The sequence below is a fragment of the Anastrepha obliqua genome, chromosome 4, assembly GCF_027943255.1.
Source record: "Anastrepha obliqua isolate idAnaObli1 chromosome 4, idAnaObli1_1.0, whole genome shotgun sequence".
Taxonomy (NCBI): Eukaryota; Metazoa; Arthropoda; class Insecta; order Diptera; family Tephritidae; genus Anastrepha; species Anastrepha obliqua.
The window spans coordinates 10,621,756-10,693,844 of NC_072895.1; positions in this window are offsets into that span (position 1 = coordinate 10,621,756).

The following is a 72,089-nucleotide window of genomic DNA, read 5'->3' on the forward strand; positions in this document are numbered from 1 at the left end:
TTAATATTCATGTAACCATTAAGGAATACAACACTGAAGTCTGACAAAGTCATTTGTCTTTTTTATTTAACTTACTGGTTGATGGGTGTGAATTGTACCTCAAGGAAAAGGAGATATGTAAACTTGTGCATGTTGAGGCGGTATACCAAGGCCTTGGAAGAAATGCAACCGTACAACCAAAATAAAAGAAATATAATGAAACACCCAATGATTAAAGAAGATTACAACTGAGTGACACTTTAAGGTCAAAACATTTCTTGCAATTATTGATAATTCAGTATCCCAATTAAAGCTAAGACGGATTGCCAAGAAAAAGTTCATTGAAAAGTTTTCATTTCTGACCAAAATGAAGGAATAGAAAAAATTATTTTCCCTATGGACTGATTTCCAAAGATAGCAAAAATCCATTTAAAAGTGCACCCGAACTATCAAAATGCATCTGTGGAAGAATGTCTTGGAAAAGTTGTGTGCTGAAGAGCGATGACTTTTGGGAACCGGTTAGCTATATTTGTCAGTCAATATTAGTTACCAATTTTATATAAATTAATTATTAATAGGTCATTTACACTGATGAGGTCAAGTTTAACTTGAAGGGATCGAACGGACGAGCGTACGTGTGGAGTAAATCTAACACCGAATTTGTAAAAAAAAATTACCTTGCTACTGTGAAACATGGCGGCGGCCCTACTGTGGTTTGGGGGTACATGTCTAGTGCTGGGTTTAGCACCTTAAGGAGCCCTCGTTTCGTTTGTTCAGGCTCTGCTCGCTTGACGAAAAATTTCCATGTGAAAGCAACAACAAAGTTGTCGAGCAAAATTCGCTGCTAGCGCTTACGGTTAAACCTCATAAAACTGGTATAACTCACTATTTTCAATACCGTCAACTCTCTATCAAGATAACTTCATTAGACGGCGTTCACACAGACTTCAACTTTGCGAATTCTCTTTTGGTGTTGCTCGTTGTTTTCACACAAGACATAAAATAAATAAGCTGCTCAGCGAACTTACTTTATAATGATTCGTCTTGACTAATACCACAGTTGCCCTAAACACTATTACCAGTAATGTAATATTTAGATAAGGAACTATTTGCATTTGGTGGTCTTTGGAGGTGTGCCGCCGAGGCCACGGCGGCCATTTGGCCGATATTTTGTTTCATACGTAATTGAGCCATACCAATATTATCATAATAAAGAGAAATGACAATAATTTCCTAAAAAAATGTGTTTTATTCAAAATCAACGCCAGCCCTTGAAACTTTACCACTCTTTATTACCCCTGTTGAAATATTATAAACGCACCACTTTTTTTATAAAAATATACTTCATACTACAACAAAAATTATGTAACTCAGTTTCAAACACAGTACAAAATTCATGCAAAAATTTCGACTTTTCAACCAGAATAAATAAAGTTCTGGGTATATAGATTTATAGCCCACTGAATTTTTGTATAACAAAGTGCCGACGAAATACCGTTAATTTGTTTAATTTTATTTTTTTTTTTTGCTGAGGTTTACACCTTTTCTTGCATAAAAAGTCAGTGCTATAATTTTTTATTCGGAAGAAATAGAAAAACGTTGTTGGTGATCAAAAATTCCAAAAATCAACGGTACATATTTTCCGTAGAAATGAAATAGTTAAATGTCCGTTCATCATGTTTATAAGCAACTCTAATATCAAATCTAATCTAATTAATTTTCGATGTAAAAGCAAATTGTTACCATTTTTTTCATTGAAAAGTTTAAATTCTAAAATTGTTGTTTGCTGCTCTCTCACACTTTGTTGCTCATTAAGAGCAACCAGCGCAATTTTAACTAATCTAAAGTTGACAAGCACCACATTTTATGAGGCAGCACATACATATATTCTTTCTTCTCTGTATTATTTATTTTGAAATACGATGCATTTAAAACTCGAATATTTAATTAAAGATATATGATGAATAATAATATGACGAGTGGCAAAGTCAAACATTATCAAACATTATGGAAACATGTGCATATGTATACTTATATACAGTCACTCATAACTTATTTTACATTTTACTTCACGTCCACTCATATCATTGGAATGCAAAAAAAAAAAAAAAAAACATACAGAGAACTCACGCCACAGCTTAAATGTACGTATGTAAGCACATAAATGTACACTATTGATAACACAGAAATGCAAAGCAAATACAAATTATACAAAACGCAAGTGAATTGCCCAGCTGGTAAGATCTGCAAGCATAAATATTCTTACTTACTTACTTACTTGGTGGCCATAACAACCCGTTACCGAGTTACGGCCGACCTCACTAGCTCTCTCCAGGCGCCTATGCTCCGCGCGCTCCTTCTCCAATTCTGTACACCAAGCGAGCATAGGGTTTCCTCCACCTGGTCTTTCCACCAGAGCAATGGTCTTCCTCTGCGTCAGCTCCCTTGGACTTCGCCCTCGAACACCTTCTTTGCTGGAGCCCTAGCCAACGCAAGCGTTGGATGGCGATGCGTTGAACTACGTCAATGTCGGCGTACAGCTCATAAAGCTCGTGGTACATTCTTGAACGGTAGTCTTCGCTAACGCGCACAGGACCGAAGATCTTACGAAGAACTTTTCTCTCGAACACCCCAAGAGCGGCTGCATCGCTTTGTGACACTACCCATGCCTCTGCGCCATAAAGCAACACGGGTATGATGAGCGTCTTGTAAAGTGGGAGAGGGCTCGACTACTCAATTGCTTACTTAGCCCATAGCAACACCTATTAGCAAGAGTGATTCTCCGTTTCCGCATAAATATTCACATCCAATATATAATATTTAGCCATATGTAAATACATACATACATACACACATACAAATGTGTGCAAAATATGAGTACAGCACAGACGTGTACATGCAATAACAAAAGCATATTTCCTTTCCTCACAATTCTAGAAGTAACAGCAGCATAAATTTGTGTTGCAGTAAAAATCAAGCAGAGAGGCAGCATTGAAGCAACTGCACCAACATAACAAATCGCATTTACTCAATTCGCCAGTAGTGCAGCTCTGCTCTTATGTAGACTGTTATTGTTCTCACTGCTGTCAATGTTTTCTTTCCAGCAATTTTGTTGCTCCATAATTCCTTAGAGAAGCAGCAAATGCAAGAGTCTACCGGTGAAGGCAATAAGAAAAAGCATAGTAAATTTCACGAACGGTGCAACCGAACAGTGATTCGGTTCAATGTGTTGATGGGGAGAAATCGCGTGAAGTTTTATACCGAGCTTATCGCATATCTTTATATAAAATTTATTACTTAATATAGGATTTGCTTCAAAAACTATGTTGGGAAAGTTAATAACGGAACATAAATTGAGTACTCTTACCTTACAATTATGTACAAACACGCGTGCGGCTAGAAATGTTTTTATTCTAAGGCGATTATCTCAAACATTTTGTGAAAATACTTCCTACATTCTGTTTTCGTAGCATCTAATATTTTCTAAACCCTTTTTAAATCAATTTAGTTTTTGTTTTTTATCATGTCATTTATCATATTTTATCATTTATAATCACACTAAGCCACTATACTTACATATATACTTATCGTCTTACTAAGCCGTTTGGACTCTACATCAATTACAGTTCTAAAAATCAGATATTGAGCCTAGCTTGTATCTGCTTATTTTCCTTACGATTCTCTGGAAGGCCCACCACCTGAGAAGGCCACCAGTCTTGTGAAGTTCTGTGAGCGGCGCAATCTCGGCCTTATGCTATGTTGCCATGCTAATGTCCAGCATACAATCTGGTGTAGCAGCAAATGCAATGGGTGCGCCTCTCGGCTATTCGTGTTTATCGCTTCCTCTTACCTAAACATACAGAACAAGGGCACACAGCCTACGTTTGTAACTGCTATAAGGCAGGAGGCGGCAGGAGGTCATTGATCTCACCCTATAAAACTCAACACTTGAGTGGTCAATCAAGAACTGGAGAGTCCTTGCCAAAGATTTGTGCTCAGACCACAAGTACATAGAATTCCAGTGTAGCGATGAGACACAAATGCCATTGCTCTCTCGAAAAACCAGAAAAATAGACTTGCAGAAGTTTAGGAGAGCGTTGCGGGACCTTGACGTGGCGCCACCAAGGCTTCGAAAAGAACATGGCATGGAGGCGGCTGTTGAGAAACTCAACGCTGCTTTGAGTCAGCCTGTCCAGTTCGACCTCTCCTTGAGCGGACACCCGTTGCTTGGTGGAATCGAGAGCTCCAGATATTGAGGCGTGAGTCGAGAAAACTTGTAAACCGGGACCTCAAAGCTAACTTTGCTGAGGACTGGGAGCGATATCGTGATGTTCGGAAAAACGACAAGAGGCTCATTCAGGGAGCCTAGCTTACTTCATAACTTAATCTTAAATAATTTAATTCCAAGTGTCATATTTTATCTAAGAAATCACAACTCTGCTGTCCTTTAGTACAGCTAAATTTTGGTTGGGTTGGACAAGTCCACGCACTCAGTGAGGAGACCATTGTACTACACCCGGATAGATTACAGTACAAAGAGTAGAGATAGGAAAGATAAAAAGTAGGTGGTAACACGGATAAACTAGTTTGAGGTCACTCTTCCACAAATCTCTTGGATTCATTGATGAATTTTAAGCGATCCGGAAGATGAAGTGTATGAACTTTATCCATACTCAGTATATCGCAATCCAATATCCTAAGTCTGATTCTAGAAAACGTAGGACAGCTACAGAGAAAATGCTCTGCTGTGTCGTCATCCTCAAGACAGGAGGGCTGTCTACGAGCCCTAATGGCAGCTGAGTTTTAGGAGAAAGGCCGCTATTTTCCTGTTTGGTTCTTTCACAAAGCACTTAGCAACTCTGCAGGAGCCCAACTCAGACCAACGTTTTCTATGAGTAGACCTCATAAAGTCGTCAATCTATAGTTGAATCGATGCAGAATTGACACCTACTTTATAGGGATTCAGAGCCTAGTGGCATACTTGCAGAGCCTTCATTTGCCAATTTATCAGCTAACCCGTTCCCTGTAATCCCACAATGCCCAGGCACCCAAATAAGACGAACTTTGTTGTGTTTTGTAACACTGTTCAGTTTTGTCTTACATTCACCGACTAACTTCGAAGAGCAGCGAGGGTTAGCAAGGGTTTTCAGTGCAGCTTGACTGTAACTACAAATTCCAGTACTGCTACCCCGCCATTTTTTCTCAATTAGCCAGCTTGTCACATTCAAGATGCCATAGACTTCCATAAGGAATACCGTATCCATCTGTCCTGTGGCATTGGTGTACTTAGTGTCTTCGTCTAAGCACCATCCAGATAAGCTTCCATCACTAGAAAGGGTGCTGATATCCCGTTAATAGGTTCTCTGGAATTAACCGTTGATCTCTATTTGGGATCAAAACTTCATACTTCCTACCGAAACTAACGACAGGCACCTGATTGTCCACTGGCATCGAGAACAGTGTGCGCCGCTTCGACAACTGGTGGTATATCTAACAGTGGCCAGTGCTTTCTTCATTTCCCCAGACTCAGTTTAATTTGAGCCTGTACGCCACCTTCTTCGCTTCCTTTCGAATTTGAAGATCTAGAGGTTGCAAGTTCAGAGTGGCATTAAGGGCATCACCAGATGCTGTACAATGGCACCTGTGATACTGAGAACTCGTAGATGAAGAGATATGTAAAATTGAGGGCTTGTAACTTCATTCCTTGCGCGAATAAGATCCACCCGATGTTTTAGTCTTTTCTTTCCTCGTACGTAGGAATATAAATGTGCAGTTAATTAAGAAAACCAGTCACTATGAACTTGAGCTTATAAAGCTATTCTAAGCCAAATGTCGTAGGTTGTTGCACCACTGGTTTTCTTAGATAATTTCGAGAGGGTGAGGGCTTTCAGTAGAAGTTTTCCGTGATAGAATTTTGACATCCATTCTAACAGTTGAGCATTTGAGCGAGTTGAAATGGTTTCGCTAAGACTATGATTAGGTTGAAGCCAATTTTTTACACCCGAATCGTTAAAAGTCAGAGAAGTATTTCGTCGCGAAGTAGTTTCCGTTATTTAAATGATAAAAGGGCTACACTTTTTGAGTTAATTTATTCTTATAAGAGAAAAGACCACAATATAAAGTAGACTGAGGGATTTCTGTTAATGTTTCTGTTGAATCCACTAAATTGGCTCATTTTTAACTAAATCACTTAAACCGCTATTTTCTTTTCTGGGTGGAACGTGTTTATTGCAGGTGACATTTTCTCAGCAGAATCGTCATTAAGTTAAAATTAAATGACACTATCCATTTGTGAAATCTTACAAAAAAAATTCTATTGTTTTTCGTTTTCCTCTCACATTTCGGACCTTCCGCATAACTAAGTTTCAAAAGTTGTACGGAGCTAATGCTTTTTGATACTTAAACAATTCATCATCATCAAACTTCCACCATTCCACGCGATCGAGCGCTAGAGACTTCCGGTTTTTGACGCCTCTCAGAGATGGTGTGACCTGCCCATCTGATGCGTTGCGACTTGATAAATCTTACAATATCTTCGCCATTGCAGAGACTTAGCAGTTTCTTATATGCTCTTGAAACAGTTGGGCGAGTTAAATTTATCTCACAAAGTTTCTCATTGTCGGAAAAGTATCTCACTTCAGAAATACGAAGCAGAGTTTAAACTTTTGATCTTTTTTACAGAGTCCTGTACTCGAAGTGTAACCAATTAAAAAGGCCATAAATTTAGTTTGGAAAATTACTTCTATTCAATTCAAAGTAAAAAATAAGTGAAAATAATACAAAACTAAGAACCAATTTACTTTTGCTCGATATGATCACCTTTTGCCTTGACAATGGTCTTGAGACAGTCCAGAAACGAATCGCAAGTTGTCCGAATATGGCTTGCAGGTATTTCGGTCCACTCGCGGACAATGGTTTTTTTCAGCGCGTCGAGACTGGTGAATCTTTTTGTTCAGACTTCGCTCTCCAAAATGTTCCAAACAGAATAATCCATCGGATTCGCGTCTGGTGAGAGCCTTTGTGTGGACGTTATGAAGTTCAGAACGTTGTTTTTTAGCCATTCTTGGTTCACTCGAGCTTTGAGAGACGGTACCGAGTTCAGAGCTCTTCTTCGACTGACTCGTCGGAGGAACACCAGGAAAAATAATGCAAGTATCGGAAACAAAAGTTCAATACCAAGTGGCTTTTCGACGACAATTTTAGTGGCTAGTTTGAAGCTGTGGCTAACGATCCATTCAAATGCAAATGCACTGCGTGTAACAAAGTTTTGAGCTGTGGCAAGTCTGATTTACCGAAGCACGCCGAAACAAAAATGCACCAAAAAATATGAAAGAAATTAAAAAGACATCTAAAATAAAGCGAGTAAACCAAATGGTTCCAGAAATTTCGAAATAAGACTTAGCATGTTCTTCGCTGAGCATATTGTTGCGCTGCAAGTGGTGGACCCTTAAAAGAAATCGTGCCCGATTCTGAAATAATAAAAAACTCTGAGCACGGAATAAACAAGTGCACCAGCATAATAAAAAATGAATTGGCAAAAGAGGAAAAAGACAATTTCGTTAAAAGAATTAAAAGTAAACAAATTTTCCATAACGATCGATTAGAGACGTCGGACTCAATAAGCATATGTGTCTTATGGTGAGATTTTTCGACGAGGAAAGCGAGCGGCTTGTGGTTAAGCTGCTGGATCTAATTCCAATAAGAACTGATTGCACTGCAGAAGCTCTGTACGGAATTTTTAAAAAATCTTAAGCAAACAATTAAATTTTGACGTTGCAATTGCCTCATTATAGTGTAAACACAGTTCTCCTGTGTAGGGAATTTCGTAGGGAAAATTTGTTGTAAGCGTAAGGAAAAGTAGGGAATTTTTTTGGGCTGTGTAGGGATTTTTCAAAAAACCATTTACCATCACTGGCTACCAGTATTATTGTAACGAGTAATGGTGCGATAAACAAAAACTTCATTTACTTTAAGGTGCTCAGGCTCACGAAAAATCGCTGGTTGTGATTTTCCAGCCAAATATAATGCAATCACACCATTCCGTTTGAAGAGCTTGTAAAAATGATTCCGTTACGCGCTGTGTTACCAAATCGACGAAATATTTATACAGGGTTTGATTGAAAAGTAATGAGTCTTATTTTTTTAAGCAGTTTTATTAAACCTTTTGGCTTATACAACTAATATTCTTCACACCGCTAGTAGCGGTCTGAGCTGTAGGGAGGGTGGAGAAGCACCGGAATCCCCATCTTGGCCAATGCAGAGGTGCAGAGGAAGGCGGTGTGCGCCGACGCATTGTCGTGATGAAGGGTCCAATTGTTGACGAGGTCGGGCCGAACCCGGACTTGTGCCTCCGTTTTACCTGGACACTGGACAGAGATTGGTCCCCGTAAGCCTCCTTGAGTAGCCCAATGGTTTTGGTACTCGTTTTGTTTAGCTTTACGCAAAATTTGATCGAGTAACGTTGCTCCAACGATCCCTGCATTTAAAACAGCTTTCACGCGCGGAGCGATGTTGACTGCACCGCTGTTGCCAGCGAACTGGGACCAGTTTCTAGTGGAAGGGGAAGGTCCAACGATCATTTCCCCTCCACCAGCCGATTCGGTTGATCGCTTGGCAGACTATTTGCGCGGGAAGGCTCATTACTTTTCAATCAAACCCTGTATGTAGGGTGAGGTGGTTTGAGGTGCGACACTTTTTTGTTCTAGAGATATTTCAAAAAAATATTTCTAAAAAATTATTTATTTATATTTTTTTTGAATAAAATATAGAAAATGCTTTTTTTTAATATTTCATTTTTTATGAAGGAAAGCAAATAATGTATCTATAGGGTGAGGTGGTTAGAGGTGCGACACTTTTTGTTCGAGAAATATTTGAAAAAATTATTTTTTTTCAATATTCAAAAAAATTATTTTTTTTCAATATTTCATGATTTTATGAAGGAGAGCAAATAATGTAACTGTATCATTAGTTTACATAATATATTTTTTTTTATAACATTGCAAATTTGTCGAGAGTGCGTACGTCCGTTTTTCACTTGTTTGTGCTTTTCCAAAACATGGGGCGATGTGCTACATCGGCAAAAACCAGTAATGCATTCAATAATATTTACATTAATGATTATACAAATGAGATATGGCTTTCTGAAATTTGCCATAACCGAATTTTTAGTGAAAAAAAGTGATTTGTTATGATAAAATTAATCTCTGAAGAATGGAAATTCGACATAAAAATAACTATAATTCTTTCACATTTTGACACTTTTAATAATCTAATTAATATATAATAATTTTTCCGATAATTTTTTCTACTATAAATTTATAATGTCACATTAACACACAGCCTCCACTGTAACGCTGCTGACAGCACTGCAGTACCTTCTCTGCTACCTGTTACCGCAAAGCACGTGCGTCTGCTGCGCTGCGATGCACTGAGCGGCGATTTTCAGTCTGATCAGCAATAAGCCGCCTAAGCTGCAAATCAGTTGGATTTGTGGCTTAGCAGCAAACGGAAGAGGTGTTATCTATCCATGCGAATAGTTATTGTTGAAAAAAAACACTCCTAGCGAAGTTGATAAATGATTGCTAAAAATAAAAATAATTTAAAAAAAAATAAAAATTTATATACAAAATTGTTTCAAATTGATAAGTAGAAGTGCAAAGCGTGTTTGAAGTTTAAGTTCTTACAGCGTTTAAGGGAAACTTACTTTTGTCGTCGAGTGAATACAAAATAATTTATTTCCAATTTCTCGAAAATTTAAGTTTTTATGGCATATTTGTTTACTCTATAAATAAACTGTGTGTCTTTGTGTTGCTTCGAAAGCTTTGTAGCCCACATTTCCGCCTCAACAGTCAAATCGGTGCACTCTCTCACAGGTAAGTCCAAATGTCATTCAATATTGCGGTATATTCGCCACTTAAATGGCGGCAATGTCTATGCATTTACGTGCACTTCCCAGACTTAGTAATGACGGTGTTTGCCGTCTATTTGTTTCGTTTTTATGTTTCCTTTTGTGCTCTTGCGCCGTTTTTGTGTTACTCGCAATGTCGGCCCACGCAAATTTGTTTGCATTGATCTAATGAATGCACATTTCTCGCTCTGAAGGTAAACATGCAAATTGCAATAAAGAAAAGTTACTTACGAACATTTAAGTGCAAACGCCAGTATTCACATATTCATGTGCATGTATGTATTATATATCTACACATTCATATGGAATCACTTATATATTTATGTGATGTGTGATTGCTTTGGATGCACTTGAAATGGATGTACAAAGCTTGTAATGTTGCTTAAGCATTACACAATTAAAACTTGAACCAGAAAATGAAATTGATTTTTGTTTTTTTGTGTACTGACGCATATGTACCTGCTAAGGATGGGAACATTTTCGATTTTTACAGTCTCGGAATTCTCGGGATTTCCTTCTTACAATCCTGAAATACCGGGATATCCTTTTTTAAACCCGAATATAGTGGGTTTTAAATACTTAACTCGAAAAACTTGCATAAATTTCTTTTGCGGAACCTCCTGCCATATAATAAATAGCCAATGAATGGGTTTTAACCCTTTGGGGACGGAGCCGCTTGACGGGCGAGCATCGCTGAGGACGAAACCTCTCGGGGGACGATACCTGGAGTGGGCAGTAAAGAAAATAAATACGTTGAACGTTATAAAAACTAACTTCATTTAACACAACTGAAACTGAACTTAACTTTATTTAACACAAGAACAATTTTTCATAAAATCAAAAACTATTAGGTGTGCAACTAAGTTCTCGCTGTTTTTTTGATGAAAATACAACTTTATTCTGAAAAAATGGCATCAAGTGAATCACTGAAAGTATAGCCCATCGCTGGTTACTACTTTTTCCCATCTTTCTAGTAGATCTCGTATACCGTCGCGGTAAAACTGTTCATCTTTTGAGGCTATCCACGGATCAAGCCATTTTTGATGTCTTCATATGAATGGAACTGCTGGTCAGCTAGAGATGTGCCAGAGATCGGAACAAGTGATAATCGGACGGCGCAATATCTGGAGTGGGGGTAGGATTCCCCATTTCATTGTTTCCAGGTAGGTTTTAAAGGGTTTGGTAACGTGAGGCAGAGCGTTGTCATGCTGTACAATCACTTTTTCATGCCTCTCCGCGTATTGCGGCCGCTCCTCGTGCAGTGCTCTGCTCAATCGCATCAATTGAAGTAGATACCGACCCTCTAGTGATGGTTTCGCTTGGTTTTAACAGTTCATAATAAATAACAACAACTTGGTCCCACCAAATACATAGCATAACTGTCGCAGCGTGAATATTCGGCCGAGGCGACGACGTAGAAGCATGACCGGGCAGTCCCCATGACTTTCTTTTTTTGGATTGCTGTAATGAATCCATTTTTCATCACCCGTCACGACGCGATGAAGAAAACGCTTCCTTTCTTGCCGCTGGAGCAGTTGTTCACAGGCGACAATAACGACGTTACTACGTTCAACACCCCTTAGTTTTAACTCATAAGTAACCCAAGTCCCCTGTTTCTGAATCATTCCCTAAGCATGCAATCGCTTGGAAATGGATTGGCGGGTAACTCTTAACACTAAAGCAAGCTCTTCTTGCGTTTGACACGGATCCTCATTGAGCAATGCCTCCAATTCAGCGTCTTCAAAGGTTTTTGGCCGTCCTTCACGCGGATGGTCGTCCCCGTCTTTGAAGCGACGGAACCAATCTCGGCACGTTGTTTCACTTAAAGCAGCATCTCCATAAACTTTTGGAAGGTCTCGATGCGCACAACAACAACAACATACTGCTAATGTTGAAATGCCTGAGTGGATTCCTTATTGCACGGATTTCACTTCCACTTGATGCCTTCGTGCGTAGGATAAAATATAAAATATATAAAAAGTCTGTCTCTGGCAGTGACACTGAGAGACTGAATCGAAGAACTGAAATTCGTTCTGACTCTACCGTCGTCTCACATCGTAAATTACATTATAAGGAAGATAAGACTTCATCGCTAATGGCCCCTAATGACTTTAAATGAAAACGTGACTATTTAACTGTACCTATGCGTATCTTATCGCTCGAAAATGCCTGAGCCGATTAGTCTCAACTTTTTAAATATATTTTTTTGTAATTAATCGAAGATTTTTTCTCACCGATAAATATTTTTTTATAAACAATTTAAGGCCGAAATTTTGCTAAAAAAATTTTTTTTAAGAAACCGCCATTTTGTCAAAAAAAAATATTTTACTTATTTCTTCGATTTATTACTAGATTTAACATTACTTTAACGCAATCTGTTTGGCTTTCTAATTTCAGAGGATCCAGTTCAGAGATATAGTGGTTACCCCAAAACGTCTTTTTTGAGAGGAGCTCCCAGAGATCAGCTGTAGCTCCTTTCCAAATAAATATTTTCATTAATACTAAGCCTTAAAATACAGTTAAAAGACAACATAATATATGCCCAAATTTTTAGATTAATAAATTTAAAAGTTTTCTCAGAAAAAATTCTGGAAAATTCGCTTTGTTTCGGCCTATAACCTCTTTATATGGCTAAATATGGGTAGCTCTGCTTCGTTTAAAAGTATTTTCTTCGCTCAACTGTATGTTGGCCTTTGAGAATTGGAACCAAATGGTCTTTGACTTTGGTATCCACGAAATAATAGTGTTCTCTTTTCTTACAAAAAAAAAACAAAACAAAACCGTCTCCTGATTATATGCATTACGAAAATATTCATGAAAATGTTGCTTATTTCTTATGAGAAAATAATATAAAAACTAGATGTTACAGCTCTGGCGCATTGGCTACTATGAAATAAAATTTTACATGTGTAAATTACAAGAATTTATATAATAAGCGAATATGCCAAACTATTTAAGTAATTTATTTCATCTGCAAGCCGTAAGTTCTTTTTCTTCTTCTATTAAAAGTTTCATTTTAGAAACGTATACTTTTTTACTCATAACTCAATTCATAGTTATAAAAAGTGCAAACCCATACATAAATTTGTAGCTAAATATTATTTATTGGCTATACATCCCAATAATCCCTTCCATAAACCATTTAGTCTGTCATACAGTCTCGTTTATGTACTTTTTTTTCGTTTCAATATCTCGATTACCCCATCACAGATTGAATTCTTCTTCCGCAAATTGATTACTTGCGAATTGAAGTAGCTGAACTGAGCTGAAGGCAACATGTGTCATGGACAAGAGTTTGCGGTTAACCACAAATACAACAACCAGAATAGCGACAAATGCAAAAGGCAACTACTAAGCAAATAAAATTGTAATTGAATTAATAATACTATGAAATACTATCGATTACGCGTATAAATAGACAGTGAATTGCGAAATTTATTATTCAATTGTGAGATTAATACAGCAGGTAGCCACTGTTATTATAGGATTTTTTTCATCTTAGGTGAAGTAAAAAGTTCTGACCATTTTCCGCGAGTCATAACTCATGATGCACTTATACCTATATACAAATATACTACTTTGAGTCATACTACATATACGGCAAAGCTGACAGAAAAAAGTTATATGACAGCGGGGAAAAGTTATATGGCAGCTTCGTGTTTGTTGAAACCAGATTTGTGTAACAGCATTCCAAGATGTTGATCAAATATTAAAACAAGGATATATTATCTTCAGCGCCACTACGACGAAGATGAAAAGTGGGAGTTGGTGGTTAAGAAATGTGATATTTATGGGTCAAATACACTATCGAATGCAGCAGCAAAATATTGCATTCTTTTAATGAGAATGTCGAAAACGAGGCACGCTATAGTAAGCGCCAAAAAACCATCAATAAAATCATAGAAATCGTCGAATCGAGCTGCCTCAGAACTGAAGATTAAACAAAAAATTGTTGGGAACAATTTGCATAGTTCTGATATCAAGGGGAAGTTCATTACATGGATTGAACATGAATTGCACCGAATTGACTCCTGAAATTCTTTGCTGAAATGTACTGATGCCGACCAATCCATTCCATTTTGATAACGAAAACATGCACTGATAAATGGTTGATGTATGAGCACAACAGGCAGGCGGGAAAGTCGTGACTAAATCGCGCTGAGTCGGAAATGATCGTCAAGCTCTTTATGCTTATTTTACTCGCTATATTTGTTTGCAAAAAAAAAAAGAATTTATGCAGCAAACTGATGTACCCTGCTGTTGTCACCTTTTCTCCTACTAATAAGGGGTTTTACAGCTTCATGCTCTGTAAAGTAGTAGTAGCTGTTGTAGTAGAAGTAGTAGTATGAAATTTTGGTGTTTTTCGTGAATTTTTTGATCAAGGAAGGAATAATCAGAAATTGCTTAAACTTGGAGGGTATTTCATTCATATTTTTAAGTAGACTTTTAAATTTTTTCAAGCCAATTCCGTGGGGAATAGTGACGTTAGAGCTTGCTGTCCATGGACGATCACCATCCGAGTATCATGTTGGTGGGCATTTCTGAAGTTGCAATTTTTTTCTGTAATCAACAAAAATTGTTATTATTTTAACAACATGTTTCCTGAGAATATGAACCTAATTGTGATAAAATAATATTGAAAATTGCATGTTTTTGTAGCGCTTGAACACAATGTCATTTTTTCATATCATATTTTTCATCTATTTTGCTTAAAAAAAATATGACAAAGAAATGAATTAGGTTCATATGAATGAGAATTGAATAAAGAATAGTCTGAAAAAATTTCATAACGATTGATCTATAACTTTTTGCGCTAGAGTGCCCACCAGTTGAAAAAAGGCGTTTCGAGAAAAACGCGTTTGAAATAAAGCATCGCATCACAAGCGCTACGGTGCCGCACCGACGTGCGGTCGTTTAAGTGAACATAGAATCGGGAATAATGCGAATTTCGCTTAAAATTTGTACCAAATTTTCTTGAGTAGTTATACTAACAATTTAAGCAATAAAAAAAAACTCGATTTTTTGATCAGTCTAAACTGGTTTCCCCCCCCCTTATTTAATTAAATTAATTAATCAGTAGTTATTTATTTTGTAGTTTTCAAATGAAGAAACTCAAATGTAACATAGAATTTTAAATTATAATAGTACTTTGTGAAAATTTTCTTTTTTATTTCTTTCTTCTTATTTTATTTTTTTGAATCATTTAATTGTTTATTTATTAATATATATATTTTTTCTTATTTATTTTTTAATTTATTTCTTATATTTTTTATTTTTTATTTCATTTATTTGTTTATTTATTAAATTTTTTTCTTAAATTATTTCTTTCTTTATTGCTTATATCTGTTTTATTATTTCTTATATTTTTTTATTCGTTATATATTTTTCCTTATTTAATTTATTTGTTTATTTATTATATTTGTTTCCTATATAAGTTTTTTATTTATTTCTTTTATTTTTTTCTTATTTTATTGTTATTTATTTATATATTATATTTATATTATATATTTTTTCCTATTTCATTTATTACCTTATATTATTTGTTTATTTTTTTCTTATATAATTTTTCTTATTTTATATTCTTATTTATATCTCATATCTTTTTCTATTTTTTTTTCTTATACTATTTATTTTTCTATTTTTTATTTCTAGCGAAATTTTCTTAATGCTAGAAAATTTTCTCAATAAATAAAAAAAAAAATTTAAATGGTCAAAACTTTTAACTCATTTATCTCAAAACTACTTTTTTCGGTCTTGTGTTTTCCGTCTGAAATTTTAAGATGTTGTTCACAACATCAATGGCTATCGGCCGGGCTAGAATCATATTATTATTTCAATTATTTCGAACTTTTTTTATTACAAAACTGAAAACCCCCGATTTTTAGAGTGTCAAATTCAAAACCGCGCCATTTTGTCAATTTTTTTTTTTATTCCAATAGCGGGACATACATAGCTACAGTCATACTGATTAATATATTTTTGGTTTTTGTGTTTCAGATAAATAGAAGAGCAAAAATTGACAACACCGTCCGGGTTCAATTTTTCGGGTGGGTCAACTTCAGCGTCATTTTTAAAATTATTAAAATTAAACAATTTTTTTTTCATTTTTGTATGTAAAAGAAGTTGAATAGAAAGCCCAAAAACAATTTATTCTAAAAAAAATTCCTGAAAATACCCTAAATTTTCGAGATCTAGACCACCGGGATCCCTTAAGCGCTGTTAAGCGTCCAAGCTGCTAAAGTTTCTCCAAATGCTGGAATTATTAGATGACTCATCTACAAAATTTCCCTGTACTTTGACTACGAATAATCGTTGCTAACACCCTGTAACTCACAACTGAATGGAACAAACGGCATACGAATTTTTGTTAGTGTGACAACCTTGACCACCAGCATAAACTTTGAATTGTTTGATCGATACTTTACGAAATATCGATCACTACAACCATTTTTCCCAAACTAATACTTGCTGAAGCAGAACTATCTAGGAAAAAAAGCCAGTTAAAAATGTTGAGTAAAACTTTTCTATATTAAAGGAAATGTATCTATTATGGAAGAAAAAATTGAATGACACCTGGTTCTACCCATTTTTAATTTTAAATATATCTACTTAGGTTTTTCGTTTTGCTTTATTTATCATCGCTTTACTCCACCCTACAGGCGTTTGACCGATCTCCATGGCAAATGAGATTATATAAAAGTTATGAGTAGAAATATTTGCAAACAAATTAATTCTTTAGAAATTTATAGAAAATATATTGCCAACTCACAAATCAAGTTCGCTTGTGGGCGTAACACTCTTAATTGGCTTTGTTTCAATGGGAAAAATTACTCATTGAATTCAGCTTCGAGCAATAGAATTGGCCCATCAATCAATAAAGAGCCAACACCAAACAATTGACGTACAAAATCGTCAAGACAGCAAACAGTAGACGTAATGAAAAAATGAAAAATTTGTGGAAAGAAGTGGGGAAGCAGTAACGAAATAAAGTGCATACACACATACGCAAAATCAGTTGTGGAAGTATTTGTAGATAGCAATAAAAAATAGTTAAAGAAGAGTGAACAAATCAAACAGCGGCGATATATTAATGGATTCACACACACACATACACACAGATATTTATCATACTTTTACATATGTTTGCTCACTGCACCGCGGCTTGTCATCATCAATTCTAACGATGCCATTAACTCGTACATACATTTCCAGCTGCTGTAGTGCCAATGTCAGTGTCAAGTGTTTGTAATCATCTAGGAAAAAAAATATTAAAAACAAATAAAATTTCAATATTATGTTCTGTGGCAAACAATGTCATTTAAGAGGAAGTCGAAGAATTTCGCACAGATACAAATAGTCGTAAAAATATTGTTGTTGCAATGGGAAAACAATTAAAACAAAAAACTACATACACACACAAGTTTAAGTGTAGTCTCAAGTTCAGGGTCAGTGATGCAATAAACTGGTGCATGTACATAGTGTGTTCAATCGGTAACAACAACAACTGTGCATTCACTATTGCAAACAACTTAAGTACTTGTACGTGTTAAGGTGCAATCAGACAAGGCATGGAAATTGGTTCAAAAATGTACGAGTATCTAAGCAAAAATGTTCCCTTTGTAAATACCCGAGATGTTATTTTAGAAATTTTTTTGTTTTTTTTTTCTTAATTAATTTCATGAAGAATGCCTGCTAGGGATGTAAATCGCATGAACCCATTCTTTTTTAAATAAAAAAAAATCCCAGAATTTCGCGATTTTCTGAATTTTCGGTTTTTACCATATATATAATTTCATACGAAGGATATGAAATGGAGCCAGAAAAATCTCTTATACAAGGTGAAGTCCAGAAAAAACATGACGGGCGTCACAAAAATGGTTTTGGTGGCGCTATCTTTTTAATGAGTTAGTGCGTTAGAAGTTAAATCCCTAGCTGACTCCTAGTGAAAGCTTAGCAACATTCGGTTCAGTGGAAGCGAAGTTATTGCGTCTAAAGTGTCAGTATGTTTGTGTCATCGGTACAAAAATGAGTTTCGAACAAAGAGCTAATATCAAATTTTGTTTTAAAACTTTTACCCAAAAATTTGAATTGATGAAAAAAAGTTTAGGGCGACGATTGTCTGTCACGTGCCAGAATTCATGAGTGGTTTACACGTTTCAGAGATGGTTGTGAGGACATAAATGACAATGAACATAACTACAGGCCGCCCAAAATCAGTAATCACCGAAAACTCCATCGAAGTTGTTCGTAAATTTATCAAAAACTAACCGAAATAATCCTTCACATTCATAGAATTGGAGTTGAATATCTCCAAAACATTGATGTATCGCATTTTAACTGATCATTTGGGCTTACGAAAGGTCTGTGAACGTTTCATTCCGCACACGTCAACTGAGGTCCAAAAATTGCTCAGAATTCAACATTCGAAAGACCTCATTAAAGAGGCGAGAAAAGTCGAGAACTTACTTTACAACATTGGAACTGGTGATGAAAGGTGGTGTTTCCAACATGAACCTGAAACTAATCGTCAAAGTGCCAAATGGAATGCCCCAGACGAGCCACCACCCAAAAAATCGCGTTTGGAGAAGTCAAAAATCAAGTCGATGCTCATTTGTTTTTATGATTCCAAGGGAATTGTCTACAAGGACTTCGTATCAATGGGCCGAAGCGGCAATGCATTTTTCTATCTTGAAGTTTTGAAGCGTTTGCTGCATCGCATTCGTCAAATCCGCTCTGAATACCGCAAAGGAGGAAGCTGACGCTTATTGCATGATAATGCACCATCTCATCGATCCACTCTTGTGATTGATTTTTTTACTTCTACCTATTCGGAAAACTGCTTTTGGCAATGAAAGGAAAACGTTTTGCGTCCGTAGAGGTCATCCAAAAGTCTTTTACCGACATCCTGAAGGACATTCCGGTCAATGACCTGAAACTTACTTGCTTACTTAAGTGGCCATTACAGCCCGGTACTGAGTTACAACCTCACTAGCTCTCTCCAGGCGCCTCTGCTCCGCGCGCGTCTTCTCCAATTCTGTACACCAAGCAAGCATAGGGTTTCCTTCACCTGGTCTTTCCACCAGAGCAATGGTCTTCCTCTGCGTCGGCTCCCTTGGACTTCGCCCTCGAACACCTTCTTTGCTGGAGCTTCTTCATCCATACGCACGACATGTCCTAGCCAACGCAGGCGTTGGATGGCGATGCGTTGAACTACGTCAATGTCGGCGTAGAGCTCATACAGCTCGTGGTTCATTCTTGAACGGTAGTCTTCGCCAACGCGCACAGGACCGAAGATCTTACAAAGAACTTTTCTCTCGAACACCCTAAGAGCGGCTGCATCGCTTTGTGACAACACCCATGCCTCTGCGCCATAAAGCAACACGGGTATGATGAGCGTCTTGTAAAGTATCAGTTTGGTCATGCGAGAGAGGGCTCGACTACTGAATTGCTTACTTAGCCCATAGTAACACCTATTAGCAAGAGTGATTCTCCGTTTGATCTCCAGGCTGATATCGTTGTTGCTGTTAACGGCGGTGCCAAGATAAATAAATTCTGGCACAACTTCGAAGGTATAGTTGTCCGCAACGTTATTCCTACACGCGGTGTGTTCCGCGTTGTAGACAGCATATACTTCGTTTTACTCTCGTTCACCGCCAGGCCCACTCGTGATGATTCCTTTTCGATAGCAGAAAGCGCAGCGGTGACATCTCGCTTACAGCGGCCGATAATGTCAATGTAATCGGCGTACGCAAGGAGCTGAACACATTTGTAGAAAATAGTGACATTACGATAAGCACCTGCTTTTCGGAGCACCCCTTCCATCACGAAGTTGAAGAGGTTGCATGACAGTGGATCGCCTTGTCTGAAACCTCAAACGGTATTGATTGGCTCGGAGAGGTTATTTCCTACCTTGACGGAGCTGGTTGTGTTGCTCAACGTCATTCTGCAAAGCCGTATGAGTTTCGCTGGTATACCGAACTCAAACATGGTGGCGTACAGGCAATCCCTTATCGGGCTATCGAACGCAGCTTTATAGTTGTCACTTGCTTTTCATGGGTCTTTTCCAGGATTTGGCGTAATGTGAAGATCTGGTCGATGGTGGACTTATCACGTCTGAAGCCGCACTGATAAGGTCCGGCTTAAGTCTTCCACATATGACGTTAGACAGGACCTTGTAAGCGATGGTTAGAAGACTGATGCCCCGATAGTTGGTGCAGATCGTCGGGTCACCCTTCTTCAGTACAGGACAAAGAACACTGAGATTCCAATCGTCGGCATGCCTTCTGCTAGCCATATTTTGCAGATGAGCTGATGCATGCTCCCTATCAGCACATTGCCGCCAGTCTTGAACAATTCAGCGGGCAGGCCGTCAGCGCCAGCCGCTTTGTTATTCTTAAGCCGCTGAATGACAACTCTGACTTCGTCATGACTAGGTGGTGGAACGTCCAAACTATCGTCGATTGGTATCGGGTCATCTTCTACTTAGGCGGAATTGTGTGCGTCATCGCCAGCAAGTAAATTACAGAAGTGTTCCCTCCATATATCCAGTGTGGACTGTGTATCCATAACCAGAACCTTGTGTCAGACGCTTGACTTGTTGATAGAATTTTCGAGCATCATTCCTGCCCCTGTACTCCTCTAGCAGCTCACGCTCACGCTTCTCCTGTTCTCGTTTCTTGCGTCTGAAGAGACCTGACCTGAAACACTCTTTCGAAAAGCTTTTAGATCACGCAAAACAGTGTATTGAGGCCAGAGTGGATATTTTGAATAAATAAACTCGAAGTTATCAGAACAAAACTCCTGTTGTTTCAATTTTAGTTCAGTCTTATTTATTTTTATTTAAACTTTTATTTTTTTCATTCGAGAAGAAATTTTTTGTATACAATTTTTTATAAATTTTTCACAGTAATCATCGAAATACAAGATGAAACCGCAAACCTAGTGTGACCACTCTTACAATTACTTAATTTCCGAATTTCGTACTTTCCGCAGACTGGCAGAAAGCACTTTCTTTGCCACGTCTGATGACTCCTTTATTGTAATGCGGATGCACCCACGTAATGTGTACAAAATTGGCATAGGTAGCTGTAGGTGTTTCGGTTAATTGCAAATTCGAAACATTACTTACGAGTATTTGCCATATTAGAGGTTGAAAATTGACGATAGAGAGATGAGCTATTCAATCAAATATTTGCACTTGCAGTGAGGTGTAGGTGACGAGTGCTGGAAGGTGGAATATGAAATCTAAAATATGATGTTAAATCCTATTAGAGAGTTTTGGATAAAAAAATGTGGCCTAAAAAAGAGTTAGAAAGTAGGAATTAAAATTGAAAGTAGAGGATGCAAAAGAGGCTCGAAGTAATTCCAAGTCTCGCGGCATGCAGGACACCAAGGCCCGTGAGGACATCCACGAAGTTTGAGAGCTGAGATTTTGTCATGCTCAGACGATCCCTCGAATGCCTCCGATCCATACACGTGGACAGAAAGATGTCGCGACTTTACAAGTTTGGGTACTTGCCCAGCGCTTGCTGAGTTGACGCGAAGCCCTTCGTTCTAGGAGTAGAGCGTAGGTTGACAAGGGGATTGTAATTCTTTCCTTTCACGGGGAAATTATCTCAAAGGTTCTTTGTCTAGCCAGCTCGTCCGCTTCACAATTTCCCGCAATGTCGCTATGACCAGGAACCCAGTTTAGCTTTATGTCAAGGAATTCGGATGCAATTGAAAGTGAAACCCGGCATTCTCAGACCACTTTCGAATACATCGTAATTGAGTCCTAATTTCGGGTTGGCTATCGGAGTAGCCAATCAGCTGCTTCTTTGTTTGTGGCTACCTATGCTTGTAACATACTGGAGTGATCCGGTTTCATGGGGAGCTTTTCACAGAATACTCCTCCCCTAATCCGTCCTTCCAACTTTGAGCCACCCTGTCTCCAAGTGTTGCACCCAGCGCACTCCTCCTGGATGGAAAGTGAGTGGAGAAAGCGAGATCCGTTGTCAGGGGGATGATCCCAAAGTTTCTGAGGATACTTGAGTGCCCATAAGCGAGGTCGAGCCTGGTGCCCGCATCTCTCAGCCTGATTGCAGCACGTGTAGCGGCAGTTTTGCCCGCGATGCCATCAGATACCATATTAGTTCTCTTTGAGGATCTCCATGAAAAGCGTTCTAGATAGAGCACTATAACTTAGCCCTGAAAATCAAGAGAATTTTGAATATTTTGAGCCCCAGGAGCAGAAAGAAACGGCATACAAAATATAATATTTAAGTAGCCTTTGGACCGCCTTGCATATAAACGTGCATTTATGCATTGTGCATTAGGGCGGGTCAATTTGTATGCAACGATTTTTTCGACATTGTTCCTGGTAGATTCGGATTCTACATAAGATTTTAGTTAGAAAGGCTTTTTTTTAATTTGGGGGCTTGAAACTAACTGCACTTTTTTTCTTGAAATTTCATTTAGAATCCCAAACTGCTACGAATAATGTCGAAAACGAAACTCGTACGGCCTAGTATGCATATAGCCAGACATCCAGACATGGTGCGAGTGGGTTTGAACGCATAGCAAAATTTGTAAACAAACGAATTTGTTACGAAAAAAAAACTGCTTCCATGTTTCTCTCTACCACTGACTGAGTGGGTGTGTACATCACCTCACCAAATTCTCAAGCAATCGTACAAACTGCGCGCGTGGTGACTTACACGTACAACTACAAAAATTCAAATTTATGCAGCTACTATCGATTCCTCCTACAAGTTAACATGTCCCGGAAAATGATGGATGACGATAAGTGAATGAATTTATCTCAGCTCCACCACACATGAACAGTTAGTTAGTGTTTGTTTTTGTTTTTTAAATTGCACATTCAAGCATTTGAATAGGTTATTGTCTTATCACACGAAATTCCATCACTGCTGAGCGATGTTCTGCTTTTCTCGCTTTTGGCAACACATTTTTATGGCAAAGTACATCCGAGTACAAGCGCACATTTGCAATTGCTACTTTTCCATTTTTCGATCATCAGTTTTGCGCGCAGTTCCATGTACAAGCACATGTGTGTGTGTCTGTACATATTTGTTCCTTTTGGTTTTTGCTATCCAGCAACTAGCCTCAAATGCAAATTTTCGCATGCCAGCTTTCCACGTTTTTCACATTTTACACGCTGCTAAGTACACTGCTGTTGAACTTCCAGAATCAAAAAAAGTCAAATAGAAAATTTTGGTTTTACTTAACCCAGAAAATAAAATTGGCTACGGCTATTCAATTTCCTGCATGAAACTACTGTGTATGCAGATGGTCTTTGTTTTTATTTTCTTCACGTTTTGCGCACATTCGTCTTCGGTACACCGCTGAGTGTCCTTGGGGTAAATCGTGCGCAATTGTTTACCAAAAATGCCTGCAAAGAATTTTCATATGCATTGGAATTTTTCTTACAAATGAGGTGAGGGAAAGTAGAAAATGGGGGTTATGGTTGCTGGCCAAGATAAGTGAGCGTTGATCTTGTTATTAATTTTTGGAGGCATCGGATGAAGAAACACTTTCCTAAATTTTCTAGTAAAATTTGTGTGAATTCTATCTCTCTTTTACCAATAGCAATTTTATATAAGTGAAAAATATATCTTCTGTACTTTAAACGGCAAGGCAACTCATTTGTATGCTTATAATGTGGCTGTTCTAAAAAAAGTACTAGTGTGAAATTTGGCTAAACTTGTTGAATGCTCGCCATAATCGAATGAGTAAATGCTTGGCTAACATTTGAAAATTCGTGGGTTCGAATCTCCATGGATGAAACACCGAATTGATGTGTAAGAGTTTTCTACTGAATACAAAAAAATATTAATTTTATATATTTCTAAATAAGACATTTTATGATAACAAAAATGAGGAGTTGAGGAGTTTTTGTCATCAGTGCTGATTACTTTTTAGCGAAAATGAGGAGTTTTTATCATCAGTGCTGATTACTTTTTGATAACGAAAATAAGAAGTATGATTATTAGTGCGGAGGAGTTTAGTTCTCAGCAGTTATTACATTGTAAGAATAATAAATAAAATTAGTTGCCTTTAGAGCAAAGTAGATATATTTCTCAGTTATAAGAAATTGCTATTGGTAAAAGCGAGATAGAATATCACACCGACAAGGGCAAACTATCAGTACTTTCCCATGGCTAGAACGAAAATATGTAGTTTAATGAGGATATTGATGATGATAATATGAGTGCTTATATGGTAGTCAAGCCGTCGTCACATAGACGGCTACATCTAATTAATCTAGAATCTCTTGAAAAGAAAAGGACAGTCCTTTCACTTTTGTTTATTTTCAGTGTTGTTAATGGCATCGTCGACTGTGTAGATCTACTTGAGCGGATAAGCTTTAATGTTCCCCAAAGAAGTCTTCGACATTTTTACCATTTTTATGGGGAAAACTTTAAGACTAAATTTGCGAGTTACTTAATATTGTATTTATATTGATTGCTAATATTTATTCTTCTTCTTAATTGGCGCGATAACCGCTTACGCGATTTTGGCCGAGTTTAACAAAGCGCGTCAGTCGTTTCTTTCTCGTGCTAACCGGCGCCAATTGGACACGCCAAGTGAAGCCAAGTCCTTTTCCACCTGATCTTTCCAACGCAGAGGAGGCCTTCCTCTTCCTCTACTACTTATATTTATTATAGTTGCCAAATTTGGCTTGCTTTTCTTTACATTTGTGTCTAGTATGTAAGGTAATTTGCCCTGTAGGTTATTAAAATAAATAAATAAGTAATGCTGGTTGATGAAATCTGAAGCCAAATTCACTACCCGACCATGACAAGGTGAGAATAGCGATAACCCGGCTAAAGAACAACAAAGCCGCGGGAGCCGATGGACTGCCGGCTGGCCTATTCAAACATTGACGGCGAGGAGTTGGTAAGGTGATTTATTAGCTCCTATAGAGGACAGTTGTGCCAACATTCCAGTAAAAAAAATGTAGATATTTTTTTGACAGAATGTATTTCTATTATAGCTAACGACTTGAGCTTCCAAACAGCTTCTTAAAATTTTATTTTCTATCGATTTTTGGTTATAACCTCTTAAGGGGTTAGAATAGCCAGAAATTTCAAAAAGGGATTTTTATTTGTATTTTCTTAAAGTATAATATCGTTAAAATATTGTATGAAAATTTGAAGAGAATCCGACAAATACTTTTCGAGTTATTCGGCGCTGGGCGCCTCGCAGCTCGATAGCAAAACCTTAAATGCTTTTCCCTCAAATTTATGTGTTTTGAACTGGTGTTCACTGTAACTTAAAAACCGCTTGATAGATTTCAATAAAATTTATACTGCTTTTGAAAAACATGAAAAACTCGTGCCTGATCAAAGGATTTTTTTTTTAAATTTCGGTTTTTTTTTTTTTTAATTAATTGTCGGTTTTTCTTCTCGAAAATTTTACAAATATAATATTTCCTAACGCCACCATATTGTTAAGTTTGAAAAACAGCTTCGATCAGGCTCAAGATTATCTATTAATAAAACTAATTTCTTTTGCCCGATTGATTTTAGATGAATCTCCAAGGATTTGCGATGATCACCGCAAAGGACTTCAGAAGAAACGGGCTCCACACAAACAGCGATAACTTTTACAATTGTTAATTTTTTTTTGAAATTTTGTTAAAGTCAAGTCGAGAAATGTTGTAATAAGGCTATGTTTTTAGTTTTGTAACAAAAACAAAAAAAATGATTGAAAATCATCATTTTTTCGGGCCTCTAGGGCGGTCCAACGGAGCGTTAACACTGACACACTCTGAAGAGAGATGTTGCAATGGGCGAGGTTGGACTATTTTTTAGCCAGAAATTTTACTGACCATTTTAGGATTTTCGCGTAGCAATATAAACTTATAATATAATATTATGTAAATATATTTCATATGTATATGAACTATCTACATTCAAAAACTCGTCACCCATATCAGTTAACCACCTCCTACACAAATTTGCTCAGTGTGCCGCATACGCTTGCGCACACGCCAAACTCTTGAATGAATTCCGATTTGAACGATAATAGAAAAAATTAATAAGCAACAAATGACGCAATTAAAATAAATTGAGCTTATCTTAATTTGATCGATTGAATAACATAATAAAATAGTAGTGTACAAAAACAATACAGACGAAACACGAATAGTATTGCCAAAATTGTTGGTCATAAGTAGACATACATACATCTATACACATACCTACAATTTTGACATAAATACAAAATGAGGTGAACAAAATTATTTTTAATTGTTGATCAAATTAGAGAAATGCCGTCATCGGTAAAAAAATGTTAGCAGAGAAGAAAATAAAACACAATTATTATGCTGTAATTAAAAATTAATGAGAATAAATGAAAACGTACGATATTTACCTACGAAATGATACAAGCTACATACCCAGTCGACCGACATGTTTTTCTATGTAAATGAGTTAATAAATCAATAATTAAAATAGTTTTGTTCGGATTAGATGCCTGATTATCGCCGACAAGCTGTTAGCATAATAAATTAGAATTAGAAGTATTGCGATTTTAAAATTAAAATTTAGCATATTAAAGCACCCCAAAAACAAAAAGTTGCCTACTTAATTAGCGGCGAACTGCTCAAGCCAAAGCAAACATCAACAAGTTTCCATGTGGACTTAATTGGCTGAAGCGCCATTTCGGCGATTACAAAGTACGAGTACACCGGCTTTTGGATGTCAGTGACCAATGTTGTAAATAAACAAGCGCGCAGATTAACTATTTAAGGGTTAAGTGTTAAATTAGCCGTTAACCAAAACGAGCAAGCAAACAAACACGAGCGCCGGAGAGTTGAAAGACCCTCTGCGAATATGTGAAGGTTTTTGTACTTTTATACATTTTTTTGATGTCTCTGTAGTTTGTTGCCACTTAGCAGCATATCATACATACAAGCATAAATATAATATATGCATACATACATATGTACACTCATATTGTGCCGCTACCGGTCTTAGCTGCCATATGGGCAGAGTGACCGTTGTTTGGCTTATAAGACTCTTCTTATTTAAGCCGCTTGAAATCGAGTTCCATAGTAAACAACTTCTTGTTTACGCAAACATTTTTTACTGTATTATATACATAAATATGTACATACACATATTTGAGTCATAGTTTACGTCACACCCAATTAATTTGCGTCAAAGCTTTTTTTACATTTATTTTATTTTATTTTTTTTTTTGTTTTTTTTTTTTTTTTTGAGAAATCCAGCCTATAGATTCTCAGATTTATGGCTAATTAATGCAATTATGGCTTAATTAGGTTTGCGCCCAACTTAATTTGCATATAAACATAAGCAAAATCGTACCAAATAGAAATGACAAATTCATAAATCCAATAATAATAAACATCACATCACCTGCAACTGCCAACTGCCAACTGAGCTGCTGCTTCTGTATGCGAGTATTCATTCGGTGGCGCATGCGCACGCGTCACTTGCGCTAGATATTAAAGCTGATGTAGATAACAAATGCATTTATGCAAATTGGCATTCCATTGTATTTGCTTGATGTCTACATACCATTGAATGAGTATGTCTGTCTGCTATTTGTCTGCCTAATCGTTTGTCTATTTGCTTAATAGTCGCATATCTACACTGTGCAATCACTTGCTGCTTGTCAATAATGCATGCCAGGCTTATATGTACGTACGTATTTATTTACATAAAGGCATGACAGACACAACATAACTTCATAGAGAGGTATTAGTGATGGCAGTCCCGATATATCGGTAATATTTATGTATTGAAAAAACCGAAAGAATTTATTAATTTTTTCATGTAAAAGCCTAGGAAAATTTTGGAATACAATCGTAGTGAAAAAACGTTGACATTTAACTAAATAATTAAATTTTCCCATTTTGAAGTGTAAAGCAAACGGCATAAATTTTCAAAAAAATATGCATTCTTTCTTGCAAAGCGGCATTTTAGACGCCAGGCATTGATGGCTGTGTTCAAAGGCGAAGAATTAACTCTCCAGTATTTCACGCGTCTCCACTCTAAGGAATCTCAAACTTTCCTTCACTAAATCCACGGCCACCCTATTCTCAACATAGACGAAGGTGATTAAACTATCACTGGTAATCAAAGTTGATGATACACCAATCCCGGCGGAAAATATCCCACAACTTAGAATCACTGTCCATACTTTCCTCTCATTCTTGGGTCCAAACTGGTGTAAAGGCCTTCAAGACGCTAGCCGATAGCACTAGCAAAAACGAAGTTAAAGGCGACACATATGACAATCGGCCGGCTGATTCTGAATGATGCAGCGCCTATCTGGTCCTGTAGTACTAGCGATACGCAGTGCAAGAAGCTCCAAACTTACGAAAATACTGCCACCTGATGCCTTCTTGCTACTATGCTCCTTAACTGAGCCACCTCTCCGACTGCGTCAGGAGGCATCTCTTCAGTTTATCGACAAGCTATGGAAAGTCCCTTACCACCTTTTAAACTCCCGCCAAGAAATGCGGTCATCGCTGTCCAACCTCAACCTTTTGCACTTAAAGAGCTTCAACTTGGTACGAATGCGTGCTGGATATTGTTGTTCTGTTCTTCAACAATTTTTGTACACGAGATGCAATTTATTTGGTTTATATTGGTTTATAAATTTTAGTTATCGATAGAGCTGGATGCCCAACACTCATTTCAACGTTTGTGAGGGCATCCGGGAGGCCTCGTAGTCGTCGGCTTTTCCGTGATAACTGATTTTTACTTTCCCTTCTTCGTCTTCGGCTCCACGTATCAACGCATTGCGTGCCGCATATGCCCCCAGAATTCCAGAACAGAATTAACTAATCTGTTCGATACTCTTTCTATATACCGCGAGCTTACACGTGAGCGGCTGCTTAGATATTGTCGTGCTCTTCGTCTTCGCTACCGATATCTGCGTATTAAATGCAGAAGCAGCTTCCTCGAAGGCATACAACATCCGTTGAAGGTCGGTTTAGTTGTCCGACATTATAACTGCGTCATCGCCTATTGCATTATCTTGACTAAATTTCCCAGCAAATATCTTCTTGCCCGTGTGAATTTTACAGCTGATATTATCTCGCCCATAATCAGATTGAATAGGATGGGACTTAAGCTGTCGCCTTGCCTTATCCCCGTTGCCACAGGTATTGGTGTTGATATTTCATTAATAGTCTTGACGGAAGTGGTGTTTTCGGTGTTGAGATTTCTAATTACTGCCAGAGAATTTTAATTACATCCTTAAGCAAAACCTTATTAAATGCTTTTGCCAGGTTAATCAAGTCCCCTTTATTGAAGATAGGAATCGTATTTTCAAATGTTACTCGTTTTTTATAAAAAATAGACAAAAAATCTATTTTAACTGAATTTAGCAAATTTATTTTTCGGGACTTCGGGACCACATAAAAATCCCAAAATATCGGGCTCAACAAATACTGACATTATTGGCGTCACACTACTCATACGTGTAGGTTGTCCCATTAGAGTGAAATTAAACTTTAGTAAACACGGCGAACATAGGTTCGAATCTCGGTGAAAGACCACTTCCTCCGAGTGTATTTCTGTCATGAAAAATCTCCTCATAAAAAATATCTGCCTTTCGGAATCGGCTTGAAATTGTAGGACCCTCCATTTGTGGAACAACATCAAGACGCACACCACAAATAGGAGCAGGAGCTCGGCCCACCCAAAAAGCGTGATTTTAGATTTAAATAAATATCCGTATTAGTCTTGCCCTAAAACCAGCCAAAATCAGGGTTTCTTTATAACATAATTTTTATTACTCGATTCAATCCATTTGTTTTTGTATTTCTTTAGAGAGCGAACTGATGTATTTTTTCATTGAGGCAGACTATTTTGAAATTCGTACACATTTCTCTCTATTCCAGCTGGCGCACACCCCAGGAAATCACCAGGTTTTTAATTGAATGATATTAGCCGCTACTTAGTTCTGTTCATGACCGAACATACAAAGTCCAGCTATAAAATACCAATAGTCTGCTTTGGCTAAAGTTTCAGTACAGTAATACTCCTTTCCGAGAGAACCGGCAACCCGAATGAGTAAACTTGGCTGAAGGGCGTGTGAGGCACCCTTTAGCCCGAAACTAATACGCTAATGTTCTTTCAGTCTTAGTTGTTTGAAAAATGTATTCCTATAAGAATAGTTAAGCTGGTGAATTTGGCTAGTAAAAATTCATACCCCTATTGCACATGCAAACGTATTTTAAATCCATAGTTGCCCCAAATAATGGCTTGTATGTGTGTAAGGGTGGCGCATAGCTGGCATTCAAAGAGTTGCGTCGAAGTCATCAACAAGCCTACTGACACACATACAAACGTAAATACTTCAACATTTGCCATTAATCGCTCATCAGCATAATCCGACGCCTTTGGCTTTGAGTCATCACCAATGAAATTTGTATAAAACGCAGAAGTAAACAACTGGTGAATGGGAAAAATAACTATTTATACATACATATGTATGTATTTATATGAACAGTTACGCGGGAATAACAAATGAATTTGAAACTTAACTCATTTCCATAATGTGACTTCAATCGAATTACGAGGAAGTCCAGAGAAATTAAGTTCGCTCGTTGCTGTAGAAGGGTGAGGTATAGAGCCACTGAACTATGTTCAGGCATGCAACTTAATTGAGGCAATTAAGTTTTAAATTACCTTTAGGGTTCATTCATACTTAAGTAAATTTACTCAGTTCTCATTTGAGAACTTCGAAAAGAAGAAAAATGGCGTTTGAAAGAAATTTTGCAATTTTACTTGATCATCAGTTTAGACAGGTCATCTACCCAAGCTGTGTGCTATTAAATCGTTGGCTATGGAGCTCCTCCACTAGCAATGATCACAAATCAAAGAGCGCCATTTCAATACACTTTTTCACCCCCACTTCGGTGTTGGTGCTATTTGTGATGTAAGTTTTTAAAGATACATACACATGCCTTTTTCCTCACACCGATTTCTCCCTAGGAGTCCAATTTATGACCATTCTTTTCCTTGGCGTGTGGCTCTGAGCATCTAAACTGCTTTTCTTCGAACTCTTCTTTTCCTGCGACAAATCTAATAAACAGCACAAGCAATCGGATGAAAAGCTCGACCTAGATTTGGGAAGATTGCAATCGGTAAACAATTCTTATGCACCATAATTTGGAGGAATACTTTCGCAACGAAAAGGTTCTTTATCTCAACAAATGTATCTTTATCCCATCTATTCTTGTATTGCTGAATTCGTAGTGAGTGAGGCAATGCAAGAAATATTTATGCATCTAGAATCATCTGCTATCATCAGAACGAAAAAACCAAATATATGGAAAGTGCAGCGCGCAACGCAACACATAACTTACAAATTGGCAGCCATAGCTTTGAAGTAGTCAATGAATTTAGGTACCTTCAACATGTGCTGAGCGCACAGAAAGACGCACCTATTGTCACACAAGACAGGATACAAGCTGAAAATTAATCTTACTTCACGCACACAAAACTGATGAAGTCGAGATTACTTTCTAGAAACCAGAAACAACATACAAAGCTGTCATAAGACCTACACTCACATATGGGTGCGAAGTCTGGGTACTGAAATCCAATGAAACCGATCAGTTAAATTGTTTTGAAAGAATGATTCTAAGAAAAATATATGGGCCTGTACGTCTTGAAGACGATATTTACCGCATTCGGTAGAGGAGTACAAATGTAATCAAGTACAACAAAGCGCAAAGGATTCGATGGCACGACCACGAATGAGCAACGATAGAACTGTAAAAATGAACGTTGAAACAAACCGACGATAGATGCAGAGGCCGGCAGAGAAAATGGTTTGGAGATAACATTGAAAGCGACTTTGGAACTATGGGCATATCTGATATCAAACGAGAAGCCGATGACCGAGTGGCGTGGAGGCGAATTGTAACGGAAGCAATGGTTCACCCCGAACTGTGATGCTATGATGATGATGATAAGGATGATGTGTTTATTATTCGGTTGAATTGGGCTCGTTGCCAACTATCGACTTGAAATATCAGCTCATTAAAAAAGTGTTTCTTAACAGACGTATTGGGGAACCATCAGTAGATAAAAGCAGACTCCCAAGTACATTTGTGCCATGAAAAAGATATGCATAAAAAACACCATCAAAATTATGGAGAAGGCATAAAACTAAAAACCGATTCCATATCAAGTGATCAAAGTATTTCATATATATTACAATTTTCAATTTTCCTAAAAATATGTTTATTTGTAGGCTAGAATATAAAAGGAAGTCAACCAAAACCTTTTTTTTCAATTTAATGCTTTCGAGATGTATTCAATGTTGAAAATTTTGGTATGAAGTTATCTAAAGTTAAATATTCTTTTTAGCAGTTTTATAAATTTTGATTTAAAAAAAAAAATTTTTTTTTAAACATACTTTTAAAAAATAATTTTGACAAAAAAATTTTGGTTCGTCATTAGCGAAAAATCCTTCGGGATATTTTCAACTTATCTTGCTTCGTTCGCAATAAGGATATTTATCGATCTATTCAAGATCTCTAAAAGGATATTCAAGATCCCTATGGTCGCTGAAGAAATTAAAAAACCAAGCTGACCCCATTAACACAGGCTTCAAAGGCGCGTAAATGAGGCAGCTAGCAAACTTCTCAGCACCTCAGGCCTAATCCGACGAACCCACTGAATTAAACCACATCCTCTGGCATGATAGCTGTTAACCTAAGGAAGGGACTATGAAAATCTATTTAGTCTTCTAGTCTTTATGTTACCAAAATCGAACTGTTCGTTAGTTTTTTTATAACTAATTGCAATGTCAACAAACATTGGTATGTATTTTATATTATATTTATGCTTGCAATAAAAAAAGAAGATTTTTCGTCCCCCTCAAATTTTTCTTAACCATTAATTTCCTAATGAAGAAATAGGAGAAAAATCTGAGAAGCGACGATATTCAAAACTGGCTAAGGAAAACAATTTCTACAAAACATTTTTAAGAAAAAATTAAATTTTTTCAAAAACTCTTTCCAAAAAAAAACATGTTTTTAAAAAGTATATTTTATCCAAAAAAATTAAAAACGAAAATTAAAAAAAAAAGTTAAAGTTAAAAAAAATTTAGCAGACTGTAGAAATTTGACTTGAAACAAATGTATACCAAACTTTTCAATATTCTCATGTAAAATCTCAAAATTATTTTTTTTTTTCAAATATTTTGAAGATTGCCAAAAAAAAATTACTACAATTGTTAAGCAAAAAATTTTATTTTTTTCAAAACTTAAAAATATTTTTCTAAAAACACAAAACAAAAATAAAAATACAAAAATTCCAAAAAAGTTTAAAAAAATAAAAAAAAAATTCCAAAAAAGTTTTTTTTTGAAGTGTATTCTATGCTGCAAAATAAATGAGACAATTTTAAAAATATTTTAGTAGACCGAATAAGTTTGACTTAATAATACCAAACTTTTCATAGTTTTCATGTTAAATCTGAAAATTATTAAATTTTTTCAAATATTTTCAAAACTGCCAAAACAATTTTTTACTAAAATTGTTAAGCAAAAAGTTAAATTTTTTTCAAAACTTAAAGAACTTTTCCTAACACTTAAAAACAATTAAAAAAAATTCCGAAAACAAAATTTTTTTTAATAAAAAAACTTCCAAAAAAAAAAATTTTTTTTTTATTAAAAACAAGTCCAAAAAAACCAAAAACAGTATTTTTTTTAAATAAAAATATAATTCCAAAAAAAAATTTAAAAAAAATTCCAAAAAAAAATATTTTTGTAAAGTGTATTCTATACTACAAATACAAATTTTAAAAATATTTTAACAGACCGAAAAAGTTTGATTTTACTAAATGTATAACAAACTTTTCAATTTCAATTTTTCAAATACAAAAAAAAGTTGTCTACTAAAAAGTTTATTTAATTAAACTTAAATTAAATTTTTTTCAAAAAACTAGAATAAATTACCAATTTAAAAAAAAAAATTCAAAGAGTTTTTTCAAAAGAACTTTTTAAAAAGCATATCTTATCCTAAAAAATTAAAAACGAAAATTAAAAAAAAAGTTTCAAGACCGAAGTTTAACTTTGAACAAATAGGTATATACCAAAATTTTCAACGTTCTCATGTGAATCTCAAAACTATTAAATTTTTTTCAAATATTTTAAAAACTGCCAAAAAAAATGTTTACTAAAATTATTAAACAAAACATTTAATTTTTTCAAAACTTTAAATTTTCTAAAAAACTTAAAAAAATTCTAAGCAAAATTCAAAAAAAAAAATTTTTTATGTTTAAAAACAAAAAATTCCAACAAAAAAAATTTTTTAAATTTTATATTTAAAAAACAAATTCCAAAAAAAGAACTCCTACGAAAATTTTAAAATTATTTTAGAAGACCGAAGAAATTTGACTTTACCAAATGTATACCAAACTTTTCAATTTCAATTATTAAATTTTTTCCAAATACTTTCAAAACTGAAAAAAAAGTTATTTACTAAAAATTTTAAGCAAAAAATTAAATTTTTTCCAAAAAAAAAAATTCCAATTTTTAGAAAAATTTTCTCAAAGTTTTTCCAAAAGAACTTTTTGAAAAGTATAATATATTTTATCCTAAGAACTTAAAAACGAAAATTAAAAAAAAAATACCATACCGAGGAAATTTGACTTCTAAAAAATTTAGGACTATTCAAATTACTTGGATCAGTTCATATGGCATCGCTCTATACGTTTCCCCTCTGAGAGGAGAAGATTTTCAAAAGTGGCAAAGAAAAAATTTGTACTAAACATTTTAAGCAAAAAATTAAATTCATTTGAAAATACTAAAAAATTTTTCCAAAATTTTTTTTTTCATATTTTCGAAAACAAATTTTTTACAAAGTGTTTGCTAACCTAAACAATTAATAGGACTATGGTTAAGTTCGTGCGGTTTTTTTTCGAAATTTGAAACTTTATTGACGTAAAATGGTTACAAATTTAATATTCAAAGTATTGTCCATCGCTTACTACTACTTTTTCCCATCTTTCTGGCAATTCACGGATTCCCTTTGTGAAAAATTCGGTCGGTTTTGCCGCAATCCACGAATCGATCCATTTTTTGACTTCATCGTAATTACGGAAGTGCTGGTCAGCCAGGCCATGTTGCATCGATCGGAAGAGATAGTAATCGGATGGCGCAAGGTCTGGACTATACGGCGGGTGGGGTAGGACATCCCATTTGAGCGTTTCTAAGTATGTTTTGACCACTTGTGCAACATGTGGCCGAGCATTGTCATGTTGCAAAATAACTTTGTCGTGTCTATCGGCGTATTGCGGCCGTTTTTCTCGCAGTGCTCGGCTCAAACGCATCAATTGTCGTCGGTAGACATCCCCCGTAATCGTTTCATTCGGTTTCAGTAGCTCATAATACACAACACCCAGCTGGTCCCACCAGATACACAGCATAACCTTCAGGCCATGAATATTCTGCGCCGACGTCGATGTTGAAGCATGGCCAGGGTATCCATACGTTGCCCGACGTTTTGGATTGTCGTAATGGACCCACTTTTCATCGCCAGTCACAATTCGATGCAAAAAACCCTTTCTTTTGTGCCGTTGAAGCAGTTGTTCGCATGCCATAAAACGGCGTTCAACGTCTCTTGGCTTCAATTCATACGGCACCCAATGGCCTACCTTTCGGATCATTCCCATGGCTTTTAAACGTTTGGAAATGGTTGATTGATCAACTCCCAAAGTTTTTGCAACCTCTTCTTGCGTTTGAGCCGGATCTTGATCGAGCAATTCCTCCAATTCGGTATCCATGAACTTTGGCGGCGCACCCTCGCGTTCTTCGTCTTCCAAGCCAAAATCACCACTTTTAAAGCGTGCAAACCACTTCTGGCACGTTCGCTCAGCTAGAGCATGCTTACCATAAACTTCCACCAAGATACGATGACTTTCGGCTGCTTTTTTCTTCATATTAAAAAATTCCCCGCAAAAACACATTATTTGGCACGAAATTCGACATTTTCAAGTGTGGTAAAAATATTGTTGTTTACGCTTCAAATAAAAAACTTATACTGACGTTTGTGCCTTACGACAGTAGCTCTCCAATGAATGTTTGGAAATGTGGATCGATGGAATAATAATCAAGTTACGCCATCTGTTGTAAAACCGCAAGGAACTTATTCATAGTCCTATTAAAAACGAACATTTTTAAAAAACTTTACAAAACCAAAGAAATTTGACTTTAAACAAATGTACCTATACCAAAATTTTCAATTTCTTTCAAATATTTAAAGTTCACTTGACGTCCAAGTCTAGAAATAAATTAATTTTCAGTAAAATTTAAGACTGTCCAAATTACTTGGATCACCTCACATGGCATCATTTTATAGGGTCCTCCACTTTGCGGTGATGTCCGCCACAAAAAAGCTTTCATAAATACGCAAGCGTAAAAATTATATTGATTATAATTTGCAAAATATTCATTTCGCTATACGAGTGCAAAACAAAACCGAGCACCTCGCATAAATATCACTGAAAACTCAAAAACAAAAAACCTTCATATTCTCTATATGCTTAAGTATCCCCCTTAATATATTCCTATTTGCGTGGGTTACATCCTCTTAAGCGCCAGAGCACGTCATCATCGCTGAGAATCGATAATTATTTTTTATGCCAAACTAATTTATTAGGACAGTAGAATAGCCAATCTGAATATTCAATGAAGTTACTTCACGAAATCAACCGACAATAGTCAGTATGGTTCAGCGAGAAGAATAACAGACTTAGTGAAATTTTGCCAACGGCCAAAAATAGAAAACACAAACGAAAACGCCATGAAGTCCACAATTCAAACAAACTTTCAAATACGCAATCAGCAGAAAGCCCAACTTAGAGCGACATTGTGCCAGACTAAGCATGACATAAGCCATGGCACAAAAGAGCGGAAACAAAAAAATAATTTGAAAAAAAGTGACCAGGAACCAAAGGTTTAACTCAGGTATACAGGAAAAGACTATGTAAATCCTCTTATAATCTTGTATGTATACGTACATACTTACATATATCGCAAATGAAAAAAAATTGGTAACACTTCGGCTTTTGATAAGTAAACATGAGTTCTGACGATGGTATTGTTGGTGAAGGTAGTGGCGCTACAGATTTGGCTGTTTATTTTGTTTTTATACTTTATATGTTTTGTCGTTTTCTCGTTTATTCTTTATTTATTTTCAATCAACAAACGCCCAACATGGCATCGTATACAATGACGTAAATGCAAAAAATAATAATAATAAAACCAAATGAATAACAAAAAGCGGGATGATGACAAATTCAAACAAACAAATAAAAAAACAATAAATAAAATTTTTATACATAGAAACAAAATTTACAAAGTATTATTTAAAGTAAATAAAGTGATGCAAAATAAAATCTTCTATAAAACTATTTTGGTAATTTAGAAAAATTTTTCATATTCCATTAGACAAAATTAGCCTGATTGGGTTAAATTGTACACCTGACCTTATCTGCGTATCTCAGCAAAAATTCTGAATTAATTTCTTGCCAAAATTGACTGACAAATTTATCGGTTTTTCTACAATTTCCTCAAAAAAAAAAAGATCAGTTATATGTATTATATGTCACTAGAAGCCAAACTTTCACATAGTCAAATGCACATGCAATATGAAGCCAACGAGTTCTTTTAATATCTTTACGATGTCAGCTAACTAATGTATTTCGGCTGCGGCGACCACCTTCTATTAACCCCTTGCACTGCTTTAACGAGCCTGACTCGTGATGAAAATTTTGGCCCAAACATGAATAGATATGACAAGCCAGGCTCGTAATGTTTACCACGCGTTGAAGCGTAACAATTGGGCCCGTGTTTCGTCGAGCTAAATGGCACAGCAAGCGGTTAAAATGTATTCAATTTCATGTACTTAAAAAAACTCTTCAGAGAAATGTTCTATTCTTCTTGGCGCGAATTAGAACTGTCTATGCCTTTTATGTTCCCGTACATATACTTAGAACTTTGGGTGCGTTTAACCAAGTTTCACCCATCAGATAATGAAACAAAAGCTTGACGTAAACGCTCTTCATAAAGCCGGTTCTTCTTCTTCTTCTTAATTGGCGCGATAACAACTTACGCGATTTTGGCCGAGGTTAACGAAGCGCGCCAGTCGTTTTTTCCTCGTGCTAAGCGGCGCCAATTGGATACACCAAGTGAAGTCAAGTCCTTCTCCAACTGATCTATCCAACGCAGAGGAGGCCTTCCTCTTCCTCTATTACCACCAGCTGGTACCGCATCGAATACTTTCAGAGCCGGAGCGTTTGTATCAATTCGGACGACATGACCCAGCCAACGTAGCCGCTGGATCTTTATTCGCTGCGCTATGTCTATGTCGTCGTAAAGCTCATACAGCTAATCGTTCCATCACCTGCGATATTCGTCGTTGCCAACGTCCAAAGGTCCAAAAATCTTGCGCAGAATCTTTCACTCAAATTCTCCAAGCGTCGCTTCATCGCATGTTGTCATCGTCCACGCTTACGCTGCGCCATACGTTAGGATGGGCAAGATGAGAGCCTTGTAGAGTGTTAGTTTTGTCCGTCGAGAGAATACTTTACTACTCAATTGCCTACTTAGTCCAAAGTAGCACTTGTTGGCAAGAGAGATTCTACGTTGGATTTCAAGGCTGACATTGTTATTGGTGTTGATGCTGGTTCCTAAATAAACGAAGTCTTTTACAACCTCGAAATCATAGCTGTCAACAGTGACGTGGGTGCCGATACGCGAGTGCGCCGACTGCTTGTTTGACGACATGAGGTACTTCGTTTTGTTCTCGTTCACCACCAGATCCATTCGCTTTGCCTCTTTATCCAGTTTGGAGAAGGCAGAACTAGCAGCGCGGTATGCCGATGATATCGACCTCGTCTACAATTGTACGCTCTTCTAAAAAATTGTGCCTGAGCGATTAAGTTCTGCGGCTCGTACGATCCTCTCCAACATCAGGTTAAAGAAGTCACACGACTATTTACTATTACTATTTTCTATATTGAAAACTTTCTTTTAAGAAACTTCATGCATTGAGTAAGCAATAAAATAAGAGTCACAATCACTCAATTTTTGACAAACGGGCATATTGATGCGGTCGGACGGGTGAAAAGAAGAGGAAGGGCATCGCGACGAGCTGTAGAGGCGAGCGCCAAGTGCGTGCAGAAGCATACACTAGTGATGTAAAAAAAAGGCCCCGTTAGCTTAAAACAAGTTTACGTCTTGAACATTTCGTACTACTAAAAATTTAAAATCCATTCATTTTTGTTCTCTTAGGAAAGATAAATACTGCATTAATATATATCTTCACGTATGGGATTATCCAATTAATAAAAAATGTTCGAAATATGGAATACAGCCGTTGATTTAGAAATTTACTTTGAAACATTGAAATACTTAACAAAAAAACATATTAACTTTTATTTCATACCTAATTTCATCGAAATTATAAAAGCTATGAAAACCCAAGAAACAAAAGTGATTATCAAGGATTACTCTTTGTGTTTACGATCATTACTTGCCTCCATTAGTTGCCTTTATCACTCGACACAATGATTTGCATATCTTTATGTTAAAAGTAGATGAACTGTCTCATGCCAGTACTGGCATCCCCATACAATATAATTTTTGTTCGAAAATATGCCTCTATGTTATTACTTACAATATTAAAGCTATATAACAAATCGCATAGTACACAAACAACATTATTAATGTTCTTAGATGCGGTAAATTGATTTCATGATATTCACATACGCGCATATCCCTTTGGGGCTTTAATTGAGCCAAGGTGAGGTGTGACCAATGCCATTTTAAACAACAAGTATATCACACCAGCTACATACCCCATGCATGTAGGTATGTGTGTTGATTGCAATGCCTCATTTAGATTTGCAATATGATTTGTAATAAGTTTTATCTCCTGCTATTTGTTAATTTGCAACAATTTGCTTAGTTTTTTTTAGTTTTCTTTATACTCACTGCGAGTGGTGTGGATGAAATACTTTGAAAGCGATTGAAACTGGTATGTTATGATTTTTATGACCCCAACTACAATTGTGCAATTATACTTACGGATCGTATCATCATTTTACAAATTGTTGTTGTTTCCAAATGGCCACACCTGTGTTGGTGTTTGAATGACATCAATTCAATGTAATTAAATAAAACATTTGCCATAAAGCAAACTAAACTAAATTAAAATGTGAGCAACAAAAATCGGAATATCAAAATCGAATTGAGTTCGAAGATGAACGCTGAATTGCGTTTGATTGAAAACATGGACTTCTACGAGGGTGCGGTATGCCACAAAGCCCATATCACAACCAAGTTTTTGCGCGCCAAGTTCGCTGATCTCAATTGCACACCTCGGAGCTGCGATTTGGCGTCGTTAAACTCTGGGCTTTCGCCCATTAAGGTGAATATCGAGCAAGCCATTCGTGAGATAGAGTCGGAAAACGTCACCAAGGTCTTGGAAAATTCGGTAAACACAATGTTCTACTGCAAAACCAGCTGGGGCAGCCATTCGAATGAAATTGTGTTCTTGCTCTTGCGGATAAGCCAATAATAACCGGCCGCTGTAGCCAAAACGGTTGGTGCGTAACTATTATTCGGAGCTGTGTAGGTTCGAATCTCCGTGCATGAAACACAAAAATGATAGCAAATAGTTTTTCTAATGCCGGTCGCGCCTCGGTAGGCAATGGGAGAACCTCCTAGTGTATTTCCTTATAACGAATATCTGCCTTTCGGAGTCGGCTTAAAATTGTAGGTCTCTCCATTTGTGAAATAATATCAAGACGCACATCACAAATAGGAGGAGGAGCTCGGCCAAACACTCAAAAAGAGTGTAAGCACCAATTAATAAACAATGATAACAACCGAACAAACTGATTTTCGTGAATTTTTTTTTTAATTTTTAGAAATAAGCTACCATATGGAAAACCCTGCATACATTTGTCGCTGCACTTGTACCGGTTAGGGGGGAGAAGCTTGGCCAAAGCTTTAAAATATAACATCAAATTTTGTAATTAGTGACGCCCAAATCCTCAATGTAGAGAGTTTTTTTAAACGTCAGCCTGATTGCTTCTGAATAACATACATACTGTCAAAAAAGTACCAGGAATAGTTCATAACAACCCAAAATAATTGTTTAATCATCAAAATTTATTTGTCGCCCTCAAAATAGGCTCCATTCGAAGCAATACATTCCATTCGAAGCCAACGATTAGACCAGTCATCCAGTCACTTCGTGAGCGCGTTTGAAGAGATCTTCTTCTGCTCCTTCAGCGAATTCTCCTTAAAGACCTCTACCGACTCAAAGCGGCGTCCGCGGAGTGGCAATTTAAGTTTTGGGAAAACGAAAAAGTCACAGTGGGCTAAATCCGGTGAATGCGGTGATTGTTCGATGTTATTTGTCGAGTTTTTGGTCAAAAAGTATTCAGAATATGAGCCTTGTGAGACAGTGCGTTAACATGGTGCAAGATCCATGAGTTTGCTTTCCACTAATTGGGCCATTTGCTACGCACATTCTCTCTCAAACGTCGCATAACTTTCAAATAAAATTCTTTATTTACCGTAGAAACATTTGGAATGAATTCCGAGTGCACAACACCATGATAATAAAAGAAAATGAGTAGCATGACTTTCACTTTTGACCGACTTTGACGTGGTTTTTTGGGTTTCGGCTCATGTGGATAGCGCCATTCAGCCGCCTGTTGATTGGTCGACTGGTTTGCATGTCAAACTCATACACCCACATCTCATCATCCTGTTATGATGCGCTGGATAAACGTTGGGTCCGAATTCTCTTGCTCAAAGTTGTCATCAGCCACCTTCTTCCGAGGAATTTTTTGAAAGAAGTTCAGCTCTCTTGGAAAGAGTCAAGCAGCCATGCGTCTCATGCCCAATTGATGGTGTGAAATGTTGCGAATTGATTCGTGAAACACGTTGAGGTCACGAGCTACCTCCCTCAAACTTAAATGATGGATCTCCAGCACCATTTCCTTGACTTTGTCGCCGACTTTGTTTTTAACCGTTGAAGACGTTGATGGGCGACCATATCGGAGCAAACTTCCACGACTTCTCGGCATCCTGCAAAAGCCTTATACCAATCGTCGTCCCGTGTTTTTGATAAAGCACACTCGTCATGGGCTTTCTGCAACATTTTCAACGATTCGACACACGAAATCCAGTTCAAAACACAAAATTTAAGGCACATTTTTTGTTCGATATTTTCATCCATAGTGAAAGTCGCAGAGCACACCGGCGGTTGACTGATATAATTAAATGTCAAAAACAAGCTAATTCACAGATGACACTCAAACTCTGCGACACTATAGAGGACAGTTGACCAACATTCCAGAAAAAAAAATTTAGGCAAATTTGTAACGCGTGCTTTTTAAATGTTCAATTCCCGATATCTTTTTGACAAAATATAAGTTTTTCGTTCTTATTAATTTGTGTTCTTCGTCTTTCGGTATATGTTTTTTCACTTGAGGCGCCTTAATGTGCGTTAACGCAAGGTTTGAGCCCGGTAAGGCAGAGTATTGCGGAGTTTTCTTTGAAATTGTTAATAGATAGAAGAAGAAACGACAGCAAGCAAAGACTTTCAGTTCTACTTCGTTAAGTTACAAAATCTATTAGAGGATTTCAGAGATTTATCTTTAAAAACCGAATGACTATTGCATGTCTAGTAAGGAAAGAATATACTTTAAATAATAAATTTTTAAAATGAATTCAATCTGATATTTCAATCTCTCTCATAACAAAACTATGAGTGATTTATTGCCTACAACTACATTTCCAACTATAAATCAAATTCCAAAGCACTCATCTAAACGCGCTCAATCGCGCGTGTGATCAATTAACCAACACATATCAGCGTCCAACGCAATTCATCATCATTTGTCAAAGGCCTAATGGCAGTCAATCTATCCGCACATTGCATTCAAGCAATAAAATTCAAGTGCAGCATCGTTTCGAAGATGATATCACCCTCACTTTCATTTATTCTACAGGCGGTTTGTGCTTTCAATGCGATTTTTTCGTGAACGATTGGCATTGACAAAAGCGAAAGTATCAAGCAATAAGAGGAAGCGACAACTTTGCTATAGATTTCGCGCTTTTCCTCCTCCATTTCAAACATAAAGTGGCACGAGCCAGACAATGAGTTAATGAGTTACATCAGAAGTTGAGTAATTGTTTCATTTTTTTTATTTATTGCTTTCTTAAAGTTCTAATTGTGACATTTTCTAAAGCAGCCATTAAAAGTTTTTATTCACTTTCAGTTGCCATAGAATTGCTTGTTGCAACACAAACACCCACGATGTGTCGTCGCCAACGTGCAACAACACTAAGCTTTAGAAATCAGATATATGCGCTATCAAATACATTCATGCAGCACACAAACACCTACATACTTATATGTATAGTGCTTATACAAGCATACTAAAGACACAAAAAAAGTATGCTGCTAGTCGACGCTTGTGCATTCGCGCTCAACTGATTATGAGTGACTATGACTTTGACCATGGATAAGAGTATGTTATTGCCGCAATTTGTGGCATAATGAATTTGCGCATAGAGTTTGTTGTTTTAATAGTAACGACGGAGCACAGTGCACGTGATGTGGCTGGAAACAGAAAATATAAAATATGAATAAGAAATATCAATAGAAAATATGAAATATCAACCAGAAAATGTCAATAATATCCACTAAATTGGCCAATTTAGATCATCAAAGGAAAATTCTTACTCTTCTCGCAATTGGCGCGATTACCACTACTAAAACTTGGAAGGAAAGACGTTCGATTGATGGTCGGTATTATTACAGCACACAACTCATGAGGTCAGCATATGAGCACCATTGGAATCATTGAGGACCCATTGTGTCTGTTTTGTTTGGAGGAGGCGGATAGCACTAAGCACTTTCTCTGTGAGTGTCCTGCCTTTGCTATAGCAAAACTACGAGTTTTGGGTTCCGATGTCGTGAGAATCTGTAACATTCGTTTTCTAAGACTGGAGGATATTTACAGATTTGCCAAATAATCTGGAAAACTCTTACAGGTCTAACTACTTTTGTCTCTGTCTCTATTCTTTCCTATCTCTTTCTCTGACACTTTTCTGCTTTCCTCCTTAGCTATCTACCCTCTTTCCAGAGTTCTAAATACAATGGGCTTTTTAGCCTGACTGCTTTAAGAGCCACCAAATCTCTTGGTGCTCCTTGGCCAATTCAAATTTTAATTTCAATTTCACCACTTGAGCGATTTCGGCCGAGTTCAACAAATCTCACCAGTCGTTTCATTCTCGTGCTAACCGGCGCGAGTTGGGCACACCACATGAAGTCAACTTCTTCTCCAACTGAACTTTCCAACGCAGAGAAGGCCTTTCTCTAAATCTGCTACCACCAGCTGGTGCCGCATCGAATATTGTTTTCAGAACGGAAGCTTTTGTATTTATTCGGACGACATGACCTAGCCAGCGGAGCCACTGGATCTCTATTCACCGCACTATGTCTATGTCGCCGTAAGGCTCAAAAAACAAAAAGAATTACAAATCATTGCAATTTTTACGTACTTAGCTGGCAACTACAACCGATGCTCGGTCTTGGTCGCGACCAAAGTGTTGCGCCAATCACCTCTGCATTGCGCGCATTGACGCCATTTAGAAATACCAAGGGCAGCCAGGTCGTCATCGACTGAGTCTTTAGAACGTGGATGAGAACGTCCTTTTGCGAGTTTCACCAGTGCAAGGCACCTTCTTAGCTGGAGCGTTATTGTCCATTCGCTCAACGTCACTTTGCCAGCGCAGCCACTGAATTTTAATGCGCTTCACTACGTCAATGTCAATCAAATCTCTAATCTCGGGTCCAGGACATAGGAACATAGAGGAAAATAAAATTACTGATGAGCTTGCCAGCAAAGGGCCTGAATTGGCCTCAGAGACCTCCTACCCAGGCATCGGCATCCCCCTGACTATTGTTAAAGGGGAGCTGCACAAATTATTTCTCAGGAAAGCGCAGAAAAGATGAAGCTCCATTTCTTCATGTGTAATTTCCAAAACCCTTTGGCCCCAGTACAATATACGGAGGACTTAGAAAGTCCTTTGGACTCCTTGCCATTTAATTTCCAAACTCGTAGCTGTGTATATGGTCGCTGGACGATCGGCACACACGTGGAAAAGCTAGGGTTACCATTTAACCCTCATTGTAGCAGCTGTGAGGACCTTTTTAGAGAAGGAGACTGTTGAACACTTTCTCTGTAAATGTCCAGGCTTAGCAGCTAGACGATTAAGATCACTGGATGCTGCTTTCTTCGACAGCCTGGGGAAGTGCGCCAGCTCTGGCTGGCTGTAGATATGTGCCTGTTGGAGATCTCATAATGGTGTCAAAACGGCGCTTTAGTGCTACTTAAGGAGTGGCAGACCGGCATTTCAACCATTTCACCTACCTACCTACCTACCTCATGGTTCCATCTTATTCGATATGCATCACTCACGCAAATCGAAGCATAGATCTTGCGAAGAATTTTTCTCTCGCAAGCTTCTAATAACCGCCCATCGGTGTTCGTCAATGTCCAGGACTCAGCGCTATACAGTAAGAACGGGGGGGGGTGAATGTCTGATAGAGCGTTTTTTTCGTGCGTCGAGAGAGGGCTCTGCTTCTCAATTGCCTACCCAGCTCAAAGTAGCTCCCGTTGCCAAGAGTTATTCTTCGTTGGATCTCTTGGTTGCCGTTGTTGTTGCTGTTTATGTTGGGTAGGTAGACAAAGTCCTTGACTACGCCGAACTCATAATTGTCAATCGTAACCTGCTTTTGGCTGCTAGCACTTTGGTACTTTATCCTGCCCTCATTTACCGCAAGACCCACTCGACGGGCTTCTTTTTCAAGACTGGAGAAAGTTGCACTGACTGATGTCGATAACATATTTTTGAGCCACTTAAAATCACATTTTGTTACACCAGAATTCAATGAGCTATAAAACTGCATACGTAACATTTTTTTAGAAATTCTGATCAAAAATTTTGAAGTTTGAATTTTTATTTAATTTGCTCAAAGTTCGAAACATGAATTTACAGACTGTCTAACGGAAGCGTGACCGGCAAAGTTCAAACTTAGAGTTGCTAGAGCTCCATTATAACAAAAAAAGTTAAATGCTGCGAAATACTCGTATTTTTTCGTTTCGTTTTTGGTTAGTTTTATGTCAATTTTAGAAGACGGATGTTATTTTTACCAAATCAGTTCTACGTATGTAAAGCGATTTGAAGCAGAGTTCCTATGTACACACCCTGAAGGTCCAAAAATGTTAAGTGCATCAGCAGCAAAATATTTGACTAAGTCGAAAACGTTCATAAATAAGTGGATGCAATGGCATTTTCCCCCCCTTTTTCACTCCTCTCAGGAGCGTGGGGCCTCGACAGGACTCAGTCTTGCGTTGGTATCGTTAATCTATTTTGTTTTCTGACAGGATAGGTGAATAGCCTGCCGCTACCAGCCCACCTGTCGCTGCTTAGGAACAACGCCTTCTTACTGCTTGAACCGCCATCTGTGTCTCACATTTTTCTGGCAGAAGGATCGCACAGATGGTTGAGGACTTCGCTAAATTTCGTGTGTCTGCGCTATTACCGCGGTCGCCCGATCCCTCTTGCTGGCGCCACTGATGCAATGTGTAACTGCGTGCTTTTCTTTGTTTTTTGCTTGTTTTAGCAGCCACAACGCAAATAATGCGCAGACTATTGAGCGGGAGTAACGATGGAAAGGGTAAGTTTTTGGGGTTCAGGAATGGAATTGGAGGATTTTTTTTTTAGAAACAGGGAAAGTAGGTAAATTTGGAAAAGGGCGAGGACCGTACTCTACGATCTACGAGCAATGGTATAGTGAAGTTAAAAACATTGACGACTTCCCTGGACGTGGCCTTTTCGCCTTTTGGGCGAATAGTTAAGGCATCGGTACCTAGTGTACTGTTAAGGTTCATGTTTGGAGCTGCTTCTCCGAAAAAGGAGGTGGCCCTTTATTTCTGTTTACCGTCAATTTGAATGCAGTGTTGATGAAAGTCAAAAGGAAAACAAATATGGGCGGTCAAGTTATCAAACCAAAGTCGTTTTCTATTTTTGATCGCTCTTTATACAGAGGCCATGCACTGTGCGCCGCCTCTTGGCTGCTTTTATGACAAAGTGGCAGCTTTAATTAATTTGCATGCCATTTATTTGAAAAAAAGTACAATAAACAATTGTCTTCTGGCGCATTCTCGATTCGCCTATAGAAATAAACTTAGGTATGAGTAAAAGCAAAGGTCTGTCTTTTCTTAGTCACTTACGTAAATCACATAATTTATGACGATTACACTTAGCCAGAAAATGTTTGCGACAAACAGTTATTTAAGTATCTCACTAAAAGTTCAAGTAGATGAAGTAGATGTCATTCAAAAAGCAAATAAAGACAGCAGAGCATCGCGCCAGTTATTTGCAGTTACAAAAATTTAGACATAAATACATGTTTATGTGGATACCGTGGCAGGCAAGATAATAGCAGCGCAGCAGTTTAAATGTTTATTTATTTTTAATTAATTTTTATATAAGAAATTACTCCTATACGAGGTGTGTTCAAAAAATATCGCGAATTTTGAATTTTCGCAGGTTACGTATATTCGAATTTCGATTTTTTTGTGGCGATATGTTGGTACTCATGTATCTGACTCATGCCGACGAGTTCGGCCATTTTGAATGTTCAGTTCATTGTCGATAGCTGCTTTGCTTGCACATGTTTCGGCTCGTCTTCGAGTTTTACCTATTCAAAAAGATAGATTAAAGAACCTGTGTCAAATTTTGTGTGAAAAGCGAAATTAAGTGCGCGAATGCATTCCGAATGTTGACTGTGTCATACGGAGAAGCTTCTACTACTGGACCAAAGCAATGTTTATCGGTGGTACAAAATGTTTTCAGAAGACCGAGAAGATGTGAACGACGAAAAGCATGCCGGACGTCCGAGCACTTCAACAACAGACGAAAAAATTGGGGAAGTGAAGAAAATGGTATTGGCCAATCGTCCGTTAGAGAAGTTCCTGAGGACCTAGACATATCGATGGGCTCGTGCCATTCGATTTTTTTCAATGATTTGGGCATGAGACGGGTCACCGCAAAATTCGTAAAATGCTCAATTTCGACCATAAGCAGCATCGCATGAACATTGCTAATGAAATATTGGACTCTGTCCGCGACAACCCAAATTTGCTCCAGAGGGTCATAACTGGTGGCGTATTGTGGATTTATGGTTATGGCTTTGGAATTTGTCAGTAAAACCAAACCGGTTTCACTACTTATTGAAATTTATTTGAAGCTCTTTAAAGTAGCGTCCATACATACAAGAATATTCGTAGGCTTACATCAATCTTCAAACGACTTTCCATATATTTTATAAAAAAATATTGGATCTCATCTCCCCATTTATCTCCCCAATCGTCTCAAAGCGTTCTTTACAAAGTCATTGCTTGAATCATAGGAAGAGAAAAAATTTTACATGGGGCCATATCAGTACTGACTGTATTTTTTGTCAAATAGTCGAGTACAAGGTGAAATGCGAGAGTTGATGCATAGTCGCGGAAAAGAAATCACGAGATACATTTCCACAATTTCAGTCTCTTTCAATTAACACACCACCTTAAGGGCACCCGGTGGTCTAGAAATTTCAAAAAATCTTTTTTCAATATTTCGAAAGTAAAGAATCTTAAGAAATCATGCGAAAATTCCCAATATTATAGCTTCTACAGCCCATTAACTAGGTAGAGAGCGGTCCACGCGCTCCTGTACCTCAATGTTTAAACTCATTTATCTCGAAACAATTTTTTTCGGCCTGGTGTTGTCAAAAAAAAAAAACTATTCAACCGAATCGACTGAAAGTGGAATATGTTTTTCACAACATCAATGGCGATCGCCCGTACTAGAATCATAGTATTATTGCAATTATTTCGTTTTTATTAAAAAACTAAAAACCGATTTTTAGAGTGCGAAATTCAAAACCGAGCCATTTTGTCAATTTTTTTTCTTTTTATTCTAGCACGGTTTTATTCTGGTTTTTGTGTTTCAGATAAATAGAAGAGCCAAAATGGACAACACCGTCCAGGTCCAATTTTTCTGGAGGGTCAACTTCAAAGCCATTTTTTAAATTATTAAAATTAAAAAAACATGTTTTTTTCATTTTTGTAGGTATGTAAAAGAAGTTAAGGGGTAGTCAGAGACCCGAAAAAATGCTGATTTTCACTATTTTTTTTTTTTTACAAAAATAAAAATATAGCATTAATACATCATGTTTCGACTTGACTTTAGCAAAATTTCAAAAAAAAAATTTATAATTGTAAGTTAGTTAAGTTATTAAAGTTATTGTGTGGAGCCCGTTTTTCCAGAAGTCCCTTGCGGTGATCATCACAAGCCATTGGAGATTCATCTGAAATCAATCGGACAAGAGAAATTAGTTTTATTAATAGATAATCCTGTGTCTGATGGAAGCTTTTTGTTCAAAATTAACAATATTTTTCAGAATTTCGAGAAAAAAACCGACAATTAATTGTTTAAAAAAATGGAAATTTTTGAAAAAAATCTTTCAGGCACGAGTTTTTATGTTTTTTAAAGGCAGTATACATTTTATTGAAATTGACTAAGCGGCTTTTAAGTTACAGAGATCACCAGTTCAAAAAACATATGTATATTAGTTTTGAGAAAAACGCATTTAAAGTTTTGCTATCTGCTCCGGAGCGCCCGAGCGCCCTTTGTTAAATGTTGAATAACTCGAAAAGTATTTGTCGGATTCACTTCAAATTTTCACACAATATTTTCAAGATAATATACTTTAAATAAAAAACATAAAAAATTTAAATCTCGGTTTTCAATTTCTTATTGTAAAAAAAAATTCCTGAAAAAAACCTAACTTTTCGAGCTCTAGACCACCTGGTCCCCTTAAACGCTGGAGTATGACCACACTTACTCTTGGTGGTCAACTCTCCCAATATCTACTGTAAAGATAAACAAGCATGCAAAGGTCAGTATGAACCTATCCATTTCAACTTATACTCAGAGAATATGAGCGAGGTAACGGCGCAATCCAATGAAGTGGTAATTGCTACACAAATATACCTCACTAGAATATACCTATGTATGTATGTGTGTGCCTATTTATGTTTACTCTCCATACATTGAACTAATCAATTTGCTGTTCACACCTTACGCTTGTTCGCAAATTAGACGAGAAATTTGCAAGCTAGTAAATACTGATGACGCCTCTTTAGCACACAAACAATGTTGCCGTGGTACTGGAGGAGAAATATGTGATATATAAGTGGATAATATTGCATGTATATTAACAGTTCTGAACGTGAATTGAAGCGTAAATGTATGTATGTATGTATGTATGTGGATAGATTCCAAAACTTTACAAAGAGCTGATGCCTCCCAGTTGGAATTCCAGCTCTAAAATTTTTTTATTTAAATTAGTATTTCATTTTGAACTTTCAAAGAGCTATACAGGGTGTCCGGTGTTCTGAATTTAAAGTTTCTCCTTAACCACTGAGCGTATATCGGTGAGGGGACCGCCTTAGCTTCGTTATTTGTGAGAGTTATTTAGTCACGATGTCACAGAGGGCGGGTGGGCGGCAGATTTTATGAAGAGGGCTTAGAGCTCGCAAAAGTCTTCGGCGTCGCCCCCACACCAGATAACCTGGTAAAAAATGGGAAGCAGTAAAACAGTTTGCAGCAAGGATATTAATAAAACTGCGAAACTTAGAATGGGAGCGCAAAGCAGAAGCAAAGCGAAATCGACCGATATAGAATACCCAACAGATAACCAGATATGTGGCCCAAAGAAACCATTTTGAAAAAGATCTCCTGTGGGGATGACTGTATTCACGAAAAGAACAAGCACGAACGAGTGAGGTAAGCCCTCAAGACGAAGCCAAACTGTCGACAAGTCGATATCGAGTATCAATATTGCAATCTTCCGATGCCCCATAGGTAACAAACCAATGGATGCTATCGATAGCGTTCAACCCCAATATGCAATTAAGAGAGGAACCTGGGCGCAGGTACCTGGTGTGTCTAAAAGGCATAAACACGGCTCCACCTTGATGAAATTGCTTTTAGCAGTCTCAGGGTTGAATCACCCGAGAGGGGAGGAAAGTTATAGGGTTAGTGGGAGCGTGCCCACATACCACTAGTATGACGGCACCTTTGATGATGTTTCTGACATTTTTGATTTTAACCTCCTCCGAAACTAGAAAAAAAAGCAAAGAGAGGACGAGTGAACAACGTGCGTTTGCAACCAAATCGTATTTCAAGGTCACCTAACTGAAGCGACTATTAAATCATCAACAGGCACTTCACAGTCCCAAAGTGAGGCTTTGATGTGTTTTATAAAGCAATGGAATATTGGATCATATTTTTTTGTAATCGAGGACAAGCAATTTCTGTGGGCGGTGTCTCTTATCGCCACGATTACTTTCAATCAATAATAAGAAAACATCCTTCCTTCAGAACACACAAATTATATCAACAAGATAGCGCCACGCCGCACACAGCCAGGTACTGATACTGACTTCTTCCTTAACAAACTGATAAGCCGTTTCAGTGAAATACCCTGGCCACCCAGGTCCCCCGATCTTAAACCTATGGACTTTTTTCTGCGCAGCAACCTTAAAAGTGAAGTCTATGAAAAAAACCTAACGACCATCTCAGCAAAAAAAGAAAAAAAGAGAGTACGGAGGCCGGATTCCAAAAGTGTATTAGGCGTCAACATTTTGAGGAAATAATTAAAAAATGAAAATAGAACCTTTTTATAAATTTTTTTTCCTTCACCTCTTTTCCCCTCTTGGAATGGTATCACAAAGGATGAACCAAACTTCTTTCGCCCCACTCTCTGGGCAACCATTACAACCTAACCTTACCTAACCTATGAAATTGGTTGATCTTTAAGAACAACATATCGCAAATCCTTGGTTTTTTTGGTGGAAATAATCATCTGAATGAATCAACAGTTCAAAGATCGGTGAAAAAATTTGAAGAAACTGGTTCTTTCGGGAATAGAAAAGGACTGCCAGACCAAAAACTAGGCGTTCTGTTGAGGACATTGTTGCTGTAGCACAAAGTTTTGCAGAACAACCTTCAACATCGATATTCATGAATTGACAATTTGACGGATTTTACCTAAACAGTGTCCGGCACGCGAGGTGTAACCAATTAAAAAGGCCATCAATTTACTTTGGAAACTTATTTATTCAATTCGAAGTAAAAAATGTGTGAAAATAATACAAAATTAAGAATTAATTTACTTTTGCTCGATATGGGCACCTTTTGCCTTGACTATGGCCTTGAGACGGTCCTGAAACGAATCGTAAGCTGCCCGAATGTGACTTGCAGGTATTTTGGCTCCCTCGTGGACAATGGCTTTTTCCAGCGCCTCGAATCTTTTAGTTCGGACTTTGTTCTCCAAAGTGACTCAAAGAGAATAACCCATCGGATTCGGGTCTCGTGAATTTGCGAGCCATTGTGTGGACGTTATAAAGTTCGGAACGTTGTTTTTTAGCCATTCTTGGTTCACTCGAGTTTTGTGAGACGGTGCCGGGTTCTGAAACGTCCATTGTCTGCCACCGAAATGTTGGTCTGTCCACGACTTCAAAGCAATCTCCAGAATACCTTCCCGATAATATTTCGCATTTACCTTGACGCCAGGCTCAATGAAAACGATTGAAGAGCGCCCATCTGCAGTTACAGCGGACCAAACCATTACCTGTGGCGGGTGCTGCATCCTCCTCTTGGTGGCCAATCGATGACTCAAATTCTCGTATGAATGGTCGGACAAATAAACCCTATCGTTTTGGGAGTTTAGGAATTGCTCAATTTGAAAAATTTTCTCGTCAAAAACACAATGTTCGGAAATTGACCGCTTTCGGCTAATCGAAGCACCTCCTTCGTTCTCTCAAGTCTGACTTGTTGCTGCTTTGGTGTCAGATCATGCTTCTTTATGATCTTGTGAGGCTTGATTTTTTCAGTACGCGGCGGATGCTACGGTCAGATATTTTCAATTCTTTCGCCATTTGATTGGCACTTCGTCGGGGATTTCGCTCAAGTCGCTTCTTCACTTTTTGAACCATTTTACGTGGCGTTGCAGTATTTTGATGCCCACCTCCATCACGTTTCGCGATGCTACCAGTATCATTGTAACGAGTAATGGTGCGATAAACAAAAACTTTATTTACTTTAAGGTGCTCGAGCTCACGAACAATCGCTGGATCATAGGGCCTCGACAAGACTTAGTCTTGCGTTGGTTTCGTTAATCTGTTTTGACTTCATACATACATATACGTACGTACAGCTAACGAATAAGAGTTCATACATCCATATGCACTCACATTCATATCCTTCAGCTTTAGTTATTTTTTTTAGTCACGCTATTTCCGTATGCAGACAACAATGGAAACCAGCAAATCATAAATGCATCTAAGTACGTTCACACAAACACTGTCACACGTTCATGTTACAAATGAATGCTTAAAAGTGCATATCTGCATTGCCTTGAGTCTGAGCTATTTATAGACTGGGCTTTTTCGCCAATTCACGTACTCGCGTTTCTCACAGAGATTCGGAAATCTCGTAAAATATTCACATAATGCGAGACAAAGTCACAAGCTGCGCTGGCACGTTACTTTTATTTTTCTCGATCACTAAGCAACGCTTAGTATTTGCGAAAGAACAAAACCGTTTAAAATCGTTGAAAATGCAAATCAGTCCAATGATTTCCTATGCAAATCTGCAGGCATTCGGATTTTAAATGTAGGTCAGCATTTTAAACGGGATTAAGCATTGTGACAGAGTTTTGTGCACATATACATACTTACGTATAGAACTTTGTACTAATACAGGGTGGCGGAAAATTAATCAGCCTATCGGAATATTTATAATTTTCGCAAATAATGTCGTACGCCAACCAATTCAGTGCAGTTACAGTATCCAAATAGATACAAAATAAAGATTTCCATCACTCAATCTGATCCGATCGATCTGATGGGATCAGAAGGGTGTCATCTATTATGAACTCCTTAAATTTTGCCCACCCGCCGTATTCCCCAGACATTGCACCTTCGGATTACCATCTGTTCCGAACAATCCAGTCAGCCCTTATTGGAGAGTGGTTCACTTCTTACGAGAGCATCGCAAACTGGCTCAATGAATGGATCAAGTAAAAGGAATCTCGAATTTTTCGTCAGAGGAATCCGTATGCTGCCTGAAATGGAGTAAAGTTGTAGCTTCCAATGGCACATACTTCACATGATATTATTTATTATTTAATTATTTAAAACATTCGTAACTCTGGCTAAGAAAGGACGGAAACTTATTCCCATACGCAATACTTAGTAAAAAAAAGTTATTCGAAAACAGATTTGGCCAGCTTGTGCGTGGATCAATTCACCGAACAGACGAGGGACTTATCACTTAATGCCCTCAGTACGAAGTTGGTTAGATAGACGACATGACGAAGACTTGTATTTAAACAAAAAACAATAATTATATATATACGTTAATCAATTATATATTCGTCGTTGCTGTTTACAACCTCTTCCCACCTCTCGATCAATTTGTTGATGCCGTTCCGCCTGGTATTTCTTATCGAAGGTTAGACAAGAAGCGGACAAGATGGTAATCGGTCAGTGCAAGGTCCGCGAAATACGGGGATGCTGAAGGACCTTCCATTGGAGTTCATAGAGTGCGGCTTTGACGACTTGTGCAACATGGGGCTTGGCGTTGTCGTGAAGGAGTATGGTTTGACCATGTCGATCAGGTCTTTTCAGTCAAACGGTCTCATTCACGCGATGTAGCTGGGCAATGTAGAGCTCCTTTTTAGACGTGGCATTATTTTCGAGCATTTCCCAGTGCACCAAGCCCTCCCAGTCCCACCAAATACATATCATGATCTTCTTTGGATCCAGATCTGACTTGACTTTGACGTATCTCCTAGAGCCACTCACTCCTTTCTTTGCTTCATATTGTTGCTGAGAAGCAATTTTAAGGCCACTTTTTTTTGTAGATCTCGTGAGGCACTCAGGTTCCCAATTTTTCGGTAAATCCCATTGAAGTAAGGTGATTGAGCATGATTCAATTATTAAAGGTTTTCTCACTAGTGACATTCGATTTTTGACACTCCCTTACAAAAGGTTGTATTTAAGAAGGTGAATAAAGTTGAACAAATTAAATCCTTTTTGGTAAAAATGGTAGCAAAAAAGTATTTTCTTACTTAAATGGAAACAAACTAAATAATTGTGCAAATAGAAGTTATTAGCGTAAATTGCCAAGTCTGATATTAAAAGAAGAAATTATTTCACTTAATCCAAGATTTTATTTTGTGAATTAATTACTAAATTTAAAACCGATCGCTGGTACTGGGCTTTGCTAAGCCTCCTCTAGACACTTCATCCATCCATGGTAAGGTGGGCTCATTGGAAACAAGTTCCGCCAATCCCAACTTTTTTATAATGAGGTATGCAATGTTATCGGTCGCGTCGGGACTATCCAATTCTTATCACTGTAGTAACTCTTTGGAAAATGCTTGAATTCCGTCTAACCACATCCGTCTCACCACATCATACGAAATAAAGCTTTGTAAATTCTCCACTCATCGATCTCGGATTGCGTCAGTAACTGTATCATGTCCTGACTTAAGAGGTATGTATTTCATGTCGTACTATCATAGTCCTGAACATACTGATGAAAACTCTTTAGCGAGTTGTTGCTCGTAGGTAGACCATTTTGAAAATGAAATGTGTTTACTACAAATTTTACTTTTCTTCCACTTTTACTTAAAATTTCTAGAGTTAGCAACCCAGTGTCTTGCTAAGGGAGCCGATTTGTCAAGAGAGAACGAGAAAGCTGCTTACTGAGCAAACCTTTAATAATTGAATCATGGTGATTGAGAATCGTTTTATGATCGCAGTTCATGCAGAGATGTTTGTTATCGATTTCAGAAGGCCATCCGCTGCGGGACGTGTCATCGACGTCAAAGTCGCCATTTTTGAACTTTTCAAACCATTTCCGTGCTGTGGACTTAAATGTCCCGTGCTGCTGCGGCAACTTTTTGATCTCGATGAAAGCAAAGAAGGGCAGATGTCGAAAATGTTGATTTTTGCCGCCTGGGTAGTCCACTTCTAAGCCTCAAAACTAATAAAAAATTAAATAGCTCAAAAATAAAACTGAAATAGTTTTGTAGAGCAGAAAGAGTTCTATCGAATGAAAACTTACCCTTTCCCAAAAAGCAAACAAATCGTTCTAAAATAAAAGAAAATATAAAAACGCTATGAACTTATTCCCCAACCGAATATATGTTTGTACGTGCGCTGGTATAGGCATTAATAGGTATATTTTACGTTGCATAAAATTAGTTGAAACTATGATTTATGGGATGCACTTTCAATGGAATTCCCATATATTTCACTTTCAGAAGCTTATGTCACGAGTAAATACTCTGATGACGGTATGAATACAATAGTAGCACATACACGTGCATACATACATGCGTATATACATACATACTTATATACATACATACATACATTTACATTAGCAACCAGAGAGCAAAAATATCTTAAACGAAGAGCTATAAATTAATTTATTATTTAATTTTTTAACTGTTGCATTAACGATCTCTTACTGACATCAGCGGATCGAATGAATTCTATTCTTGAGATTTTAAAACGATAACACAATGGTAATTACAAAATAAGCCGAGATCCTTATGTACAATTTTTCTCATAGTCGAAGTACAAAGACCAACAAGTTGAGAACGACGACGAATCGACATTTCGACGTCCTCTTCAGCACTTCGTTCTATGAGCTTTGCGAACAGATTTATTGTTTTCAAAGTAAATATTCACAATTTGGAGGCGTTGTAGTGGCGCTAAATGATTCTTGGTGACATGCCCAACCTTACTGAGCAGAAATACAGCAAACGAATTTTTTTTTTTTGTAGGGGAGATCGGGGGGTTATGAGACGGGTTTTGTTTTTTGACCATAAACATAATATAACCTATCCATTTTTCTGCACATTAAAATTTTTTAATTGTGATTAAGTATAACAACACTTTGACAAAAGATTAATTTCTTAAAATTATAGAAAAATCTCTAAGTTTTGCCTGCCTGCTCAAAAATCATTTTTTTCGGATTTTCGCATGTTCGGGGGGTTGTGAGACACAAATTTCATCAGAAAGAAAACGGCCTGATTTTATAAAAATTTTTTATTTCAATCGTTAAAAAGGCATATATTGGCTTCTACAATATAATTGATATGAACAATATGAATAATATACCTAATCAATCAAGTCAATGAATATCCGAAAAAGAAAATATTAGATTAATCAGATTCACAATGGATGCAGGTGTAATAGCCGGCTGTTAAATTTGCACATTTCAAGTGAACAGGTCTATCGCAAGTATTACAGTGAATCGAATTGTTTCGGTTTAATTTTTTGGGCATTACACCTTTGCAGATAATACAAAAGTAACACAGAAATGCGAGATACGGCTGTAGAATACTATTAAATGTTCCTAGATTACGGAAATAGCATGTCTCATGACCCCCCGAATACGCTGTCTCACGACCCCCCAATTGCTTTATTTTCAATGTGGCCACTGTTTTATGGATGCATTTAATATTTACGCAAAACTCTTGTTGTGGGTCAAAAGGCTACTCACCAAGGAAGGTTTTGATGCATGCACTTTTATAATTAGCTTGTTCAACAAAGTGTAAGAAACAACAAAAACGATTATCAGCAAAACTTTCAATCACACAAGTGGAGTCGCGGTATGAGGACACACAAATAACCTGCATGAACAAAATATTTGTCATGTAAATATTATGATTGAAAGCTAGCAAGAAGTTACGCAGATACCAGACAGATGCCGCGCTCTTCAGTTCAGGGCTGTGAGCGTGTCTCATGACCCCCCGTGTCTCACGACCCCCCGATCTCCCCTAATAGCCCAGATATTGTTGTTGGAGGCTGTGTTAGGCCAAAAAATACGCACAGGCGCATTTCGAGTCTCGCACCTGTATAAGAAAGCTGACTTGACATTGGATTTTGAATATTCTGAATTTCGTACGCTTCGATATATGTGATGTCCTCCACACCTTGTCCAACATGCCAAACTCTGCACAGCATTTTGATATTCGGCTACGTAAAGCATCTGCCGAGCCGCCGCCTTTATTGATGGCTCTCTCGAGATAACAAAATTCTTCTACTACTTCGATGTTTGCGTCGCATATTCGCAAAGGTTGGGCTCCTGGCGTTTTAATGCACATCATCTTCGTTTTGCCGATTTTAGTTTTTAGACTTGTTTGAACTGCAAATGCGCTTACCGCCGTGTTGATATTCGCCACTAGCAACGAAGATTTAGCCCATATCGGCTCCACGTTACCGGAACGATCCGGACTTATATTCGATCAAGAACTGTCACTCCAGCAGCATTCCTCGAACATTTGTGGGGAATGTTAATGCTGCTACAACAACAACAGCAACAACTATTTACTCCAAAGTAGCACTTGTGAACAAGAGAGCCACTCCACTGGCTTCCAAGGGGTGAGATTATTATAAATAGTATGCGGTGAACAAGTGCAGGAAGCCCTACTATTCCAAAATTATGACCGTCAGTAGTAACGTGGCTACTAAAATGTGTCTAAAAATGGTTTTTGTTGCTTACTGGGCATGGCGGTACACTTCTAAGAGTACATTTTTCCACATGATTTTTTATCGAATATCTATAATAAATCATCTCGTGCGTTACGCTCTCTCTACAGTTGATGACATGCCGCTTGCCACTTGCTGTTGTTTGTACGCTCATGTCAATTTGTTGACATTTGAATTTTGTACTGCATATTAAAAGTAGTTACAATGCAGATATTCATCTTTATGATATCTGAGCTCATTTACTCACTGTCAGCAGTATCTGAAAAAATATTGGATCGTTTAACTTTAAAATTAATTCGATTTAATATTAACGGTCTGTCATTATTCCAAGGTGCTTGTGTTGATACATACATACATACGTACATATACATATATGCATGGCTATTTGATGGCGCACTTGGTGTGTGTATGTAGGTGTACAAGTAGAGTTTTTACGAGCTTGTGGTTTGTTTGATACAAGTGTTTACTTTAATTACGCTCCCATATGCATAAGTACGCATATGTATGTTTAGCAGCGCGACAATTTCCAAGTTTTGACTATTTATTTATTTTCTATTTAATTTTCTTATAATTTTTTTTCATCTTCTTCTTCTTTGTCTTTTATTATATGCTTCTTGCCTGTTTTTCTCTCGCAATATAAATTACATTTCATTATACGCGTTAACATAAAATTCATTAAAAATTTAGTTCCAATATAATAAAATAAAAACTAAACATATTTAAAAGAATTTTATGTGTCTTCAATTGGCGTAGATATCCAGCTGTCGTTTTCTATTATTTTGGAGGTCTTCCCGGTGCACGTCTTCCCTTTGGTTTGGAATATCTGGCAATCCTTAGTATTCTCTCACGGGGTAAGATTATTATTTCAAGCTCGTCTTCTAGTCCTTACAAGTCCAACAATGCAAGTAACTTTCGCGTCTTCTCTTATTGCTTCATTTCTTACGCAATCGAGACGAGTTTTTCCTGCGATGGATCGTAAAATTTACATTTCTGTTGCGGAGAATTTGTTTTGTTTTTGCATTTTCAGCTCGCGCCTCTGCACCATGCGTCGGAATGGATCTTAGCACAGATTTGTATATTCAGTTCTTAAGTATGATACTCACTCCTCCATATTATGTCTTTTTTCATTTTTATATTTGCTTTAGAAAAATGTTATTTATACTACAACCAAAACCATATAATTGAAAATTTCAAATTTTGTAAAAAATATTACAAAAATTCAAAAAATTTCCATCAAAATTTTAAACATTTTAGAAAAATTTTGAGTATACAGTTTTGTAGACCACTCAATTCTGGCTTAATATTGGGCAAGTTGAATGGGCTAAAGCTTCCCATAGATTTTTGACAAATTTTTTTTTTACTATAGGGTGATTGGCAGTCACCAGATGTACAGCGTTTTTCAATAGGTGCGCTTCAACTTTTTTCCGATAGGGAGGGCGAACGACGCAATATTTTTTATTTTTCGCTTGTCATTTGTAAACTTCATTAGTATACATTTCATCATGGAACGCTACACACTTGAGCAACGATTGCAAATCGTGCAAATTTTTTATGAAAATAATCGTTCTGTTGCTCGAAAATGATCCAGATTTTTTCTAAAAAATCATCTTCAGTGATGAAGCTCACTTTTGGCTCAATGGCTTTGTCAACAAGCAAAATATGCGTTACTGGGCAGAAAGCAATCCACACGTGATTCATGAGGCACCGTTGCATCCCGAAAAAATCACTGTTTGGTGCGGTTTACATGCCGGCGGCGTAATTGGCCCATATTATTTCGTTGACGAGAACAATCGCCACGTTACTGTGAATGGAAATCGATACCGCAATTGAATGGTATGGACTTAGACGACATGTGGTTTCAACAGGACGGGGCCACAAGCTACACAGCACACACTACAATTGATTTGTTGAAGAGTAAGTTCTATGAGCGCATTATTTCCAGAAATGGACCGGTCGAATGGCCGCCGCGCTCGTGTGATTTGACGCCTCTAGACTATTTTCTTTGGAGTTATGTGAAGTCATTGGTCTACAGTAACTAGCCGGCGACGATTTGTGAGCTCAGAGCCAATATTGAACGCGAAATTGCTGGAATTTCGGCCGATTTATGCAAAAGAGTGGTCGAAAATTGGGCTCAACGATTGGACTTCGTAAAACGTGCACGCGGTGGTCATGCAAAAGAAATCGAATTTCATACTTAAATGTATATGTTCAAACTCGATAATACAATAAAAAAAATATAGTTAAAAAAGTCAAACCGTTTGCGTTTTATTCAAAAAAGTTCAAAAGTTGAAACGCTCTTACTGAAAAACGCTTTACCTACCTACCCACCTCATTCCATACAATCCTTTAATTGGTTTAGGTTAAGGCTACCTCTCATTTATTTTGATTACGATCAACCCGATAGATTGATTGATTGTAGGCTTTAGATAAGACTTTCAACGTTTCTTTTTTTGCTCAGTTCAATAGAAAAAACTAAGTAATATATATGTATGTTGCGCATTTTATATACCATAATATAAAAAAATCGTTGAGCATTGTCTAATTAAATATGAGTAAAATCTGTATTAAATTAAACAGGAAAATAGTTTTAAATTAAGTAACAGATAATTAATAAAAATGTCTAAAAATAATTCGTGACATTTATTTCAACCAACTGCACACAACTGCAACAATAAAAGTATCAAGTATGCGATTTGTCATTTCGAACAGCCAAAAATTTGCCATTTGGCAATATCTGTAATAGTCGTTTAAATTTGTATATGTACATATGTATATATGTGCACACATACCTCTATTACAAAACTGCAGTCGCAACATTTTTCTCGTAAGAATTAAAAATTACGTCAAAATTATTTTTGGTATTCCAATGTAATGCGAAATATTTGCAAAAAAAAAAAAATTGTGTTTTTAATTACAGACTAGAACAAATGGCATTTAAGATCGTCTACACATATTTAAATATACCTGCGTGATGTACACTTAAGCCAAAAGGTTGGTGATGCACAAAAGTGTCTCGAGAATTTGCAAAGATTTCAAACCATATATGGATATGGTAGCGAAAGGCAGAATCTAAAAGTACGTTCACACATGCAGTGATTAGCAATAAATCTAAAAAAATTAATTTACCCGTTCACATATGGCAGATTAGCTGCAAAATTGACAATCACCTGCCGAGACTTTTTTGAAAGGGTTTTTTAATAAAAAGTGGTTGGGTGGAATATTTTAGTGTTTTTGGTTTGTTTAATTAGCATTAACGATATGAAGAAAAGACAAAGAGAAGCAATATTTAATTTAATTGTGCAATTTGCTGCTAGTAATAGACAGTTGGAGGTAATCCGTAAACGACGTCTACTGAGGTTGCACAAAATAATGTCGACAATTATTATTAGGTATTAGTTGCTATCGCGCCGGCCTTGGGCGCATAGTGCCAAACAGAATGTTGTTTCTTCTCGCTTTCGTCTTCAATTGAGTCCATTTGAGAGATTTCATTCGTAAATGACTAAAAATTCTTCATTAAGGCTACGGCCATATCGTTGACGTACAGAGGCTTTTTTCTGTAATTTAAGTGCATAATTAATAGAATTAGCAAAAATTTTCTTAAAATTATGCAAAAAACCTCTTTTTTCCAGCAACCATTTTGTTTAGTTTTTACTTTAACGTTTTCCTTACATTTGTAATAATAATTATCGATAATACAGAAAACATAATTTTATAATCTTGGATTTCGGGAGAGAAATTTTGTATTGGTAATCAGCTTACGGATTAATGATTATATGTGAACTTATTATTGTATGTAGAATTTTAGTATAAAAAATTAACCACTTTCCACCAACATTTGATATTTGGCTAGGGCCTTTAAAGTAGCCTGACTATCCTACATTATATGAAAATCTAATAATGAACATATATGGATGGACAGAAAAATACACCTACGCCCAGGGACATGACCTGGATGAAGAATTTGGTCGGCTCGGCTCTGCAGTTCGAAGGAGATATTAGAAAAAACTTTTTCTTTATTTTGGTGTTTCTCCGGGATTCGAATCTACCTTCTCTCTGTGAATTCCGAATGGTAGTCACGTACCAATCTATTCGGCTGCAGCAGCTGTCTTCGATTATTTACTAGATTTAACATTATTTTAACGAAATCTGTTTGGTTTTTTAATTTCAGAGTATCCAGTTCAGAGATATAGTGGTCACCTCTTTTTTGAGAGGAGCTCCCAGAGATCAGCTGTAGCTCCTTTCCAAATAAATAGTTTTACTAATACTAAGTCTTAAAATACAGTTAAAAGATAACATAATAGTGTACAAATTTTTAGATCAATAAATTTAACGGTTTTCTCAGAAAAAATTCTGGAAAAGCTTTATTCGGCCTTCTAACTGTATATAACCCTTTAATGCAAAACCGTTATTTAGGAAAAAAAAATGCGAATTCTCGGGATCAGCAACCGATATTACATAAGAATTTCATAGTCTGATTCTTAGATAAGAAAATCAATCACGTTCTGTCGCAATTTTTTTTTCGTCAAATCTCCGTCAGATGTCGAGTATTTGGCACACAAACTAACATCTTGGAACGAAAATAGATTCATTAAATTTTTTTTGTATTTTTTTTTTTAACTTTTCATTTCAAGTTGACTTTTGGTAATGAAGCAACATAAATTCACTAATAGCCAATCCATAAAATTGTAAATCTATACACAGGGACTATCACTTATCACTACAACCATCCATCACAAAACGGCGGAAGCAAAGTTGTAAGACTAAAATAACCAGCCAATGATCCACCCTTTGCAAAGCGCTTTTTCTTTATTGCATGTAATATTCCTGGAATATAAAACTTTTCCGCTAAAATCTGAGGGCTTAACATTCACATAAATAAACATAAATTCATTAATTTATGTACCTATACACCACACGACTAAACGAGTAGGCATAAACATTTTGACTAGTTTTAAATATTTTTCTTTTTTCGTTCGTTTTATTTTTGTTAATGCCCATTCTTTTTATAAAAAAGCTTATTGTCTAAGAAACATAAATTAATTTTTTTACAAAAAATTTAAAAATTTCACAAACTCTTCAACCCGATTTCACAGTTCTTAATTAAAACTTCCTTACGGAGTTTTGGTCTGTATTCGTTAAATGAGGAAAATGCCATCAAGGCCAAAATAATAAAAAATTAGCAGGATTTTTAGGAACTTTAAACTTCCACTCAATAAACATAAAATTTAAGAAGCTATAAAACTGCATATAAAAAACTTTTACAAATAGTCTAATTAAAATCTGTGAAATTGAAATGAAAAAATGTATGGACTTTTTTTAATTTTTATTTCAAATTTGAAACTTGGATTTAATAGGTCGGAGAATAAGTTCGTAGCGTTTCTACCGAAGACTTTTATTTAAACAAAAACCAATAATTCTTTCAATAAGTTAATCAATTATCTATTCCCCGTTGCTGTTTACCTCTTAATTTTTCTCACTTCTCGACCAATTTGTTCATGCCTTTCCGCCAAAAATCGCCTGCTCTGGTGTCAAATAAGTTGTTGAGTCAGATTTTTTTTCATCGAAAGTAACGCCATTCATATGGTTAGACAGGGAGCGAAAAAGATGGTAATAGGTCGGTGCAAGGTCCCAAGAATACGGCGAATGCTGAAGGACCTCTCATTCGAGCTCTTGGAGTGCGACTTTGACGACTTGGGCAACATGGGGCTTGGCGTTGTCGTGAAGGTGTATGATTTGGCCATTTCGATCAGGTCTTTTCAGTCGAATAGCGTAAGGCTTCACGCGGTGCAGCTGGGCAATGTAGAGCTCCTTTTTAACCGTGGCATTCTTTTCGAGCATTTCCCAGTGCACTATGCCCTCCCAGTCCCACCAAACACATATTATAATCTTCTTTGGATAAAGATCTGGCTTCACTCTCAGCTTTGGCTTATCTCCTGAAGCCACCCACTCCTTTCTTTGCTTCACATTGATGTATAGGCACCAGTTCTCATTTCCAATGACAGAAAGCGTTTTTTACGACTGCGTGTTGCTCGATGGCGAGCGAGATGCTGAGAAGTATTTTGAAGGCGACTTTCTTAGTTTTTCTCGTTGAGCCCAGGTACGCAGGCTCCCAACTTTTCGGTAAATCCCATTGAATGAAGGTGATTGGGAATCATTTTATGATCGCAGCTAATTTTTTTTGTCAATTCCCGACTGGTTTAGTGACCGTTCTCTTTGAAAGAAAGGCCTTCCACTGCGGGACGTGTCATCGAACTCAAAGTCGCCATTTTTAAACATTGCAAACCCTTTCTGTGCTGTAGACTCGCCTACGACACGTTCTCAATGTTTCAGGGCTGCTTCGGCAGCTGCGGCAGCTTTTTGACCTCGATGAAAAGCAAAGAAAAGAAGGTGTGGGCATTGTTGATTTTTGCCTCCTGGGTATTCCATTTCTAAGCCTCAAAGCTAATAAAAAATTAAATAACTCAAAAATACAATTAACATATAATAGTTTTATAAGGCAAAAAATGTTCTATCGAATGAAAACTTACCCTTTGCCGAACAGCAAAAAGATCGTTGTAAAATAAAGGAAAACATAAAACGCTATGAACTTATTCCCCAACTCAATATTCAATTTCTGTTAGACAATGAGCTATAATTTTATACAAAGAGAATGTAAATTCAAACAACAAAAACAAAAAAAAAATGGTGAAAGCTGATCAACGTATTGATGTGCTATCATTTGTCACGGGCTGTATATATGTATGTATATACAAGGTGGCGCAGAATTAATCATCCAATTTTGTTTTTGAATAACTTTATTATAATAAATTTAAAAAAATATTTTGAGTAATGAAAATATTTATTTTGACATTTATGCCCTCCATTGCTTGCCTGTTTGCATACTGCCGCTCTCCACTTCACAAGTGTCAAATATGATTGACGTACGACGCCATTTGAAAAAAAATTGGAAAGCTTCAGATAGGATGCTTAATTAGACATTAGTTTTGTGCCACCTTGTATGTAGATACATAAGCAAGTAATAAACATGTAATAACATGACATTGAAGGTTAGCTGATCAAAGCCCTGAGGCGAAATGTAACGGAAACTAATAAATAAAGTAGCCGCAAACGATTGCTGTAGAGCTGTAACTGATGCCATCATTTTCCACTTAAATATTCACACATAATTTGGCAATGACAATGACAATGGCACCAGGCATTATTTATGCTTATTCTTCTTCTTCTGATCATAAGCACACACACACGCAAACTGAATAGCTACAGTCAGATAGAAAATTATGTAGCATTACAATGTCGTCAAATGAAAATGAAAGGACAACCAAACAAGAAATTAGTGGGCAATACGCCAAGTTGACAGGCGGTCAAAGAATTGATTGCTCTGTTCCTAGTCAACATTGCACACAAATGTAAAATTATGTTTGTATGTATGCGCATATGCGTGTTCATGTGTGTAAATTAAAATTGTAACAATTTGTTGGCTATTTTAATCATCTGTGGTCAATTAAAAAAGAAATATTCGAATTCATTTTTTTCTACTCGCATAAATTTACGGAAAATGAAAACAAATTCTATGAATTTTTGTAAGTCTGTTCTGGCTGTTGGCAGTCAAATATAATTACTGGCTGGGTGAGCAAATGAATGAAGCATCGAGAGTACGAGTGATGTGGGTTTGGCAGCGAGCGGCACAGCCAGTGAATTTTGTTACATGACATAATTGTGTTTATGTTGTCATTGCTGTCTTTTTAGTGTCACTTTTATTATTTTCATTATCATTGTTATTTCAGTTGAATTAATTTTAGTTTACAAAGATATTTTCTTTTTTGGTTTCGTAATTTTTTTCACAATTTTTGTTTACATTCCTTTTTCAATTGTTGACAAATTCTGCGTGAAACGATTGAATAACTGGCGATTGCTTTGACTTTTCTTGCTTATTTTTGATAGTAATTATTAATTTTGAATTGTCATTGTGCTGCTAACAGGTATGCACGAGGCATGCAGTGTGAAAATCATAGACAATGACTGAAAATCTTAGTGTACCCTATGCGTTATTTGGTGGCACTGCTTTGTTGGACCAGTAAGATAATCACTTAGTAATAAAGGACAAGAGTTTTGTGATCTTTGAACACAAATTTGGAGAAATAAAAAAATATTTTTTCTAATAAACAATTCTTAAGCCCAATTGTTCTTATAAAGGGCCCCTCAATAGCGACGCCTAGATACCAGTAGTGAATAATCTCTAGGCGGTACTTCTTTTTTATGGCATCTTTGACATTTTTCAAGTAGCCAGATGTACAATTTTACACGGTAGAACCACGCGTTAAAATTATCTGTAAGAACAACGTGTTTGATAGATATAATCGTCCGAATGAGTCTACAGCAATTTAAGCGAAATCCGAAGGAATTTTTGCGTCGAGTTCTCACCGTTGATTTTTGGTGATTCGAGGTGGACTCTCTTCTTAATGATCTGCTGGAAATTGGACACATCCAAGCCTACGCAGACGATGTGTGCGCACTAATCTGAGGACGATCACTTGAAGTTATATGCAATGAAATGCAGGTAGCTCTAAATAAGATTGAGTATTGGTGCGAATTGCATGGTCCTTCGGTAAATCCTACAAAAAGTACCTTAGTGCTTTTCACTAGGAAACGCAATATGGAAGGCCTGTTACTTTCCACATTGAAAGGGGTAACACTGCAACTGTCTTCTGACGTTAAATATTTAGGAGTAATCCTAGATAGTAAACTTACCTGGAAGAAGCGTGTCGAGCAGAAGGTCTCTCGAACACTAAAAGTCTTCTGACAGTGTAAGAGAACCTTTGCCAAGACATGGGGTCTAAGACCGACGAAACTACACTGGCTGTACATCACTCTGATTAGACCCATTATTACATACGCCTCTGTATTATGGTGGAAGGCTATAATGGTTAATTCCAGAGTAAAACCCCTAAGCAGGCTACAGAGAAGTGTGTGCTTGGGTATCACAGGTGCCATGAATACGACATCTGGTGATGCCCTTAATGCCATTCTGAACTTGCAACCTCTAGATCTTCAAATTCGAAAGGAAGCAATGAAGGCGGCGTACAGGCTCCAGTTAAAAGGAGTCTGGGGAAATGAAATAAGCACTGGCCACTGTCAGATATACCACCAGTTATCGGACCAGTGCACACTGTTCTCGATGCCAGTGGACAATCCGGTGCCTGTCGTTAGCTTCGGTAGGAAGTATGACTTTTTGATCCCAGATAGAGATCAATGGTTAAGTCCAGAGAACCTATTAACGGGATATCAGCACACTTTCTACACCGACGGATCCGAAACCAGTGATGGAAGCTAATCTGGATGCTACTTAGACCAAGACACTAAGTACTCCTATGCCACAGGACAGATGGCCACGGTACTCCTTACGGAAGTTTATGCCATCTTGAATGTCGTGTACTGGCTAATTGAGAAAAAGTGGCGGGGCAACAGTATTGGAATTTGTGAGAGTCAAGCTGCACTGAAAGCCCTTGCTAACCCACGCAGCTCTTCGAAGTTAGTCGGTGAATGTAAGACAAAACTGAACAGTGTTGCAAAACACAACAAAGTTAGTCTTATTTGGGTGCCTCAACAGGTTGGTATTGCAGGGAACGAGTTAGCTGATAAATTGGCTAATGAAGCCTCTGCAAGTATGCCACTAGGCCCTGAATCCCTCAAAAGTAGGCGTCAATTCCGCATCGATTCAACTATGCATTGAGGACTTCATGAGGTCTACCCACAGAGGTCGTTAGTCTAAGTTGAACTCGTGCAGAGTTGCCAAGTGCTTTGTGGAAGAACCAAAAAGGAAAACTGCGACCTTTTTCCTTGAACTCCGCATGAAGGGCCTGAGAGTATTGGTGGGTGTAATCACAGGGCACAACGTCTGTGGTCAGCATATGGCTACCATGGGGGTCGTAGACAGCCCGATATGCCGATCCTGTCTTAAGAATGACGATACTGCAGAGCATGTTCTCTGTTGATGTCTTGCATTTTCCAGAATTAGACTTAGGATATTGGGTTGCGATATACTGAGCATGGACAAAGTTCATACTCTTCCTCTTCCGGATCTCCTAAAATTCATCAATGAATCCAAGGATTTGCGGAAGAGTGACCTCAAACTAATTTATCCGTTTTAGCATCCACCTTTTATCTTTCCTATCTCTATTCTTTCTACTGATATCTATCCGGGTGTAGTACAATAGTCTACTGACTGAGTGCTTGGACTTGTCCAGCCCTCCACAAATCTAACCTAATCTCACAATCTGAAACCTGGATTCATCATTACCCACCAGAAACTAAACAGCAACCAAACAATGGATTACCCAATGAATCTACTCCAAAGAAGGCGAAGACAGTCCCATCGGCCGGAAAGGTCGTAGAGATGATATTTGGGAAGCGAACGGTGTCATCCTCATGGTTGAGCAAATGACGAGAGCGTTGGGAGTAGTGTATCCTCTTAAAAGCGGACTAAATTGAAAAATAAAAAAACTTTTGAAAAACTGTTGTCTTCATTTCTAACATGGGTACTTGTTGAACCCGCCTGGTAAAGAGTTTTCCAATAAGAGGTTTTATTTTGATATTCAAAGAAAAATGCTATTTTTAATATAAATGATGGGATATTTATTTCATTACAAAGAGGAAGGTGTGCCGTTAATAGTGAAGAATAACATCAGGAAAATGACCACCACGACCACGCTTTTCACCACCTGGACAAAGGAGGTCAAGCTACAACTCAAGGTAAAAGTCGATGATATACATTCCGACGGTTAACAACCCAAAAATATTGGGAGTTACCTTTGACAGCTTGCTCTCCTTCTCAGCGCATACAACCGCTATTGCAACTAAAGTACAGAATCGCAACAAGATTCTCAAGTAGGCAGCACTTGGGGCAAGGACAAGGGAATGTTGCTGTCGGCTTTTAAAGCAATAGGCCGACCGGTTTTAAACTATGCTGCGCTTGTCTGGTCGCCTGGAACCAGTGATTCGCAGTGGACGAAGCTTCAGACCTGCCAAAACACTGCATTAAGAACCGTGACAGGATGTCTTCTGATGTCACCTATACAACACCCACATGATGTGGCCCTAATGCTGCCTGTGAAGGAGCATAACAAATTGCTCAGCAAGCAGTTTCTGCTAGGGTGTTACTGCAGGCCTCACCATTGCAGACACCTGCTCGAACCTGAGCCACCTCCCAGGCACATCAGGAGGCATTTCCTCAGCTACGAGGACGAGATCTCAGACAAAACAAACAGACAGCTACTGGATCGGCCAGTGTACAGACAGGCCATAAACGACATTCATCGGGAGATTTACGCCACCTTCTTAAGCTCCCGACCCCCCAATGCCGTTATCGGAGTCCAAACACCACCAATCGCAGACACGAAGAGCTCCAACTTCCCCGAGAGTCCCGCGTAACCTTGGCACAATTACGTTCTGGATATTGTACCAGGTTAAACTCCTACTTATCCAGAATCGACCCCGACATACTAAACATATGTCCAGATGTGAAGGCACCCCGCACGACACTAACCACCTTTTCACATGCCCCATTAAATCCACTCATCTAACACCCCTCTCCCGTCGAAACAGCTAGTTTCCTGGGCCTACCGTGAGATGAGCTAGACGAAAAAGACCGGTGATTACGCTACACTGACAGGGCAAAGGTACTGATACAACAACAACAACAACCACGCTTACAGGACAATATCCTTTTATGAAATTTTCCATAACCGAATTGCAAAGTGGCTGCCCTATGTCTCCCGTTAGATTCACGAATTCCAAGTTTCAGGTCTTGAATCGACCCTGGGCTGGTTCAATGGTTTCGTTGCTTGTGTGGCACATAGCGGTGTCTCGTTGAAAATAAACGTAGTCCAGATTAATACCATCCAATTCCGGCGATAAAAAATCGTTAATCATCTCTCAATAGCGATAGATAACGCCTGTTATTGGAAAACCTATTATTTAATTGGCGCTCTCACTCTTGTTTGGTGCTTGGCTGAGCTTCTTCTCCTATTTGTGGCGTGCGCCTTGATGTTGTTCCACAACTGAAGGGACCTGCAGTTTTAAGCCGACTCCGAACGGCAGATATTTTTGTCATTTCAATTAAATGAAATCCAAGTTCGTGGGCAAACATTTTCGTGGAAGTATACAAATTAGAATATTTTTAATGAAAGTTTGAACCTTAGTCAAGTAAAATCAGTGTAACTGAGATGATATAAAATTATGCGTCATTAGTACGATAATTTCGCTATAAAAACAGCTTAACAAAAACTAACTAGGACAAATGCTTTGTTTACTAAAAAATAAAGATTAACATTTCATTTTATCTCTCTTTTTCTCTTTTCAGGAAATTTGTGACAAAAGGTGAGAACAAAGAACTGTCTATAAAAACGCAAACATTGACCATTAAAATTTTTATAGCCGCTAATTAGAATATTGATTTTTATTGCACTCCAAATTACCCATAATTTTCAAAAAATTCTTATTATATCAATTAAAGTTTAGATAAAAACAAAACATAACTCGCCACCCAAGTCGACTGCGCTGCTTTAACGTGCGCTCGCAGATATGCAAATTTCGTGCACATCTCAATCAACATACTAAGTAAGTTTTTACCTATTCACACTTTGACTGAATGACTAAATTATGCACATTCCGCGACGCACAGCACTATTTTTTTATGAGCAAATCAAAATTCAAATTTCCTACGACACACACAAACAATGCGGACGTCACCGACATACAACTTCCCTACACTTGAGTTAAGAAACAAATTGAACTAGTTGGACTTGTATGGAATCATCTATTTATTAGTTGTTTGTAGATTAGAAACCGGTCGGAAATTTAATTGTGCGCAAAACTATGATTCCCTATGGCTGCTGCGCATGCGCACTCTTACGCATACTGGCTACTTAATAAGCACCTTACCGATCGCCTCTGATTACTTGTGAATGTGTATGTATGTACAATACCTGCTGCTCCTATTATGTTTGTATGTTTTTGTGCATGTATGTACGTACGCATTTTCGGCAATTGGCGTTGGTGTTCAGTGAACTGTCTGGCCTGGATGTCTGTCGGCGATAAGCAAAATTTGCCTATAATAAAATTAATTTTACACTTCTGTGTGTAATAAAAAATACCAAAAATGAGAAAGTTTAACCGACGCCCACACATTGACGCCAGTTAAGAAAAATACAAAAAAAAAATAAATATAAAAATAAAAATAGGAGCAATAAACAGCATAAAGTAGAACACATTTAATGAGGCCTGTTAAAACACAATTAAATATATTTCGTAAACATAGCAAACTTCCGGCCATATTTTGGTCGTTTTATTTTTTATTTGTGTTATTTTAAAAGTTATATTTTTATATTTGTATCTATTTATTGGATATAGGAGTGGCAGATAGATTAACGAAACCAACGCAAGACTGAGACTTGTCGAGACCCTAAGCTCCTGAGTGGACAAGGAC